This window comes from Protopterus annectens, chromosome 12.part0, assembly GCF_019279795.1.
Source record: "Protopterus annectens isolate FY-2018-M chromosome 12.part0, PAN1.0, whole genome shotgun sequence".
NCBI classification, from domain to species: domain Eukaryota; kingdom Metazoa; phylum Chordata; order Ceratodontiformes; family Protopteridae; genus Protopterus; species Protopterus annectens.
This window is the reverse complement of record NC_056746.1, coordinates 1089925849-1089997937: the sequence shown is the minus strand read 5'-3', so window position 1 is coordinate 1089997937 and position 72089 is coordinate 1089925849. Positions and strand designations below refer to the sequence as shown.

At 39.6% G+C, this 72089-nt stretch overlaps 1 protein-coding gene and 1 long non-coding RNA gene across 4 annotated transcripts; both read left to right on the top strand.

The window, feature by feature from the left end:
- Nucleotides 1–28404: 28404 nt before the first annotated feature.
- On the top strand, nucleotides 28405–48398 carry OSGIN2 (oxidative stress induced growth inhibitor family member 2). 3 transcript variants are annotated; one of them, XM_044090104.1, is made up of 6 exons: nucleotides 28405–28566; nucleotides 33815–33946; nucleotides 34736–34872; nucleotides 37427–37618; nucleotides 42246–42337; nucleotides 45838–48398. In XM_044090104.1, the coding sequence occupies exons 2-6, from the start codon at nucleotides 33880–33882 to the stop codon at nucleotides 46907–46909; spliced, it is 1560 nt and encodes a 519-aa protein (XP_043946039.1). In that variant the 5' UTR covers nucleotides 28405–28566; nucleotides 33815–33879; the 3' UTR covers nucleotides 46910–48398. The 3 variants fall into 3 exon arrangements, with proteins under 3 accessions (XP_043946039.1, XP_043946041.1, XP_043946040.1); XM_044090106.1 differs by lacking the exon at nucleotides 28405–28566 and adding an exon at nucleotides 29045–29234; XM_044090105.1 differs by lacking the exon at nucleotides 28405–28566 and adding an exon at nucleotides 29046–29307.
- Nucleotides 48399–48871: 473 nt separating this feature from the next.
- On the top strand, nucleotides 48872–50673 carry LOC122816991. Its single transcript, XR_006367131.1, has 2 exons — nucleotides 48872–49218; nucleotides 49310–50673. It is a non-coding gene; the product is annotated as an uncharacterized LOC122816991 (long non-coding RNA).
- The last annotated feature ends 21416 nt before the right edge of the window (nucleotides 50674–72089 follow it).

Below are 72089 nucleotides of genomic sequence, written 5' to 3'. Positions count from 1 at the left end.
TGCATCGGTAACATATCTAAGTATGATTGTAAATTATTTTTTATAAGACCCCATTGTTCCTTCTATTACTGGAACTGTCTTGGTATCTTTCTTCCACATTGCCCTCATTTCTGCCCACAGATCCTGGTATTTTATGACTTTGTGTCTCTCTGTACTTAAGACACTGTAGTCAGTGGGTGTGGCAATTTCAATGATTAGTGCTACTTTTGTTTTCTTTTCATGGACTACTATATCTAGTTTGGTACTTTTCCGTTATCGGGGCAACAATCATAATGAGCGTTTGGAATCCGACCACTCATTATAACGTTGATCATTCAGCTGTTGCGGAAATGGGTACCACACGCACAGTTATTTTTATGTGAAATTTAGTAAGTGTGGTTGATCACATTTAATAAATAACTGAAATTGTTTCACTTACACACTTGTTTTACTCGGAATAATGCATGCAAACAGGGTTTAACAGGAAGTGAATTACCAGACATTATTCGGAGAAAAAGCAAGTGTATAACTGCAATGCTTGCCATTATTTATGAAATGTGAAATACCGCACTTATCTCCTAAAACCGCCAGTTGTAGAGAATGGGGAGGGGTTTGAGCTGAAATCAACAGAGAGTTCTGAGGTTTATGTCATCTGTAAAGGAGACCAAACCAGGAAGTACTTGTTGCCCCAATAACATTTTTAAAAAATGTGTCCCACTTTTTGCCCATAGCTTTTTTTTTCCATGCCATAAGATGTACTGCATCCCGTTTTGGGGATGACAACTTCTCAGCTATGTCATCGTAGCAATATATGAATTTTTCGAGACAAACAATTATATTTGTAGGCTGTGAAAGGCGAAACCGGAAGCCTAAGCTTAAACAAAACATAAAACCCAGACTTCCCCAAAATTGTATGCTGTCTCATTTGCAGTTCTGTTGATTCTTTTGATACTGGATATTTCTGCTAATATCGGCAATGAAAGACAACTTCCCTTATGACAAAACCGGTAACGAGACAAAAACAGCTGTTGTCCCGTTAACGGAAAAGTACCTCTAGTTTTCTTGTGTCTATTTTTGAACTGTTCTTAATGGATGATCCCATGTGATATAAACTTCAGAATTTTCTATGATGCTTGGTTCCAGTGTTTTTCAGCTACTTCAGTATTGTAATGTTTGCACAATCCCCAATGCAACAGTCTTGACATATTATGCCTTTCAGTATACAGTCCTTCTGCTATTAGTATATCACAACCAGCAACAAGATGTGTGACTGTTTCCAATTCTGCTTTACAAAACCTACATTTGTTTGTTCCTCCCACATGTTCAATGGACTTTGTAAACCAATGCATACATATTCCACTATCTTGGGACGCCAATATTAACCTTTAGTCTTTTGATTTAAATTCACTCCTCCCTAACCATTCCTGCATTCCATCCTGATCAACATGTGGTGGTTCCAAGAGTTTTCTATACTTGCAACTATATTTATGCATTTTCCATATTTCTTGACTTTTCATCTGATCCTTCACCTTATATTCTTTCTTTTGTTTTTTTTGTTTTTTTGACACATTTTGTTGCTGCCTGATTTTTGTCTACTTCTGGTTCGATTCCCATTCTCACTTGTTGCTGATATGCTTCTGCTAAACTAAGCAGAGAAGTCATCTTAGACTTATTCTCCTCATGTTTCAAAATTTTCACTGCATTTGGGTCTTGTGATGTCAGCAGATATGTATGCAGTCCCACGACTGCTGATCTATGCAGGTAATCAATTTCAAGGAGGCCCATACCTCCTTCAGAATGGGGAATATATAATTTTGGTATGCACTGGTTTTTATAAATCATTTTATGAGCATGAAGCATCCTTCTTGTTTTCCTGTCCAATCTATCCAACACCTTTTGAGGCCAGTCAGTCTCTACAAAACTGTAAGTTAGGACAAGAATAGCAAATTGGTTTATAGCTTGGACCTTGTTCCTAGATGTCAGTGCTGTTTTTAGTATTACTTTTTGTCTTCTAAAATATTCCTTACTAAGTTTTAGTCAAATTTATTCATATTTTATTAAAGACCCTTCATCAATTCCCAAATATTTATACACTCCCTCTTACTCAGGTTCTTTTCTACCACATTCCTATCCCAAACTGATGTTTTCTTGGGGCTGCAGCTTTCCTGCTTTAAAGGTTGCTTTTGCACATTTATCAAGGCCAAATTACATTCTTATATCATCTGAAAAGGTTTTGACCACTTGCAGCTGTGCTTTCAGTTCCTCATCTGATGAACTATACATTTTTAAATCATCTGCAAAAAGAAGATAAGAAGTCTTTACAATTTATTGTTTTCCGGGAGCCAAATTATAGCCATGACATAATCTATTAAGTAGACAGCTTTATGGGTTAAGCGCAAGACAAAAGAGCACCAGTGACAGACAGTCACACTGGAATATTCAACTTTGAATTTTTATCCCTGGAATAATAATTTGTCCTTTATCATGACCTAACTGCAAAGTTGTTTGTCACTGTTTCATGGTCACTGTAATGTAATTGATCAGTGTAGGGTGTATCTTATACATTCACACCAGACTACAAAGCCAGCGAAAAAGATGCCACCAATCATGTATTAAATAGTTTATTCACACTGAATAACACTCTGGCACCTCAGCACAGCCTTCCTGGAGTTACAAATTATGCCACACCATTCATCCATATATACATATACACATATATATTCACTTAAATACAATTAATTAAACAATCATCTAACTAATCAACCATCAATTAAAATAATCATATATACATTTTAAAGAAACACTCTCCAGTTACATTCACTATTTAGACCTGCTGGAGATAGTGTATTAAATTTTAAAATATATAAAGTTTCTTTGTACGATAATTTCTTTTTCATTTTCACTTCATCTGTTTCTGAAATATGTTCCAAAATACAAGATTTTAACAGTGAAAAGTCACTGCTATGACAAGTAAAAAAATGTAAAGCTATAGGGCTCATAGCATTATTATTTTTATGTCTCTAATATGTTCTTGCAACCATAGCTTGAATATTCTTTTGGTCTCCCCTATATAAAACAAATTACAGGGGCAAGACAAAGCATATACCACTGATTTAGTTATACATGAAAAAGCAGAAGTGGAACAAAATTTTACACCATTTATTTTTTTCAAAACATTTAGTAATATTGGTACTGCGGTGGTGGTGCTGCGGTAGCGTTGTCGTCTCACAGTAAGACGCTGTCCAGTTCAATTCTCAGCTAGAGCATCTTCTGTGTGGAGACATGCATGAATGGGCGTACCTTCGTTGAAGGTTGTGCATCAGGGCTGGCAACTCAGCACGTAAAAATCTATTGCCAATCATTAGCGGACTGGAGTTCCGCTGTGGCAACCCCTAACCGGGAAAAACCGAAAGACACAACAACAACATTTAGTAATATTGGGGCAATCAGAACACCTTCCACAAGGGAAGGTGCCACATTCACCAACCTGTAAGTTTAATTTTTTACCAGGTGAAACAAACCCATTGTATACCACCATATCTTTAATATTTCTACTTCTCTTAAAAGAGATATTTACAGTTCTACAAAGATTTTTTTTACCCCTTCCATATTAATTAAATAGGGCCGATAATATCTAATGACATCAATCATTTTCTCACTTAAAATATTATATACAGTAACAACATAAACTTTTCTACATTCCTGCACAGTATTAAATTCTCTATTATTATTTATCTTATTTACTAAAGGCCTATTAAGAAGTAAGCTGGTATCTATTTTATGAGGGTCATCTAAAATAAAATTTTCATCATACCCCTTTGCTTGAAGTTAATACATGGTTTTATTATTTCCTTTACTAGACCCATTTCATCATTACATAGCTTGCTAACTCTCAATAATTCATTATAAGGTAGTGCCTTCAAAGTATATGGTGGCAACTACTACTATCCAAAATATTATAATCTCCAATTCCCTTTCTGTGTATATTAGTTACTATATTATTATTCCTAATAGTCAAAGTAACATCTAAATAGTTAACTGTTTTTCCTGTTTTTCTGTAAGCCATCAAATTGTATCTGAAAATAATTTGCATCTAAATCATTTATAAACTGGGGAGCTATTTCAGCGCCCCCCCCCCCCAAATAAAAAAAATCTAATTATCTATATATCTACAATATAAAATAACATAACTATTAAAAATTTCAGTCTATACAAAAACTCAACTTCAAAAAGGCCCATGAACAGGTTAGCATACATGGGTGCAAAAGATGCACCCATAGCAATACCTTGTACTTGTTGATAAATGAGCTTATTAAACTCAAAAAAAAAATATTCATCAAACAAAAATATAATAATTCCATCACATAATTACTAACAGGACTATCACCTAGAAAAAAAATCTAACAGCTTCCATACCTAACCCATGGGTAAAACTTGTGTAAAGACTTTTTATATCTTTAACTATCCAGTAATATTCTTCATCACATTTAACATTATTTATTTTATCCAAATATTGGAAAGTATCATTAATATAAGAATTTAACTTAACTACATAGTTCAAAAGATAAGAATGTAAAAAAAATTCCCATATTATGGAGAAAATAATTCTGTGCTGCAACTATGGGTCTACCTGGGGGGGGTTCACATTTGTATGTGTATTTGGCAGACAATAGAGCTTAGCCATTGAGCTTCCCTCTGCATTGAATTTGTTTAGGGCATCATTTCTTGTAAAATAGCCCAGTCTTAGGCCTTTAGCTACTAGTTCTTTAAAATTCATTATAGCTTGATGAAAAACATCAATATTTAATGCCCTATATACTTGGCCATCAGATAAATGGTCCATACACATTTCCAGGTATTGTTTCCAGTGCATAACAATTTTTCTATTTGTATCTGAAGGTTTTATAATTATGTCTGATCTTTTACATAAATTTAATAAAGACAACCATTCATTCTTACTCATATTATACAAAATATCTTTCTTCTCAGAAGAAAAATCTTTCAGAACTTTCTCTAATGCAAAATTAAGTATCTTAGAGAATTACAAAATCACCTGGTTGTTAAATGCAGGTATAAAAGTGCTAGTATAAGTAACCATTTCAGTATTTAAAGTGCAATATGCATTAATATTTTCAGCTGTTTCAAATGAAGAATCACAAGAGAAGAAATCCAGCAACTCATCTTCACTTGCAGATACACTGTCTTCATGAACTGACATACTTTCACCATTACATTCAAAGTAATTAACCAAGAGCACCTTTCTTCTTACCTTAAACACTTCTGTTTTAATACAATGTGCTCTAGGTAGAGCTGTTGGTATAAACTTTGAACCATACTTCAAAACAGATATTTCAGTTTCACTTAAATCAACCCCAGATAAATTCACACTACAATTATTCAGATCACATCTTTTTATACTGCTAACCACTGTGAAAACATGTTTAAAAATCAATATTTAGTCCTTTTATTTTGTTGTTTGAACACCTTTGCCTGCTACACAACAACCTAATTATATAAATAATACTTTTTGGGGCCAAAGGAAACAACAGGGAAGACAGCAGAATGGCTACAATCAACAAAACAGCTTTAAACAATGGTATGAAGGTAACAGAGACTTTATTTATATTTTAAAATTGAATACACTATCTCCAGCAGGTCTAAATAGTGAATGTAACTGGATAGTGTTTCTTTAAAATGCATATATGATTATGTTAATTGATGGTTGATTAGTTAGATGATTGTTTAATTAACTGTATTTAAGTGAATATATGTGTGTGTGTGTGTGTGTGTGTGTGTGTGTGTGTGTGTGTGTGTGTGTGTGTGTGTGTGTGTGTGTGTGTGTGTGTGTGTGTATATATATATATATATATATATATATATATATATATATATATATATATATATATATATATATATAGATGCATGGTGTGGCATATTTTGTAACTCCAGGGAGGCTGTGCCGAGGCGCCAGAGTGTTATTCAGTGTGAATAAACTATTTAATACAAGATTGGTGGCATCTTTTTCGCTGGCTTTGTAGTCTGGTGTGTTTTAACATTTGCTTGGTAGTTTTTTGTATCTTATACATTTTTAAGCACTCTTTTTTTTATCCATGAATGTGGAATGCTGTCAATTTTTTTTGTAATCTGTTCATGCCATATTTAGATTCTTCCCCTTTTTTACAGTTCTCCATTGTGACTTTATTTAACAGCAAATGATCCTTTGTTCCATATGACTTTCTTTTATTACCCTTTTGTTCTGTTGCCATTATTGAGTTTTCTGTTAAACTATAAACTCTCTCGGTGTCAATTCCAGTGTATAGTTTATATGTCATTGGAAGGCAAGTTATTGGTCTGTAGTTTTTAGGATAGCTTGCAGATTCTCACTTAAATAGGATTATTGTTTTCTGTCTGTTTGGTGTCTGTTTGGGGTAAGCATACAAATAACTCTTACTCATGGCTAAGTCTTCATGTAAAGACATTAGTACTTTTAACCAGAAGTTAGGTACTACATCTTGGCCTGGGGTTTTCCAGTTAGGAGCTTTTCTTAACTTTATTTCAATATCTCTGGCCATTACTTCATCCCATTTCATATCCTGTACATTTGAACTTCTTATTCTTTCTTTTACTTCTTCTATCCATTTAGCATCTTTATGTTCCACAGGCTCTTCATAAATATTTCTCCAAAATGTACCTATTTCTTCTTTTTTGTGGTGTTTCAATTCCTTTTGCCTTGTTTCCCGATTCTGTATAAAACTTTTTTGGGTCATCAGTAAATTGCTTATTTTGTACTTTTCCTTTATATTTATCTGCATATCTTCTAAGTTTTTTGGCCTCTGCTGATATCTTTAGTTTATTATTTGAGGTAGTGCTCAATAGACCCTGATCTGTTCTGAAATAGTGCATTGCTTTTATCACGTCTATCTTTCTGATTACTTTTGTTGATCTGATCCTTCCTCTATACTCTTCTAGCAGTGATCTATTCGATACTTCCATAATGGCATTCAATTTCTCCCCTTCCTTTCCCTTACTATCCCATGTTTTTGTGGTAAGATTTTATCTATTATTAATTTAGTTGCACAGTAATATATCCTATTTACTTGTGTCATAGCACATGAATCTCTATGGACAGTCCTAATTACTGTGTCCATTTGTTTTATCAGACTTCTAGCTTTTTGGATTTTATTGACTTTCTGTGGTCTATTTCTTTCATTGATCTTAATATATCTATTTCTATTAAATCAAGCAACTCTTCCCTTAGATCTTTTCCTTTTAAACTGGGGCACATTCTTTGTTCTCCATTTCCTGTGACATTCTACAGAAAGTTCCAGAGCACTTTCCTGTGCCACATTCTCTTCAGTTTCATCCTGTGTCATCCATTGCTGTTTCATATAGGAACTCACTGGCCTATTACTCTACAGCATTGACTGCATCAGAGTTGCCACAGTTTCCTGTTCCTACTCTTGCTGTGCAACTTCAGCTGAACATTTGTACTGATCTCCTATGAAAGGCTCCAAAGTATCTTTATATGGCAATTGATCAGATGTTTCCAACTCCAATTGTTTCTCCTTAATTTGGGGATCCATTGTTCTATCCTGTTGTGATGTTATCAGAGTTAGATTTTCTACACTAAATCTTTCACTTTGCAGGTAATCCATAACCTCAGTTTCTATGTTTTAACATCTCCATTACTAATCCTCTTTTTCATAGGTTCACAGGTTGGTACTACGCTATCAGCCCTAGGGCCTATACAAGCCTAGCCATAACAATTCCCTGGCTATTTCTTCCCACACTATTTACTTCCCTGGACCCCTGTCTATCAGGGTGACTGATGTGATCCCCGGGGTGAATTTCCTTTCTCCCATCCAATCATCAAGGTTCCTTTTGAAGAGGGCCAAAGAGGCGCTCTGCTTGACATGTATGGGCAGTTTATTCCAGAGTCAGGGGAGACTCTGGGTCAGGAACCTATCCCTCCAGCATGTTTTGTTTATTGTGATGACAAGGTTTAGATCCCTGGAGCGTGTGGCTCTGAGGGATTGGGATTTCTTTAAGTGTAGCATGTCCAACAGATCTGGGATTGACATGGCCTTGTATGTTAAGCAGAGATCGCCTCAGAGTAGACGATATGTGACAGAGTATAGCTGGAGTTTTTTAAGGTGGTCAGCAGAGATCATCTGCTTTAGGCCTGTGATTCTTTTAGTGAGGTATTTCTGCTGCCGTTTCAGTTGTTGCCGATGTCTTGAGAAGTACATACCAAATGGGGCATTGTATTCTATAATGGGTCTAATGAGGGATGAGTACAGTGTGACAATAACCTCCTTTTTTCTGGATGAAAAGCCCTTAGTGATGAGGTGTGCCACACAGAAGGATTTCCTGACTGTTGTGGCGATGTGGTTATTGAAGGTGAGACCACTGTCCACCTGTGTCCCTAAGTCTGTTATCACACTTTCAGTGTTTAGTGTACTGCCACCTATGTGGTAATTCACGGGTACATGTTTTTTCCCAAAGGGGATAACTATACATTTCTTGGCATTGAGCTTGAGCCCATGGCTCTGGCACCAAGCATCTGTTTCTGTAAGGCCCTTTTGTAGAGTATCCACATCATTTGGGGATTCAATAATGGCTCCCAGTTTGCAGTCATCTGCGAACTTTGTTAGCCAGAGTCCCTTAGTGTTGGCCTGTACTTCAGAGAAGTAGATGCCAAACAAGAAAGGTCCCAGGACTAAATCCTGAGGTACTCCACTTGTCACTTGTCTGGAGCTGGATTTGGAGTCAGCTACTTTTACAGTGTGGGTTCTGACAGAAAGCCAGTTGGCAACCCATCGAGTGATGTAGGGATTATTGCCCAGCTTAGTAAGTTTATCTATGATTCCAGAGTGGGGAATGGTGTCAAAGGACTTGGCAAGGTCCAGATAGGCTGTGTGGACTGCCTTACCCTCGTCCAAGGCCCTGGAGACTGAGTCAAAGAAGTCAATCAGGTTCAGGAGACAAGGTCGGCCCTTCACAAACCTAAACTGGATGGGGTCCAGTGTTTTAAGGTTGCCAATGTCTTTGTTTATAAGTTCCACGATAATACGTTCCATGGCCTTGCAGATCAGTCTCGTCAGACTGATGAGGCGGTAGTTCCCGGGATCCAAGGTGGATCCTCCCTTGTGGAGTGCGATAACTGTAGCTGTGCACCACTCAGTGGGCACGAAGCCTGAGGTGAGGGTATGATTAAACATGATACTTAAGTGAGGTGCCAGTTCATTTTGTAGTTCATATAGTACACAGCCCAGGATGTTATCTGGTCCCATGGATGCTGTATTCTTAGCTTTGGAGAGTGTGTTTTTTTACATGTGCGGCCATTATTACTGGAATTTGGCAATATTCCAGTACTGAGATGCACCATTTAGGGGGTAAGAGGGGGTGAAGTTGGCACTGAATCGATCTGCCAGGATATTGGCAATATACTTGGGATCAGTATATTTAATGCCATTCTGTTGTAGCTCAGAGCAGATCTGAGCATTGCCATTTAGATTCTTGACATAGTTATAGCATGCCTTGTGGTTGTCTTTGGAATCTTTGGCAATTATATTGTCGTAACTAGCTTTGGAGGATTTTATGAGGAATCTCAGCTTCTTACTGAGGCTGGTAAGGCAGTTTTTTTGCATCCTGGGATTTTTCTCTTTTCTGCAACAGTTTCTTCCTTTTGTTGTAAAGTTTGTTTATGGCAGGGAACCACCAGATTGGCTTCCTTTTTTTTTGGAGGAGAGCATCTTGGTTCTATTTGGGATGGCATGATTCATGCATGAGTGGATGTGCTCGTACAGTGCCTTAGTGTAGGACTCAGCAGTTGAACTTTCAGTTCCCATCTGCATGAGTGTCATGAAGTTTGTAACTTCTGACTTGAGTAGCATGAAGTTGGCTTTGGACAAGTTTTTTTTATGGAGGTTTCCTTACTGAGGGGTGGGGTTGGGATGTGGATGTTAAGGGTGATTAGCTTATGGTCTGACCTGACCAACGAGGGGATGACTATAGGTGTGGAGCATTGATTTCCCATGTTGGTAATGACCAGGTCTAGGATATTGGAGCCCCTGGTGGGACTATGGATTAGTTGATCCAGAGCATTGGAATTTATGAATGCCAAAAACCATTGGGCAAAGGTGATGGTACACGAGTAGTTTTCCCAGTTAATGGCAGGGTAGTTGAAATCACCCTGTATTAGGGTGTTTGGTTGTATATTAATATTTTCCAGTATGTTTAGAAAGGTTTCCACTTTTCCTCTTAGTTTTCTTACTTTTTGTATTGTAAAGTTTTCCATGTCAGGATGCCTTTGCCTGTATTTCTCTTTAAATATCTTTGGTGCTGCACTTTTTCTATTGATTAGCTTTGCTTTCTCGTTTGCATAAATATTGCACCACATTAAATCTCTCTTTCACTCCCATGTCCATAGCTCTTCTTCAAATGTCTCCTGCTCCTCCTGTTTCTCCTTACGTTGGGGACTTGTTTCATCATGCTGTGATGTAACCTGTTTTACACTTTTTGCACTAAATCCTTCACTTTGCAAGTATTCCATAACTTCATTTTCTATTTTTTTATTATTATTACTGTACTAGTATTCTATTCTACTTTCCATCTTTGTGATCTTATTTTTTTTTATTGTGAAGTTTTCCATATCTGGATGACTTTGCCGTCTTTCTCTTTAAATAGCTTTGGGGCTGCCTTTTTGTGTTAATTAATTTAGCTTTTTCCTTTGCATAAATATTGTACCATATCAGATTTTTTTTCTTTCTCATGTCCATATTTCTTTTTTATACCTTTCAAAAGTCTCTGGATTTTGTTCTTTATATTTTTTCACTTCCTTAGTTGCTTCTTTTTCCAAACAGCCCAATGTTTCTTGGTCTATATAATGTTTTCCATAAATATGTTGTATTAATGAATACACATTTTTATTTGAAGCTTCTTAGGTTCATAGGTAGGTACTAGGCTGTCAGCCCTGGGGCCTATATAAGCCTTGCCAAAAAGCTTCCCTGGCTTTCACCACCCAGGAAAATAATTTTCCTGTGCCCTTGTCAAGCAGTGCCACAGAAGTGATCCCTGGGGTGGATTTTCTATTTCCCATCCATTCGTCAAGGTTTTTCTTAAAGAGGGCCAATGAGGAGCTTTACTTGACATGAATGGGAAGTTTGTTCCAGAGTATGGGAAGTCTCTGGGACAGGAATCTATCCCTCCAGCATGTTCTGTTTATTGTGGTGACAACGTTTAGGTCCCTGGAGTGTGTGGTTCGAAGAGATTGGGATTTCTTTAAGTGTAGCATGTCCAACAACTCTGGGTTTGACATAGCTTTGTATGTTAGGCAGAGATCGCCTCTGAGTAGGCGATATACGACGGAGTAGAGCTGGAGTTTTTTGAGATGGTCTGTGTATGGCATCTGTTTGAGGTCAATAATCCTCTTAGTGAGGTATTTCTGTGGCCTGTCCAGTTGTTGTAGGTGTCTTGTGAGATACATGCCAAATGGGCATTGTACTCTATAATAGGTCTGATGAGGGATGAGTAGAGAGGAACAATGACCTCCTTTTTTCTAGAGGAGAACCCTTTTGTGATGAGGTGTGCCACATAGAAGAATTTCCTGGCTACTGTGGCGATGTGGTTATCAAAGGAGAGACTACTGTCCACCTGTGTCCCGAGGTCTCTTATCACACTTTCAGTGTTTAGTGTGCTACCACCTATGTGGTAGTTCATGGGTACTGAGTTTTTCCCCAGAGGGGAAGACAATGCACTTCTTGGCATTGAGCTTGAGGCCATGACTTTGACAACAAGCATCTGTCTCTGTGAGGCCCTTTTGTAGAATATCTACATCATTAGGTGATTCTGTTTTGGCTCCAAATTTGCAGTCATCTGAAAACTTAGTTAGCCAAAGACCTTCTGTGTTGGCCTGCACTTCAGAGAAGTAGATACCGAACAGGAGAGGACCCAGGACCGAACCCTGTGGTACTCCACTTGTCACTGGTCTGAAGTCGGACTTTGAGTCAGCTACTTTTACTGTGTGGGTTCTGTCAGTGAGCCAATTGGCCACCCATCTTGTGACATATGGATTTATGCCCAGTTTAGTGAGTTTCTCTATAATTCCAGAGTGTGGGATGGTACTGAAAGCCTTGGCGAGGTCAAGATAGGCTGTGTGCACTACCTTGCCCTACAAATCTGACTTCTGACAGTTTTTCTTGTGGAAGTATTTTTCTTTCCTCTAATTTCTGTCTCAATTTTTTTGTACATTTTCTGTTGGGAAATTCTAGGCTTCTTGCATAATAGTAACAATATATAATTTCTTTCTTATCCTCAATAGTCCACTCTATCGTCTATATGGCGCTTTTTTTTGGCCTGTTTTTGTGATTTTTGTGGCCTGCTACTGCTTTCTGCAACAGGGGGACATCTTCCCCATGGGACTGGCCCAGCCCCATTAAGGTTTCTATGTCTTGAAGATTCTACGCTGTCATTTTTCCAGAACTGTCACCAATGTGCCTACCAGGATTGGGCACTTTTCTATCCTGGGTCTTGTGTACCCAGCTATCATTTTTTTTTTTATTTTAACCTACTTTTGTCAATGATATATGCTATATAAAATGCAGTCTATATATCAGTGTCACCTTGGTGAGATTTTGTGAAAAACGGGGTCCACCTTGTGAAGGTACTCAGCAAGACTTGAGGATGAATTAAATTCCGGCAATACTACTCTCCTTTGCTTGTTGACTTATCATCTCTCCATTCAGACACTAGCATGGATGAAATGATTGTCATTCAAACCACTTCATTTACATCATAAAAAGTGATTTTCATTGGAGCCTCCCCTCTACATTTTGAGTCATCGATTACAGTAGTAAAACTGCAAACTCTGGAAGTCTGCTGCATGGCTTGTATAAGACAAAAGTCCAAGATTTTTCACCTAGTACATGAGAATTGTATGAGCTGTGTCTTAGTGTTTTAGCCAACTGAGGGTGTCTCCATGGCAGCACTATCATTTGTAACAGACTATTATGAATTTTTATAGGGCTTAAAATTTCTCTTCCAACCCTAATATGTGAACAGTTGTATGAGATAAAAGTCCAAAAAAATTCCAATATTTGGTAACACTACTTAGAAAATGCTATTTGATGTTTGAAATGAGACCGTTTGGTAAACTACAAACTGAAAATGTTCCAATGGAGACCCAAAATATCTGTTTTCTGAAACCATATGGAGTTTAACAACAAAGCTGATCACACTCATGACATTGCTGGATTCATAACTGACATAACTTTTAAGCTATTTGCCATGTACTGTTTCTTTGATCAGCTCTACAGTTTCATTCAAATCTGCAGATACACAGTTGAGGATACTTCACGTACAACTAGTGCTGAACATTCTCTGTTGTTGGACTTCTGCCTAAGTGCCTAGTATGACAGCATGGAATTGTGCTAAAGCCTGAGCCTTTACTGGAAGAAATAAATTATAATACAAATACACTTCAGAGTTATTCTTATTATTTAAACAGTATTTAGAAATCACAACAGTGAGGACATTAGCTGAGGCCATGGGTTGTGCAATATGCTGATTGACAATGGGGAAGATAAATAGGTAGCGAAATACTGCTGGTGTGAGGCAGGTGTAGGACAAAACTGCTCAACAGGAATGTAAATTGAAAAGTGAGGAATGCTGACTCAGCATGATATAATACACTGGCAATTGATGTCATTCTTGACCTGGTACACAGAGACATTAAGAAACTATAAAAATAATAAAAAGGTTTCAGAAGCAGAAAGCTAAGACCATGAAGCAACACTTTAGTTACTAATGTACTAATGGCAGTCTTTACCTGAAATGATACATTTCAAGATGCTAACCACCCTCCTGCTTCGGATGAATTACACCCACCAAATAATCAATCAAGGCTTCAGAAATCAGTGCAAAAGGGAAGAACATTTGTTTGTTTAGTAATCCAAAATAGGCATGGGTCTTCTATCCAGTGAATTTTTTTATATCACTTCCTTTAAATGGGGGAGCAACTTCTAAAATTTAGGGCTGCAAGAACACACTGGATGTTCAGCTCTAAACCTCCATCACAAGCTTAAATTTTCACCTCTTCATGTACTAGCAGCTCTAAAAGTAAATATGCTTAAAATGAATGGAGGAATGTTCTAGGTTATCCTTCCAAAGCCACTATGATAGTGATATTTTAAGGTATACCAAAAGTGCTTTTCAGTGAACATGTGGAAAATGGGTTCTAAACATATATTGGAGCTTGCACATCTAATTAGAAGTGAAGAAATGTCTTGCTCCATGTTGAATTACAAAGGTTCTTTGACCTTCTGTTAAAAGTTGCCTGTCATCAAAAAACTGCTGGAGAGTCACAGACAATGGGCAGCCATGCAGGGGGATGACAGTGATGGCATTCGGAATGATGTGCAAGTTCTGTTGTAAGTACCTGCAAGAAACCACAAGGAAAATGTGTTTGTATGTGTCTGAAAGAATCATCAGCAAAGTTAATTACTCTAAAGATAAACATTTAAGAGAAGAATATATATCTCTAGTATAAAATATTAACTTAGGCCTGCTGGTGGCAGAGTAGGTACCTAAGAGACAAAATCAGGGCATAGTCTAGTATTAGGGATGTATAAGCATGGGATGGCTATGGTAACATTATTATTTCACTGGATGTGGTCAGGCATGCATCAACACTTATCCATTAAACCAGTCCAAACGTCAACAACTGAGCACAACTGCAATGAGATAAATACATTCATTAAGTGCATTTGTTCCAGACAATATGGAACTTCTTCAGAATAACACATACATAAAACCATCCCTTTTTAAAAACAATGGAACCGGTCATATGAGTGCCATAACCAATCATAACCTTTTTTATGTAAAGCCACTTATACAAATTAATAATAACTAACACATCTACAAATTAAAATAAATACATCTATGAATTAAAATAAATCTAAGGATTTCATTTTTAAAATACAATTAATTGATGACATGACATTCAATCTGGGGGCTGCACCTGCATTCAATCTAAGTTGCCAGAAAAGCTAACAGACTTTCAAAAACAAGTCAAAAGCATCACCTCTAGGGTTACTTAATGGTTTTCCAATACCAAAAAGTAAAAATCTATGATTCAGGAAGTCCTTCAGGTGTTTTGATAAGGCATTATTGGTGTTCCCCTTAGAAATATTATACATATGCTCATAGATTCATTCCTTGATTAATCTAATTGTCTTCTAGATGTAAAAGCCTGCACAGTACTGACATAATGCTACATACACAAAACATTTCGTACCACAATTTAAACAAAAATTTGAATGAATCAAAACATTACTAATAAAAAAACCTTTTTGCCTCAAGAATATATTTACAATAATTACAATGTCTACATTTATATGTACCCCATCTAGGTAAAACTCCCTTCTGGGAGTTATTATTAGCATGTTCAACCATGTTCTTTAAGCAAACACCTTTCCTTGCTACAAATCTTGGGGTCGGACTGAGCTTGTTACCAATCCCTTCAAAATAATTAAAAATACCCCAGTTTATTGTGATAATACTTTAATGGCCCTATAGTCTACACTAAAAGTTGTTATAAAGGCTGATGTTAAATCATAAACATCCATTTGGCCCTTATTGCTTGAGTTCACTAAAAGAATAGACCCCTATAAAACATTATATAATCTCATCTGTATTTTTGATTTACCTCACAGATAACACTACTAAACAAATTTCAGGATACCCACTATTCAAAAACATATCTTTAAGTTTAGTGCACTCATTCCAGAAATCCCCCAGTTCTGAAACCATTGTAGCTGCCCTAACAATTTGTCCCTGAACAGCCTTTTTTTGAAAAAACCACGCCACAGCTTTTAAAATGCAACATAGAATTAGAATAGGTTGGTTTGCTATAAATAAGCAATCTGAACTTTTTACTATTAGTGCTTCTCCTCAATTCAGTATCAAGATATTGTAATACTTCCAAATACGTATTTGATATAAACGTAAGGAAGGAGATAGTGCCAGTAATGTACTGCAAAATATATTCCCTCTCGAATGGTCAGTCCAAAGAATGCAAATAGCGTCCATGAGTGTATAAGGACCATGATTTTGCAAAACCTGAATTAAACATAAAATTGTTTTCCCATGTTGCCATAATGATGTTTGCAAATGCAGGGGTATATACAGCTCCCATGGCAACCCCTTCCTTTTGTCTATAGTACATCCCTTCAAATTATATAAGATTGCATGACACAACCAAGTCCACTAAGGTAAAAATATCATTCATTTCAGAGCCTATCTTTTCACTGTTCTCAATAAGAAATTATAAGACACATTCCAGGCCAATGTGATGTGGTATCACGGAAAATAAATCTTTAACATCCACTGTGACAAAGATTGCATTCTCACTCATGTAAATCTTGTTTTAGTCTTATTCATTTTTTTTTACATTTGTTGACTGAGAATGTCTGACTGAGCCGAAGCCCTTTTTCAGCAGAGGCCCGGGTAGAAAAGCTCCAGTTTTTTACAGTTAATATTATTATTATATTCAATAGTACAGAAAGTAATGGTATATGTACATACAGATATTTAGCAGCAAAAATAGTCAGTTAAATACTTAGTTAATCAACATTTTTACAGGCAATTCAGAAATACAAATCATAAACTACGGAGAAAATTCAGACCATTTAGTAAAGGATAGTAGTGAGGATCCAAGTTAAATAGGGGAAGTTTGGTATGCTGAGTGTGTCAAAGAGGGTTGGAACAATGGCATACACATTGTCCTTTAAAATATTATTTTAAGGTAAGTTTAAATTGTTTGTAGTAAGAAAATCCCATGAGTCTTTAAGTAATTTAACTTACCAACTATATATTTTAATTTTTTATCTATATATTGAGATGGGATATGTCCTGGATGACCTAGCATCCACTATTGGTCTTAATGGAAGATCAACTGCATTCTTATGGATTTTGGTATACCAAAAATCGTTGATATCAAATAATATTCCACCTTCAAATATTGGTAGTCTGCCTAACTAAGTTGTCCTTGCATCAACATATCATATAACAGGTAAATCAGTCCTATTATAAGCAACCTGCATTTAATTTTTTAGACTTCCTCATATGTACCATCATTTAAAATTAATGACATCTTGTTATTATAAATGATGAAACTCATGACCAATAATCTTACTCCCTTGTCAGCTTTCATCAGTCTAATGGTTTTATCTGCACATATTTGCTCCAACAACTTAAGTTGTTCAAGATTCAGGTTAAACCAACAGGAATTTAATTTACTATCTAGAAGTTCCTGAATGTCAAATTCACTTATGTGCTCAAATAGCTGTAAGACTGGAGTAAGTGGAGGGTTAAATGTACTAGTTGTTGTCAGGGAAGTACCACTTTTTACTCCAACATTTGAAAAAAAAAACAAAGAAAATAAATTCAACTTCCTGACAAAGTGTTTCAAATCAATTAACACATCCACAGCCCTGGCCCTTGCAGAAGGTACAAAAGTGAAACCTTTTGAGAAAGTCTCAATAAATGATTCATGAAATGTCACATTACTATAGTTAAAACCTTACAGTCACAATCCTGGTTAAATAAAATCAAGTTTGATGATTCCAGTGCCTTGTCTGGCTGCAATTCCAGGCTACATTCCTTGCAGCATCAGAGTAATGATCCTTGCAAAAAAGGCAGTCCTCAAGTGAGCACACACATGCACACACGAGCACGCACACACACACACACACACACACACACACACACACACACACACACACACACACACACATGCACACACGAGCACTCACACACGAGCACGCACACACACACTCACACACGAGCACGCACACACACACACACACACACACACACACACACACACACACACACACACACATGCACACACGAGCACTCACACACGAGCACGCACACACACACACACACACACACACACACACACACACACACACACACACACACACACACACACACGAGCACTCACACACGAGCACGCACACACACACACACACACACACACACACACACACACACACACACACACACACACACACACACACACACACACACACACACACACACACACACACACACACACACACACACACACACACGCACACACACACACGCAAAAACACACAAGCGCATGCTACGCACAAAACACACACACATATATACTGCCATGGTAAATGAGTTTGGATTGGAAAATGCATTGGGTCAACTGGGAGTGGATTTTCTTTCCATTTTATTGTTAAAATTGTAGCCAAGCTTGTAGTCTGAAAACACATTGATAAAACTAGTTTTTTTTCTTATCTGCAAATAACATAAATCTTAAAACTGAAATTCTGCACATCATTTCCATGAATTAAATTGTTCTGTTAGCTATCAGCAAGGATTATTTTTTTTACTCCAGGTTACAATTTTTTTAAGTCCTCAGTACTGAGATAAACTAGTCCCTGCTAGCTGCTACATGGTATTTGCCACTGAAAACTATTTCTGCATGCATTGGTCTCCTTTATCACTGTTGATCCCAGATCACATGACTGTTCCCTCCATTAAATGTAAAACAGGTTACAATTTTTAGCACTGTACCTATCTGCCAACATCCTGGCAGATAGGTTCAGTTCTAACATTACCCCTCTCTCACCCCCTAAAGGGCCCATCTCTATACCGGAAGAATGCAAAGTTCCTGTAATCACAGATGCACAGGTAAATACTACACTCTCCAAAGCCAAGAACACAGCATCCATGGGACCTGACAACATCCCAGGCTGCATTCTACATGAACTACAGAAGGAACTGGCACCCCACCTAAGCACCATGTTCAATCATAGTCTTACCTCAGGCTTTGTGCCCACTGAATGGCACACAGTGACGGTTATCCCACTCCACAAAGGGGGAGCCACCACAGGCCCTGGGAACTACTGCCCCATTAGCCTAACAAGCCTGATCTGCAAGGCCATGGAACGTATCATCATGCAACTTATAAACAAAGACATTGGTATTCTCCAAACTCTGGACCCCACCTAGTTCGGGTTTGTAAAAGGCAGATCATGTCTCCTAAACCTAATAGACTTCTTTGAAACAGTCACCAAAGCCGTAGACGAGGGTAAGGTGGTTCACACAGCCTATCTAGATATTGCCAAGGCTTTTGACACCATCCCCCACTCTGGAATTATAGATAAACTCACTAAACTAGGTATAAATCCCTATGCCACAAGATGGGTTGCCAACTAGCTCACTGACAGAACCCATACTGTGAAAGTAGCAGACTCCAAATCCGACTTCAGACCAGTGACAAGTGGAGTACCACAGGGTTCAGTCCTGGGTCCTCTCCTGTTTGGTATCTACTTTTCTGAAGTACAGGCTAACACAGAAGGGCTTTGGCTAACAAAGTTCGCAGATGACTGCAAACTAGGAGCCATAATCGAAACTCCTAATATGTGGACATCCTACAAAAGGGACTCACTGAGACAGATGCCTGGTGTCAAAGCCATGGCCTCAAGCTCAATGCCAAAAAGTGCATTTCATCCCCTTTGGTAAAAACTATATACCCATGAGCTACCATATAGGTGGTAGTCTACTTAACACCAAAAGTGTGATAAGAGACCTTGGGACACAGGTGGACAGTAGTCTCTCCTTTGATAATCACATCGCCACAGTAGTCAGGAAATCCTTCTATGTGGCACACCTCATCATAAAAGGTTTCTCATCCAGGAAACAATAGGTCATTGTTCCCCTCTACTCATCACTCATTAGACCCATTATAGAGTACAACGCCCCTTTTGGTATGTACCTCACAAGACATCTACAATAACTGGAAAGGCCGCAGAAATACCTCACAAAGAGGATTACCGGCCTCAAACAGATGCTCTACGCAGACCATCTCAAAAAACTCCAGCTTTACTCCATCACATATCGCCTACTCAGAGGCAATCTCTGCCTAACATACAAAGTTATGTCAAACCCAGAGCTGTTGGACATGCTCCACTTAAAGAAATCCCAATCCCTCTGAGCTACACACTCTAGGGACCTAAACCTTGTTACCACAATAAACAGAACATGCTGGAGGGATAGATTCCTATCCCAGAGACTTTCTATACTCTGGAACAAATTACCTATCTATATCAAACAAAGCTCTTCATTAGCACTCTTCAAGAAAAATCTTGATGATTGGATGGGAAATAGGAAATTCACCCCGGGGATCACCTCTGGGCTCTGCTCGACAGAGGCACAGGAAAATAATTTTCTTTGGTGACAAAAGCCAGGGTACCTTTTTGGTTAGGCCTATATAGCCTAGTACCTACCTATGAATCTATGAATAATTAAGCAATACATTATCTAATTCCTGGTTTTACAGATGATTTATATGTAAGCCATTCCTGCTTTTGACTTGAAATATTTATTATGCTAGACATGTATGGTAGTAGAACACAAACACTTAAAATGTACAAATGAGTTGTACCATGTAGACCAAGATTTGAGTTCATCACTAATGCTAAGACTGAGGAGTTACTACTTATAAAAACTATTTAATTTTAATATCTCAAATGAATAAAATATTCTTCAAATGTGTATAACATCTGCTAAAGTGTCATACAGTGTTTGTTCAGTAAACTGTAACTAAATCATTAGTTTACTTTTTATTCCCTTGACACTTTTTTAAATGTATAATGCCATGCTTTGTTTTGCAAAGTGATTTATTGAATGAAACCTTAACTGGTGCTTAAATATACAATTATCTGTAACTATTTTCTTCAACATGCATCAACTGTCTAATATATCCAGAATAGCCTGAAACTATTTTTAAAGTAACATTTGTCGACAATCCTACATTACCTCCAACACAGAAGTACACAGAATAAATTGTTAGCACCTGTAACTGGAAAAAGCATAATCCTGTTTGGCAAAATATTTATTTCCCTTTCTGCTGGTGGTCTCCAAAAAGTATTAGTCCCTTCTTAACCAACAGCTTTTCTTTTCCTTCCTCCATCATAATATACATAATTGCGAGTATCTGTCTCTACTGTTATTATTAATGTTGCTAGAGTGTTTTAATCTGTACTCAATAGCCACAGCTCTCCATTTTACAAATCACAGATCCTTTTTCTTTGATGTGAAAGTTATCAGGCTAACATTTTGAATACTCATACGCTCTTTCCTGAATCATCTCTTTAAGCACCTAAAGATTCATGGTATACTTCTTAATATTATGCAATACCTTGCAAGTAATCCATCCTCCATGCTGACACCCTTCCCTTTTCCCAATTTTGTATTTCTGTTTCAGTGACCCTCTGTAATCTCCAGTAGTCCTTACCTTTCTCCTATTACTTGCATCTGCTTTCTTCTTACCATATAGCGCATTATATGCTTACGTTCCTTCTGTTATTTTACCACCTCTATCCAGCAGCACTATATGTGGGATTTCAAAATGTTTTATACTGACCTAATCCAAAGCCTGTGATGTAATTAAAGGGACATTATTCAGAGCATTATTGTGCCATATGCAAAGGAGTAGTAGCATAAACCATATTGTCAGGTGAAGAATGCAGTGTATGCTGGCTTTGTTTACCTTATGGTTATAATTCCAATAATGAGTTCACTATTGTATTCCAAAGTTCTTAGAGCAATTAGAGGGATAAAGCAACAAACTGTTCTCCTGTGTGATATGAATATTTCTTGTAACATTAACAAGACAAAGTTTTATCCAGTATATTAATGCAGCATGTATTGGCTTTGCTAACATTATGGTAAAATGTGCACATCATATACACATACATACACACACACACACACACACACACACACACACACACACACACACACACACACACACACACACACACACACACACACACACACACACACACACACACACACATACACACACACAAACACATGTAGTGATAGAACCAGCCACCTGGAATAAAGTGCCTTCTGCAATCAAACAACACAGCATTTAGAGTCATTCAAAAACAAAGTAAAAGAGTACTTATTTAATACCACTAAATACTCATGTTTTAGAGGTGAGGGTTAACCTTGCACTTAGTCAAGATGGATTAGCTAGGCAGGTGGGTGTCAAAGTTGAAGTCTAGATGTATGTTAGACTTGCAGGTTTGAATCTCATTTCCTCTGATCTATTTTCAAGTGTGTTCAAAGATGTACAAGACTGTGTGTAACATTGCAAAATGATTATCTGTTGTTATCTGCTGTTCTTCAGAAGCAAATGTTCTAAAACCTGATCAGATCAAAGTATATTCCTGTTATTTGAGGGCTACATCATTCATAGTTGCTCTTTGGGGATTGGGGTTAGTGTAATGATTAAGCTGTTTACCTCATAAACAGAGAGCACAGGTTTTGCTTCTCGTCTTTGCAGAAATTGGCTAAGCTCAAAATGGCCTTGCAAGGGCAACTAACCTAGTACTTAACCTATGAATAGCAAGTCATCCCTTATGTAAAATAATTGTATACTGATGAGTATCCCTTGGAAAATGTTTTCACATGTGTAAATTGCCATTGGTAATTGTGTGTACAAACTTTAAGTATACTTTTATGTCATCTACTTAATCCGTGTATACCTGTGTTATTTGTAACACACTACTGTTCCTGTGTCATGGTCTGAAAAGTGTCTGACAACCAGTCCACCTACCCAGATAAAAAACTGAAATAAATAGATAAAATAAGTAGGTGTATATAGTGTGTGTACATGTGTGTGTATGTATGAGAGAGAGATACACACTAAAGAACAGATCCATAAAAAAAAGAAAAAAAATGGCTAAACGCAAATAAAACTTCTTATACCCAGCAAGACAGATAAAGCTGAAGAAGTGCCGAGTGCTTTCGTTCTTTATTCATAGCAAGAACTTCATCAGAAAAACAATGTAACGAGAGAAACAGCAGTGTAAGGCTCAATAAGTATTGTTTCGCTACAAAAAAGTAATCAATGAAAAATGGAAAAAAATTGGCCTTAAAAGAAAATAACAAGCTAATACCTATGAGCTAAGGTAATCAAAGGTAATAAAACTTCAAAGCCAATCAGGAGGTAGTGAAGACAAATTCAAGCAAGCACACAGAAACTCAAACAGAGAGCAAAGACAGGAAGGCTGCTCCAGGGTTACCTGAGCCACCATAGGTTCATAGGTTGGTACTAGGCTATTGGCACTAAGGCCTATGCAAGCCTAGCCATAACAATTCCCTGGAAATTTTTTTCCCACAATATTTACTTCTCTGGGCCCCTGTCTAGCAGGGCGACTGACATGATCCCCGGGGTGAATTTCCTATCTCCCATCCAGTCATCAAGGTTCCTTTTGAAGAGGGCCAATGAGGTGCTCTGCTTGACATGTATGGGCAGTCTATTCCAGAGTATGGGGAGTCTCTGGGTCAGGAACCTATCCCTCCAGCATGTTTTGTTTATTGTGATGATAAGGTTTTGATCCCTGGAGCGTGTGGCTCTGAGGGATTGGGATTTCTTTAAGTGGAGCATGTCCAACAGCTCAGGGTTTGACATGGCCTTGTATGTTAAGCAGAAATTGCCTCTGAGTAGACGATATGCCACAGAGTATAGCTGGAGTTTTTCTAGACGGTCAGCATATGGCATCTGCTTTAGGCCTGTGATTCTTTTAGTTAGGTATTTCTGTGGCCTTTCCAGCTGTTGCAGATGTCTTGTGAGGTACATACCAAATGAAGCATTATACTCTATACTGGGTCTAATGAGGGATGAGTACAGTGGAACAATGACCTCCTTTTTTCTGGATGAAAAGCCCTTAGTGATGATATGTGCCACGTAGAAGGATTTCCTGACTGTTGTGGCAATGTGGTCATTGAAAGTGAGACCACTGTCCACTTGTGTCCCTAAGTCTCTCATCACACTTTCTATGTTTAGTGTCCTGCCACCTATGTGGTAGTTCATGGGTACATGTTTTTTTTCCATAGGGGATGACTATACATTTCTTGGCATTAAGCTTGAGCCCATGGCTCTGGCACCAGACATCTGTTTCTGTAAGGCCCTTTTGTAGAATATCCACATAATTTGGGGATTCAATAATGGCTCCCAGTTTGCAGTCATCTGCAAACTTTGTTAGCCAGAGTCCCTTAATGTTGGCCAGTACTTCAGAGAAGTAGATGCCAAACAAGAGTGGTCCCAGGACTGAACCCTGAGGTACTCCACTTGTCACTTGTCTGGAGCTGTTTTTGGAGTTGGCTACTTTTACAGTCTGGGTTCTGTCAGTAAACCAGTTGGCAACCCATTGAGTGACGTAGGGATTTATGCCCAGCTTAGTAAGTTTATCTATGATTCCAGAGTGGGGGATGGTGTCAAAGGCCTTGGCGAGGTCCAGAAAGGCGGTGTGGACCTTTTTAGCCTCGTCCACAGCTCTGGAGACTGATTTGAAGAAGTCAATCAGATTCAGGAGACAAGATCGGCCCTTTACGAACCCAAACTGAGTGTGGTCCAGTGTCTGGAGGTTGCCAATGTCTTTGTTTATAAGTTCCATGATAATGCGTTGCATGCCCTTGCAGATCATGCTTGTAAGACGGATGGGACGGTAGTTCCCGGGATCCAAGGTGGATCCTCCCTTGTGGAGCGGGATAACTGTAGCTGTGCGCCACTCAGTGGGCACGAAGCCTGAGGTGAGGCTATGATTAAACATGACACTTAAGTGGGGTGCCAGTTCATTTTGTAGTTCATGTAGTACACAGCCTGGGATGTCATCTGGTCCCATGGATGCTGTATTCTTAGCTTTGGAGAGTGCTGTTTCTACCTGTGTGGCTGTGATTATCAGAATTTGGCAATCTTTTGGTATTGAGATGGGCCCTTTAGGGGGTGAGAGGGGAGTGAAGTCGGCACTAAATCGATATGCCAGGATATTGGCAATATCCTTAGATCAGTATATTTAATGCCATTCTGTTGTAGTTCAGAGCAGATCTGAGCATTGCCATTTAGATTCCTGACATAACTATAGAATGCCTTGTGGTTGCCTTTGGAATCTTTGGCAATTTTATTTTCGTAACTAGCTTTTGAGGATTTTATGAGGGATCTCAGCTTCTTTCTGAGGCTGGTGAGGGAGTTTTTTGCATCCTGGGATTTTCCTCTTTTCTGCAACAGTTTCTTCCTTCTGTTGTATAGTTTGTTTATAGCAGGGGACCACCAGATTGGCTTCCTTTTTTTGGAGAAGAGCATCTTGGTTCTATTTGGGATGGCACGATTCATGCACGAGTGGATGTGCTTGTACAGTGCCTTAGTGTAGGATTCTGCAGTCAAACTTCCAGATCCTGTCTGCGTGGGTGTTGTGAAGTTTGTCACTTCTGACTTCAGTAGCATGAAGTTGGCTTTGGAGAAGTTTTTTAAGGAGGTTTCCTTACTGGGGGCTGGAGGTGGGATGTGGATGTCAAGGGTGATTTGCTTATGGTCAGACCTGACCAATGAGGGGGTGACCACTGGTGTGGAGCATCTATCTCCCATGTTGGTAATGACCAGGTCTAGGATATTGGAGCCCCTGGTGGGACAATGGATTAGTTGATCCAGGGCATTGTAATTTATGAATTCCAAGAACCGTTGGGAAAAGGAGTTGGTACCCGATTAGTTTTCCCAATTAATAGCAGGGTAGTTGATATCACCTAGTATTAGGGTGTTTGGTTGTATCTTAATATTTCCAGTATGTTTAGGAAGGTGTAGTGAGAATCTTGGGGTATGGTGGGGGATCTGTAGCAAGCTACAATTTGGATTGCAGTCTTACCTAGTGTTAGTTGCACCTGGAGAATTTCAGATGCATTGTGTTGGGCAACTAACCTGGAGGTGTGAATATCCTTGGTGAATATGGACACTCCTCCACCTTTAGTGTTTCGGTCTTGGTTTTGTGGCCGAAAAGTGTGGTAAGAATTGTAGCCTGGTATTGTAGGGGTGCTCTCTGGAGCCTTGAACCAGGTCTCAGTCACTGCACAGATATCGATGTTCTCCATTTTTAGGAGTGCCACGAGAGAGTGCATTTTGAGGTTTAGACTTCTAGCATTGAGTAGCATTACCTTCAGATTTTGCATGCTTGTATCTGTTACGGTGGTGGTTTTATCCTTTGAACCTTGCCTAAAAAAGGCACTATAGGGGTGGCAAGAGCTTTAGCCAGTAACCTGAATCCCAGGGGTGACAGGTGCAGGCCATCTCTGGCAAAGCATCGTGGTTTGTCGATCATGTCTTCCCAGGCAGACAAATACTGGATTCCCTTTGAATGACACCAGAAGCTTAGCCAGTTGTTGAAGTCAATCATTTTGTCCTTATACTGTGGTATCATTCTGGGCGAAGGCAGGATGCTACTCAGGGCTAGGGTCATACCTGCCTGGGTCACATAGTGCACATTTAATGTTAAGCCTTTCATTAAGTCCTGGGAAAGCTTCTACATTCAGAAGCAACTGCCATTTCAGTTCCCGGACAAGCAGAGTGTCAATCTCCCCATAAAAATTATCAACCAATTCTAATACTAGAAATTTAAACTTAAGGAACTCCATGTGGTACAAACTTTGTTGTTGTATCTTTCGGCTTTTCCCGGTTAGGGGTCGCCACAGCGGAACTCCGGTCCGCTAATGATTGGCAGTAAATTTTTACGTGCCGACTTGCCGGGCCTGATGCACAAACACTCAACATAGCTGTGGGAAACAACTTTAAACTCGCAGTGCTGAAAGACAAAGTGTGAGGGCATGTATATGTAATTGCATGCTACACATGAGCCACGAGGAAACATGCTGGGTGTTTTATCAGCATTATAAGCCTGCTCAAGTAGGAACAGAACATCAGAGTGTTCAAAAGAAAGGTGCAAAGACTTAGTCCTTTCATGCAAGAATGCAGGTGCATCCGCCAAAATGGCAGAAATCTGGACACATGCACATACCTATCAACTGTCCAGATTTTCACAGAATGTCCTGATTTTTGCCTCAAAATTTCAGTCTGTCATAAAATGTGTGGTTTGCTGGCAAATCACTGGTATGATCTGAGGAATGAAATCACTAAATAATGACATTTGAGTTTCACACTTCGAAAATGCATTTAACACAAGCCCTGCTATTCTAGCTACTTTATAAGTTTATAAGAGCAATATTTAAAATCTGTCCCTATTTCTGACCCTTTGTGTCTCCATTATTTCAGGCTTTGTCCAGATTTCTTGGGCTAACAGGTTGATGTATGCAGCATGCTTGAGAAGCACAACTGCTTTTTGTTTCGTTTCCGCAGTACAACATTTCGACTTGCCTGTTGTGTAAGCAGCGGAGTTGATCAACGCCGTAAGTAGAAACTTGCATTGTTCATACACACGTGTACGCGCACGTGAGGCGACAGTCTCTGGTTAGTGCATGTGTACAGTATAATTGCTACAGTACAGACGAGAGGACACCCTCTGCTGGTGTCATACATAAACTGCAAAACAAATGCGTTATCCATGCCGTTATTCTAAGGACCAGCAAACGAGCCGCGGTAACATTGCGTAGCTGAGCTTTGGGGAAGTCATGCTGACCTTTCATGAAGTTTACGAGACTTAAAGTTGAAATCAGTTGAAAAGAGCGACTGAGTGCATTGGAAATTTACTTTTTCTTTGCTATATACTGTATGCATTACTGTATTAGCATAACGGGGGAAACAAAATGAAGTAATACGAGCAGCAAACGATAAAAGCATGCTAATTATTAATAATCTATAGCCGTTTAAAGACAGTCCCGTTAAATGAAATAAGTTGAAGAGCAAGGGATCAGTATCAACACAACTTTTGTAACAAAGTTCCGAAGTATTTATTTATTTAGGCAATTAATTAACTAGAATTGAAACCACAATAACGTGTTTGTATCATTTACTCACTATTGTCGAAACAGATTTGTTTTAAAAGGATGTAGATGACATGACAGTTTTATACAGAGAAAACTCATACAATAGGTGGACCCACAATATATTTAACTTAGTGCACCCACATATTTATTATTTATTGACAATTGTCTTCCATGTTATGCTATAAAGATAATTTCTACTTTTGTCAGGACTCTGGTTTATCATGGTTTTTACGGTGATGATGCGACCTGGCACACTTTGTCATGTTTTTAATTTTAGTATTTGACTGCTTAACAGTGTCTTTTTATTATTATTATCGTTTGGAAATTACAAAAACACATTTATGCAGTATTGACATTTGTATTATTAATTTTATACTGCTTTTTTGGGTTCATTAATCAGTCTTCGCTCATGACTCCGGTTACACGCAAATTAAATAAAATACCGTCTGGTAACCGAAGCGATACCCAAGTCCAGCATAGCCCCGCCTTATGAGGCATCCCCCTTTACCAATGAACGTCGACAGCTTCGTTCCCGAGCAACGGAGAACAAAGAGCATACCGATTGGCTATGTATATTATAAGCACCGCCTACCACAAAAAAGGCATTTTAGACCGCGAACAAGAGCACGAGAAACCAGAAGACGGGGATTCTTTTTGACGTTACTTTTCATTTAGTTAAATTTCGCACTGATGCTTAATTTGTAAATTGTGCTGCACGAAAGAGATCAGTGCAAAAACAAACGGCCCCGCAGTTGATTACAGGTAAGGATTAAATGATTGTAATATAAATGTGGTTAGTATTGGTAGTGCAGGTTGCTGTCTTGGTTGACAGCTTTTTTCCCCCTATATTTTACACTGGCATCTATTTACAGTATTAGGGTTTCATCTTCTGCGCTTTGTTCCAGTATCACAGCCGATAATGCGACCCTCGGAAGCTTCGTAATCACACCGTGCTGGTTGTCGAAGGGGTACTTGTCAGGTATTGCACAGGGGTGCCGTTATCAAATATTTCTAGTACTGCACCTCTGTCCGTTTCCAGTGATACATATGACAACGGTACACCCCGCAGTTTTAATGGAATGTCTGAAATATATGCGTGGGTTTGATGTCTTCAACTTCACAGCTCCCCTGGGACCTCGAGCTGAGGAGCATTGCACGCTGCTCTTGTACGTGACCGTGACAGGAGGTGTGGCGTCTTTCTGCTAAACGCAGCGCAAGCCAGAGGGCTTGTAGGTCTCAGAACGACGTAGAAAATGCTTCAGATATCTTTAGCGTAGTGCGCGTGAAGAACAGTACTGAGTGGCCACACGCTGCTGTCCACGGCGTATTTGTACCGGCATTGTCTGGCACCCATGGTGTTTGCCCTTGACTCTTTGAGAGGGGGTTCCTACAAAACCGAGATTTGAGCAGAAGACCCTGAAACGCTTTTCGTGAGTGGAATAGCTGGGTAGAAAGTGTGGGATTTAATTAGGCGTGTGGACATCACGTGGTTAATTGGTGTAGGTAGGATACCTCTCAACTGTACAGATTTTCGCAAAATGTTCTGAATTTTTGGTATGTTTCTGGAAGTTGTGGTTTTCTTGTGATTTTCCGGTAAGTCATTGAGGGCTGGAGTCAGAAAAGAGACTGAGTTTCAAACTTCATATCCTTCAGAAAAAAAAATCGTTTAATGCAAAATCTGTTATACTATCCTCTCTCAGTTTACAAGAGGCATATTTAAAACAGTTCCTATTTAGGTCCTTTGCACTACCTCCCCACGTCCCGTTATTAATGGCTTTGTCCCGATCTCTCTTGCTGCGCTTGCTCTTGTCCGTGGGAGCAGTGCCATGATAGTTGACTTCGCCGGGTGGGCGTATCCGCTTAGCAGATCCTTCGTTAGAATAGTAGCGCAAGATGATGAAATTCTATGGAAGGAAACGTGGTGCGAGTTCTATTCTGGAACCTGCGTGCCGTACTGTACATACAATACTTGACGTCGTCAATTTGCGAATAATTCATGAAACCACAGTATCCTTTCTAGATGGCCTTGCTCCGGGAGCATTATTTACTCGGGGGGGGGGGGGGGCCATAATTAACTATTCAGCAAAATGAGGGTCATTTTGCAAAATCAGTAACAGTAGAGATTGAGAAGATGTGGAGGTGTCTGTACAGTACTGTGCCATTTTTCCATTTCATGTAAATGATGCTAACAAGCGTAGCCAATATTCACTCATCAGTTTTATTTTTAAACACTATAGGCAATCGCCTATTCTGTGGTGCTGTGAAATAAGTTCTTGTCCTCCAGTCTGACGGACTGTTAGGTTATTATATGAGCCAGTCAAGCCAAATTGAATTTGTGAATAATCTAATATTACAGTTTCCATTTTGAAGAAGATATGTATTAACACTGACTAACATGTAGTGGTATTTTTTTTTTTTTTCCATAGGTGGGGAAGGCACTAGGGTTACCACCTGTACCTCTTTGTGAGGGACAGCCCGACTTTGGGCAGTTGTGTCCTGTGAAAAAAAAAAACTAGAGTCAAATGTCCTGAAATTTTAGGACAAGAAATACTTAAATTTTCTTTAATCTTCTTCTTTCGGCTTTTCCCAGTTAGGGGTCACCACAGCGGATCACCCGTCCGCTCATGATTGGCAGTGGAGTTTTACAGTGTGGAGTTGCCAGCCCGGCGCCCAACCTTCCACAGAAGGGACACGTGCACGCGATCACGCCTTAGTGTCCAGTATCTGCACAAAAACATTTTATATGTTGTATACACTTAAATGGTATGTGAAATAGCATAAGCATCTCAAATGTTACAAGAATATGCTTTTTTGACAAAAGTGAAGCTCTGCCCTTTGCACTGGCCCATGGGTATGTTTTGTCCTGTAAAATTTCAGGTTTCTACAAAAAAAATCCCACTTTGGGAATCTGAAAAGGTAGCAACCCTATAAGACACCAAGTATTGAACTTCTCCCCACCGTGCTTTATTTGTTAGACAGTTTAGATAATTGGGTTTGTTGGTTTGTGAGGCTATTTCATTTGTTGAAATAAAGCTCCAGGACCACTGAGTCCATAATGGCATGGACTGCATGTATATTTCTTCCCTCAGGAGTCTGCAAAATAGTATAAGTATCCCTTTATTCACTAAGTATAATTTATGTTGGACAGTTTTGAATGTAGACTTTATTCATATCTGTCATTCATAGCTGGCTGTTTGAGAGGTTGTCTCTAACACTTACGTAAAGTAAATTCCAGCCATTGCTGTGACAGTCGTGTCACTTTAAATAGTGACAGCTGAAAAGTGCTGAGTAATTCTGAGAGTGCATTCTAGATTAAAGTTCCAGACACCATTTAACTTTGAAGGAAGGAAGTACTTTACTTTTTTTTTTGTGTGTGAAAAAAGGTTTCCTTGAAGCGGAACTAGTGACATGGGCTGTTCATAAATAGCCCAATATCAGAAGAAAAGTTAATTCAATGTAAAACTGTTTTTGTATTTGCCAGCAGCTGCTATGTTTCTAACTAAGAATTAGAACAGCAGTGACGTTTGTATGTCATATAACCTACAGCTTTTTTATGCTGGATCAGAAATTAGAAGGTTGGTAATTCACGGATATTAAAGCAGTTGGTGTTTCTGGCACAAAGTGAAAGTGTGTGCTTGGGTATTCTGTATAGACCCTGCATTTTGTTACAGTTAGTGCCGCAGGTGAACTCCAGTGTTGTCTTGTTGTAAGGGTAAAGAAAATGAATTGAAAGTGCTGACTCGCAGCACTTGAAATGTGCTTTCAAGTTCAGTGGTTATGTAATTTGTGGAAGGTTATGAAGCCTTACTCATCAAAATCAGCAGCAACCCTTGACAGTCAAATAAGTGAAAAATGTACCTCCTCCCCTATAAAGACGATTTGAACTAGTTAAGCTTGGTAATATTTAAACACTGATTTATGCATGTTTATTTTCCTTTTGAATTTTGATGTCACCAGTACTTAAACAGTATAATGTTCATATTTCCTCAATCCATCCCAAAAACTGGAAGGTTTCTTGCTATTTCAGAAACAATAGTGTAGGTGTATTTAGGATATAGCGATAGTTCTGTGGACTGCTTTGATTAGTCTGGAATCTGACCCAGTCTCCTTTTCCAGGTCCCCAAATCGCCCCAATTGGTATCAGCACCAGGCATACTTTCCTTATGTGGTGCAGTAGGCCAAAGACTTGAGATAAAGAAGCACTGTACACTTGGGCAGGGCTCATTTCATTAAGAGGCAGACCTCTCAGTGTACCTCATTACAAGGAACCTATGTCATTTGGGATCTTAAAGTTCATGCTCCTCAAATTTCCATATTGAAAGGGTCTGACACATTGTTAGTTGAAATCCATGGTAAATAGAAATGACTCATGTTAATTCATGAAACTATTTTGTTTAGAAGTAAAAACAGCATATTTTTAACCGTCCTATGACCTTAGTTGAAGTGGTTAATAAACGGTTAGTTGTGTTCCACACTTTTGACCATTTGCTCCACATTGAGGCTGGTGGTGGTCCTCATTTGGGGATGTAAGGTTGAGAGCTATGTGGGTTGGCCACACATGTTTCACCAGTGTGATAAGTTGTGGCTGTGTATCCTTAAGTATGATAAGTTTTGTTGAACACACTTACTGTGAAAGCAGTGTAATAGTTCGTCCATCTGGCATCTTGAGTATAAGTGGGTTAGGCATGGTCTCTTAAGATGGTGTGCCATCTGTTAAACACACTTTCCTTTAGCAATGGCTTTGGGTTGCAATATTGTAAATAAGATAAATTACACTTCTGTGACCATCGTGATTTTTTTTTGTCTGACATATGAGATGTCATTCAGTAAAGTGGCTATGCTGAGTATGTATTTAGACAGTGTGTGAAAGTGGTCTTGGCTGTTGGATCAGTTATTTGGCCTGCTATAATGTAGCCATTTAGTTGCATCCTGTAACCCCATTCTTGCTTCGTCGCCATCTCCGACTGAGCAGGCCACATTTTGTGGCTGTTGTCTTTATGGATGCAAAACCTAAGAGTTTGATAAAAGAAAAGCCAAGAAGGTGTTACACTGCCTGCAGACCTATGCCGTATAAAGTGGGACTGCTGCCTGATTTCTGTTTGCAAGTACCACTTGACTCTGCTGTCTAGCTCTGAAATCCTAGTACAAATTCTGTGCTCATAGCTTAGTTGCGTCTAGATACTCTGCAATGATTAGAATAAAATATAAAGCCGTTTCAAATCTTTAATCTGGTAGGTACAGCTAACCGGTCACTCTGGTGCTACAATTTCCTCTGGGTGTAAGCTCTGAAGGTTAACACCCTTAGTTTGAGCTGAACAAAATACAGGAATGAAAAGTTGAGGGTCACCCCAACAAGATTTATAGCTTTTACAGAGGGCTTTGTCCATGTGTGAATTACTGAACCTAGCAATGATCCTCCTCCAGTGAAGGGGTTGTTTGACTGCTTCTGTTACCCTTGTAGCTCATTTTAGCTGGTGAGTCTCTGCTCTGAAGATTTTACACAGGCGGTCAGTGTTATGGTAATACATTTGGTATTTGCTCCATTGTAGTTGGGTTGCAGTGTGTATACTGTCTAAGGCCTCCTAATCACCAAATGCTTCTTGGCTGTGCCCCAGTTTATGGATGAATTCTGCTTCAGTGGTAGCCATGGTATACACAGTCTGTACAAACCATAGTTTGCAATAATTTTCCCTTTACATGTTGATTATGTTGCCGGTGGTTCTGTTGCCTGTGAAATTTGATAACATTGTGCAGCATGGATCATAAGAATTCTGTCTAGATCAGTTGTAAAGTAGCTCCAGAAGGTAGTGTTTGTACACTGACTGTTTTTTTTAATTTTCACTGTTAAGTACTTGTGTATTGAATTTGTAGATTAATTCTGAACTCTGCTACTCTATTTGAAATATCAGATGTTCTAATGAATTCTTATAAATTAGTTGGAGGTGACAAATATTTGCATATGTTGTACTATGCCAGTATGTGTACTTTTGAATGTTCCTTTTTTATGCAGACAGGCTTCTGGATTTTGCCATCAATTTGTAAGCTGTTTGATTACACTTCAGTTCACCATCAAGTATGCCATTCGTAGAAGACCAGATATCTTCACACAATTCAGCATATCCGTTGCCTGTAGTAATAATAGGTAAGACTTTTTTTTTTTTTTTTTTGTAAATGCATGCAGCAAACACAGTGTTGTCCACTAGGGATCAGATCTAATGCTTGCATGGTTAAGTGTTAACTAATGCCACTGGTTTCACTTGATTTTTTGAGGAAAGTGTTTGCAGTTAATATTTCACAGTGGTTACTTTTTGGGGGCATATTTGGGAGTACTTTCCATGTTCTGTAAGAAGTAGAATAAGAGAATCTGTGGAATGTTTTGGTGCTTGTTGATTAAGAATACTATAGAAACTGGGAAATAGTAGTGGGATGTTGCCAGAAAAGCACGTACAATGTAAATATGGACTGGTAAAGTAAATGGCCATTAGTGGCTCAATAGTCTGAAAGGATGATTATAAATGGATTACAGAAATGAATTGTACAAGGTGAAGTGCAAATGTTAACAAAAAGCTATATCCGTATTCCATGATTAGAGTGGAATACAAACTACAAAAGTAGTGTAAGTGCACCAACGCTCCAGCGAATCAGCAGCTGCTACTAAATAGATATACAAAGCTTGGTTGTGTTTCTGTGTAGTACACAATGTCGGGAGTGGTACCTTGTATGTCTGTGCACACAGCAATGTATGTAATAGTGCTAGTCAAACTGCAACATGTAACATGAGCTGTTTTCTTAAATATCACACCATCACAGGTATTCAGTTGCATCTGACTCAGGATTTGTTGAAATATAAATTCTTGTCAGGCTGGTGTTCTGGTTAACATAATGATTTAGAACACTGTTAAATATAGGTATTCTGAATTTTTTCTTTTAGGAAATGGTCCATCTGGTATCTGCCTTTCCTACTTTCTGTCAGGATATCGACCGTATTTTGCTCCTGATGCCACCCATCCAAATCCAATCCTTCAGTGTAAGCTAGAAGAAAGCCGCAGTTTGTCTTTGGTAGACCAGGTGAGCATTGAATTTGCATTGCATACATATATTGTGAAGTTCAGCCAAGTCCATCTGCAGTGCTGCACCACTCCAGTTTTATATTTTTGTTTTAAATTTGAGTTTTTTGTTTTCAGGAGGGCAGTGGTCTAGGCTCATGCAACATTAAGCTAAATGAATATGCTCACCGTATTACTGGCATAGCTGGTCTTGGGCATAGGCCAACTAGGCAGCCGCCTATGGCACCGCTGTTAACTGATGCTTTTCCAATAATCTGGGTTGTGTAGGTAGACCAGAATGAGGGCACCTGGTGGTGTGGGGGAGGGCGCTGAGAAGCCTTTTTTGCCTAGGGCACCAGTTGACCAAAGGCCGGCCCTGATTACTGGACTGCCCTAATAACCTTTCTACTCAGTAATGAGCTCTATATGTGGTTTTGATTTCCCCAGCATCCTTTTGCTTTTCATGGTGGTCAAGTGATCTATTTAACTAGACCTAAACTGCTGGTCATGCTTAAAACAGTTTCCTAGTGTTCTAGGTTTGTACAGTGAGTTTCACATATGTAGAGTGTCTTATCTAGGTATACTAAATTCAGAAAAATACTAGGTGAAGTCACAATTGGACATCAAGTATGTCCATTAGTATAGCATACAGAAATGTGTACTCGGGAAGAGATAAGATGGTTATCCCCCCTTTCTGATTTTAGGTAAAGTGGAGTATTAGACTTGCACACATTCCCTCTCCTTTCCTGTTTGTAGTTCTTGACTTTAGGCATGGTATTGTGGTGTATACAGCTTCTAATTAACAGCCTGAGAAAATGACTATATTCCAATACTGGAATACTTTAGCAGCAGACATTGTCTTCTATAGTTATTTAAAAATTTACCATGGTCATATAATACTTTTGTATTGATAGTAAATTGATTTTGCAATTCATAGTCTGCTTGAAACAAATTGGCTCCGAAATGCTGTGTAAAAATGCTGTTCTTACACAAGGCATTTGTTCCAGCTCTTTGTAATATAAACAGATTTGGATAATAAAATGGGGGGGGTGTTTGATAAACCTCCCCCCAATGTGCTGGGGAGTGAAACTTTTGAGTCTCTGCACCTCAGAACAGTCACTGGCCTATCTTGCTTCTCCAGGACTACCAAGATGGACCAGAACAACCACCGATAAAAAATACAAGCAATAACATCCCACTCATATGGCCAGAGCTGCAGTGTCATGAGCAGATAAACTCAAGCAAATTTGATCTAGCAGCTTGTGAGACACTAGAAAGCCCCTTTTACTATACTGTTCTCGACTGCTGAAGCAGTCACACAATGCAAGGCGCTATCTCTAGGATGCCATTGTGACCACTGGACATCAGATCAGTAAAAGCAATCCTCTTGGATCAAAAGGAGACCTAGTTAATGGAAATAGTTTTTTTTTTTTTTAAGGTGTGAACAATATTTTTTCTTTATTGCTGAAATTTATATCCAAAAAGTATAGAATACATGTGGAAAATCAAGAAGTATAAAGAAATGACTCTCTCTCCAAGTTAACTGCATAGCTAGAGCTTTGACAAGTCTGCACATTTTACTAGTCATTTGGCATTTTTCCTGCTTGGGCATGAAATTGCTACATAATTTGTAGGTAAAGATAAATTGCTAATGAACTAGGTATTTGTAAATAGAATCAAAAATAGTTTTCTTTTTTGAATCCTCATCTTTTCAAGGGGATGAAATTATTAGTGTTCTATCAATCAAAACCAAAATTGTACGACACCAGGCATATTGCTAGACCTTATCTGGAAAGCAGTTGTCATGGGATTGATGTTGTTTTCTAGTGTCCTACTGTCTTAGTAGAGTAATCTTGTAGCCCGGGTGTATTTTCCCAGAAGGACAGAGCCATGAAGGTGTCTTTATAGCCTTAGAAGTTGGAAAAGGACCCTACGAGACACCAATTTTGTTTTGTTGTATTCCTTTTGTTCACCCCCAAGGTTAGTGTGACCTTTAAAATATACAAGCTACAATCACACATTTTCTTCAGAATTTGCTTGTACAGCTTCTCCTGCTTTATGTACCAGAAATTATCTGTTGTATTCCCTGAAAAAATCATGTGTTTTGTTAAAACAGCTTGATTTTGCAAGATTGAGACCTATCCATCTCTTGTAATGGCCCTATGAACAGCTGACACCATCAAAATGGCATTTGTTACTTGAGTATGTATAACCATTTGGCATCTGTCCCTAGACAGTTATCATAAGCAAATGGACCGACCTAGTCAACAAAGTAAATGTAACTGTGTCTTCGTAGCATTGTGCTTTTTTCCAAGATGGTAAAAATGAAAAAAAAAATGACATCTTTGACCTATGTCATGGAAATGGCTGTGATTCTCCACAGAATGAGTGCCTGTAAAGTGACTTGTGTATTAACAAAGCTAGTCTCTTGTGAATGTTTTACTTGCTGAAGTTTTACATTTGCTGCACTGGGATTCTGAGTATTAAGAATTAAGAGACTGATATGGTTATAACTAAACTGGACTATGTTTTAATGGTGCTTTTTTTTTTTTTTTTTTTTTTCCCCAATATTTCAGGATTTGCAGCATCTCTCAGAAGGTCTTGAGGGACGATCATCCAATCCAGTATCCCTCCTGTTTGATGCACTTATTCTGCCAGAAAGTGACTTTGGGCAGGATTACGAGTCCACGTTGGAGTGGAAGCTGGAACCCGGTCAAAGTATTCCACATGTAGTCCTAGGAAGAGGACCACCTGGTGGTGCCTGGCATGTAAGTAACACTCAGCTTAAATAGAGCCTTATTTTTTTATTTTTTTGGGGGGGGGTACAAAACTTGTATTCTTGTGTAGGAGAGGAAATCCGTCTTCTCTCTACAGGGCACTTTTCAGGTGAGGGTAGCTGCTTAGCTCTACTGTGCTGCTGTTAAGTCGCATTATTTCCATGCCAGCACATAACAGAACCGTTTACTTCCACCTCTCCTGTTGGCCTCTTTCAAAACTATAATGGTTCAGAAGTTACATATTCCATAAGTAAGGGCCACCACCGACATACTGCGACTTTGTAACCTTGCCAGAAAGTAGTGTCTCCATCATATCTAAAATTTATATTAAAAATATATATATATAAATTGTCTACCCCTGTTGCCCCAGACTTGGTGAGCACATGCAGTGGATAGCTTAATATGCCATTTAGTTTACTTCATCCTCTTCAGTGTAACTTCATCCACCTTTTATTTTAAGTTTGGATCAAAATTCTGTTCATGAAAAATTGATCTGTAACTGGAGTTTTATATACACGAATTTGCAGGGGCAAAAGAAATTGCCAGAGGATATGGAGAAACCCTCTCTCCATTCCAGGAATGACAAATCTTTCATTTTAAAGAATGGATCCACCCAGGAAGTTCTAAAATTTAACTTGTGCCAATTTTCTGAAAACTCCTATTATATCAAAAGTTATGAGTGAATTGCCACATAAATTATTAGAACATAGGTTGCCTAAGAACTTCAGTGACAGATTTTGAAAGTATATATTTTTGTGGTGGTGTGTCTTTTGGTTTCTTGAGCATAAATACTTTGCTTTTATATTGGTAGTATATTCAGTGTCTTAAGTAAGATTGAATGGCATGATATCAAGTGTTTAATATTTTTTCAAGTTTATATTTACTGCTAGAGATTGACATTTCAGTTGTTTCACACCATCAATACATTAAAGTTTCTGCCATTTTTTTGTTACTAATGGTACCTGTAGTTATTCAGGCTTGCCCGGCCTTAGGGGATATCATTGTTTGGTAATGGTCCTTCCACAGACCCAGAAAATTAGACCTGTAAGTCTGACTAGCCTCATATGCAAGGCCATGGAGAGACTTATCATGGAACTTATCAATTTGGGGTGTACGGAACCTCCAGACACTTGGTATCGTTTGTTTGCCTTTGTCAAGGGTGTAGGTTATGTTTACCTGGTAGATTTTTGAAAAAGGCCATCGAAGCAGTGGACAAAGGTAAAACTTGTACACACAGCATTCCTCGACATGGCCAAAGCTTTGACACAGTTCTCCACTTGGGTATAGTAGAAAAGCTGAATAAATTATGAATGAGCCCCTATGTCAGCTGTTGGATTGTCACAAGTAGGATACAGGAAATCAGTATGGGATGTCCTCCACAGTAAGAGCAGTCACCAGTGGAGTCCCCAGGATTCCGTGCTAGGAGCCCTCCTCTTTAGCATCTGCTTCTCTGTAGTAAAATCCAGTACCAAGGGGCTCTGAGTTTGCAGATGACTGCTCACTTAACCATCCTACAGGAAGATTTGTCCCAGATTAATTGGTACCAGAATCATGGGCTGAAACTTAAGTAACAAAAATGCAGTTTATCCTCTAGCAAGTTATCTATCCTGGGAAACTTCCACAATGGTCGGTATGCCCCCAAGATAGATTTGACCCACTTGTTGGGGATTTGGGAACTTATGTTGACATTGACCTAACTTTCAGCCAACATGTGCCCACTGTCATAAAGGTCCTTTTTTTATTGCACATCTTATAAACCAAGGAATCGTCTAGATCTAGGGATGTCATTATCCCAGCCATCATTAGGCTATTTACTGAATATAATGCTCACCTTGGCATTTGTCTGTCTGTACACATGCAGCAACTGGAACGTCCACAGAGAGAACTTACTAAAAGGATAAAAGTTCTTGTGTCCTACATGAACTAACTCAAAGGCCTGCCACTATATTCTGTATCTTAGACTGCTAATAGGTGACCTGCCTGACATGGGTCCATGTCATTTAATATATTCTGTATCTTAGACTGCTAATAGGTGACCTGCCTGACATGGGTCCATGTCATTTAATATATTCTGTATCTTAGACTGCTAATAGGTGACCTGCCTGACATGGGTCCATGTCATTTAATATATTCTGTATCTTAGACTGCTAATAGGTAACCTGCCTGACATGGGTCCATGTCATGTAATATATTCTGTATCTTAGACTGCTAATAGGTGACCTGCCTGACATGGGTCCATGTCATTTGATTGAAAGTCATTTGATAGATTCCATTTGATTTGATTCCCTCTGTTGAGCAGATGGAAGTAGTACTTTGAGGGGCTGATGAATGAAGAGAATAAGAGAAGGTTGGATGATGTGGGGATAGTGAATCAGGAAGTGCAGTGGATTAGCAAGGAGGAAGTAAGGACCGCTATGAACAGGTTGAAGAATGGAAGGCTGTTGGTCCATATGACATACCTGTGGAAGCATGGAGGTATTTTAGGAGAGATGGCAGTGGAGTTTTTAACCAGATTGTTTAATGAACTCTTGGAAAGTGAGACTATGCCTGAGGAGTGAAGAAATGTTTTGGTACGGATTTTTAAGAATAAGGGTGATGTGCAGAGCTGTAGTAACTACAGCGGGATAAAATTGATCAGTTGCAGCATGAAGTTATAGCAAAGAGTAGTGGAAGCTAGGTTAAGAAGGGACATAATGATTACTGATCAGCAGTATGGTTTCATGCCGGGAAAGAGCACTACAGATGCGATGTTTGCTCTGAGGGTGTTGAAGTATAGAGAAGGTCAGAAGGAGTTGCATTGTGTCTTTGTGGACTTGGAGAAAGCATATGACAGGGTGCCTAGAGAGGCATTGTGGCATTGTATGACAAAGCCAGGAGTGGCAGAAAAGTATGCAAAAGTGGTACAGGATATGTGTGAGGGTAGTGTGACAGTGGTGAGGTCTGCAGTAGGAGTGACGGATGCATTTAAGGTGGAGGTGGGATTACATGGTGATGGACAGGTTTGACAGATGGATCAGACAGGAGTCTGGACTATGATGTTTGCTGATGATATTGTGATCTGTAGTGAGAGTAGGGAGGAGGTTGAGGAGACCCTGGAGAGGTGGAGATGCGTCCTAGAGAGGAATGAAGGTCAGCAGGACTAGGAATGTGTGTGAATGAGAGGGAGGCTAGAGGAATGGTGAGGATGCAGGGAGTAGAGTTAGCGAAGGTGGATGAATTTAAATACTGGGAGCAGCAGTTCAGAGTAATGGTGAGTGTAGATGGGAGTTGGAGAGTACAGGCAGGGTGGAGAAGTGTCAGGAGTGATTTGTGACGGATGGATACCAGTAAGAGTGAAGGGGAAGGTCTACAAGAGGGTAGTTATATGGTTTGGAGACTGTGGCATTGGGGATCAGTATATTAGAGGGTCAACTCAGGTTGGACTGTTTGGAGACAAAGCCAGAGAGGCAAGATTGAATTGATTTGGATATGTGCTGAGGAGGGATGTTGGGTATATTAGGAAATGGGATGCTAAGGATGGAGCTGCCAGTTAAGAGGAAAAGAGGAAGGCCTAAAAAAGGTTTATGGATGTGGTGAAAGAGGACATACAGGTGGTTGGTGTGACTGCAAGATGCAGAGGACAGGAAGAGATTGCAACAGATGATCCGCTGTGGCGACCCCTAATGGGAACAACCAAAAGAAGATCTGATTTGAAATGCTATAAGATGCTTGTATTTTTAACTTAACTGGCTAAAAGAAAATTACTGTTGCACATCTGTTGGGAGCATTGGATTGCTTGCATAAAGTAAATTGACAGATTGCCCTTATTCCAACCCAAAACTTCTGGTTCTTTAGGCTGGTTCTGGTGTGTGCTTGGTTTTGGTTCTGATTCTTGGTTTGTATCCAGCACAAATTAGACTGCTTGTGTTCTCTTTCCAACTTTGTGTCACAGTGCAGTGTTGAAGGCTTTAGATGTGAAGCTATATTCCAAATCTAGGCCATGATTGCATGCCTGGAATGCATGTGATATTTTTAGGTCACCCAGAATATCTTACTCCGTTTTTTAATGGGCACTGCTTCCTTTTGCAGTTAAAACTGCAATTTGACTGTTGCAGTTTCTCTTCTTGCTGTCCCTTTCAGACTGTTGCATTTTAAGTGGTAATCTAAACGTGAGTAACCTGTTAGTGTCTACATTATGCAAGTGTAAGTTAGAGGATGAGCATCAAAAGCTGAAAATGTGACTTTCTGAAATGTACACGTACTGAATGTAAAGTCTTGTCTTTGACTGGTTTGAACTTGTCCATATTTGAAGTTGAAACACCTAACAGGGGTGGATATATGATAGCTGGAGCCCATCTTCAAGTTTTGTCCTGCATGTCTAAAGCTGCTTTGTGACACTGTTCTTGTATTGTCAGCTGGGTTGTGCATGCTTTTTAAGGAAAAGTAGATAAAAGCTAGCTGTTTCCCTAGTCATTAAAAAGGCAACAAAACAATGCATACTTTAGTGACAAATGAATGATAGTAAATCCGTTTGTATGTCATGAATACAGAATGTCTTTTTTTTTTTTTTTTTTTTTTAGAGAATACCTTGTTTTTGAGTATGCATCTGTAATTATTGCTTCATTTGTCCTTATTTTAGGCAATGGAAGGATCTATGCTAACACTCAGTTTAGCAAACTGGATGGAACTTCCAGGCTTGAAGCTGAAAGACTGGGTTAGAGAGAAGCGACGGTATGTGGTACATCAAATCTGTGTTGTAATGGAATTTTGAAAAAGAAAGTCATCTCTGTACACACACCTTATCCTTGTGTGGAACTGAAATGAACTCCCTGACGCACCTTCCAGTATTTGCCTCATTGGAAACTAAATATCCATTGTACATTTCCTAGGTTGCTGTTACTTATCCGCTTCCAGTTTTCATGGTTGTAGCCTTCACTTGATTTTTTTTTTCCCTGCCCTTTATCTGCTCTTTCTGTATCCTTTGCCTCCTCCTCCTTTCACTTCTGCTGTGCCAGTAAGGAATTAGCATACCTGGCAGTCTTGCCGTGGGAAGGGATTGATGCTTGAGCTGCATGCAGATTTGATATATTAACCCTTTGACACACTGCTGTCTGACTACCTGAACTATTCATTTATGTTTTTGAAGTACAGCTGATTAGCATCAGAGTACTGTCATCACATTCTGCACATGTTTTGTTTCTGGCTGTAGCATTCGGAATAAAACTATCTTACCTTTGGGTGGGCCTTTGTCCTGATTGTAGTGTTTGATCGATCTTTTCTAAGCAAACACAGGTAGAATATTCACCCACTATCTCTAGCTGTACTGCGGTGGTGGTGCTGCGGTAGCGTTGTCGCCTCAGAGCAAGACATTGTCCTGTTCAATTCTCAGCTTGAGCGTCTTCTGTGTGGAGGCATACGTGAATGGGGCGTGCCTTAGTTGAAGGTTGTGCGTCAGGGCTGGTAACCCGGTATGTAAAAATCCACTACCAATCATTAGCGGACCAGAGTTCCGCTGTGGCGACCCCTAACCGGGAAAAGCTGAAAGAAACAAGATGATGCTCTAGCTGTATTAAAAATACACCACTCAGTCGAGACTCTCCTGCTTCCACTATCGGATGGTAAAACAAAGTGGAAGGGTTTCCTTTCCAGCTTTCTCATCATCAGTTGAAGAACTCCGCCTGTAATGTTCATATTCTTCCAGCAGTCAGGTTGTGCTACTATTGCATGCTATTCAGCCTGTATTGCTACTGAATGCTTTCGTCACTGCAGGTATAGAAGATGCCTGCAGACAAGCAGCTGCTATTTTGCAGAGACCAGAAGCGTGTGGAAGTCATTTACTAGAGCAGTGGGCATCTTCTGACTAACTGGTGTTTTTTGTGTTCGCATACTTCTCTGTGAAGATGGGATCATTTCAGAAAATCCCTTTTTCACTGTTGTACAATATTTGTAATACTCAAGACTAAATGTTCCACTTGAGGGTATGTTATCCAAGATTAACACCATGTGCAAGCTGTTGGACTTCAACATGTAGTTATGAGGGTTTCTGACTTTGTACTCTTTCTTCACTTTCGAAATTCCTGTGAAGTCCTTTCTTTATTGTATCTGTGCCATAAGAAGCTACATCACAGTGTGGGCTTGGCATAGTTTTGGATGCTACTGTAAAGTAGCCAAGCCAGGTCGTGGTGGCTTGACAGCACAGCTGCCATCTGGTCAGTGAAGGAGTCTTCACACCCATCACCAAATTAGTTTGCATAACAGCTGGATTTTGTAGTTGATAATGGCATATCTGCATGTCAGTGTTCAAACTTAGCTGTAGAGGTAACCATACTATTAACTACCCATTTCACTCTGTGACGGACTTGAACAAGGTAGGATTTTTTAAAAATAGTTTGAACATTTTAAAAATTAGCAGAGTTCTTTATTTCAGTTTCTGTACAAGATCTGTAATCTCCCTAAGAGACCTTGTGTGTGATTGCCTATGACACAAAAAAAATAGTTTCAGATTGAGGCAGAGAACAGTAGTTTGTGTTTATGCAGCTTGAAACACCTTGTGTCTTAACTATCTTATCAATTCTTTTGTCATTCCATGGGTACTTTATTCTGCAGGACTGAATACCAAGTTCTGCTAGCAGGGAAATTGCATGGGAGTTGTGACTACTAATTCCTTTCACCTCTTAACTAAGCTGCCTTGCTAAGGCAGTCTTGAACTGTTTTAACTTCAGTTCTTAGTAGTTTTATTTGAATCACTTTAGAAGTGAGCCTTCTGAAGACTGTCAGCAAGTTTTGAATTGCAGAGGTCCTTAAAATATGCTGATTGCTGTGGTTTAACTAAATTCCAGTGATTCCTCTTTAGTTTAGAGGAAATCCCTTGCAGTTGTTAGCAATTACTTGTAATTTGAAAACTACAGTTTTCTGTCCTGACAATCAAAACTTCCTGAGACCAGATGTCACTCCAGCTAACCTAATGTGATGGGTTGGGACTTATCCCTTGAGGTCTTTGAACACCAAGGTCCGTTGGCAGAATCCTTATTGGCTGACTGCATAACTGTCGTACCACAGTGAGGCTTGGCTGGGCATGATTGCAGCAGTGGTCCTCCAGGTGATAACTGTACCTGTGGACAAAGTTGAGAAATCTCTGTTCAGCATGAGTCATGCATTGTGCATATCCGCCCCAGTCTATACATGATTTTGAGTCCTTTGGTACTTTGTTTCCTGGTTGCTTAGATTTTTCTCTGGTGTGTAATTGTTTGGGAAGTGTTTTGTTCACTTTTTCACTTGGTTAACCTTGAAAAGGATTGATAGTCTTTATTTTTTGTCCTACAGAATCTGGTAAGAAGGATATCCGAAAGGTATGGTCACAATCATTCCACTTCATATTTATCTAAAGTCTCCCTCACACTTCATTGTTCTTTGTTCCCAGTTGGGAGAGGTGCTGAATTTTTTTGTTAGGATTCATGTTTCTTTAGAGATGTGCATATGTGTTCCTCCTTTTTCCTCCCTAGTGCCTTCCAGCATGAGGAGCTACTTTACCCAGACCACATTAAGCCACGGATAAACAGTTGTGCAATATGATTAAGCAACATGCCAGTGATTTTTCAATTGGCTATTTGACTGTTTTACCTGCCATTCTCTAAGTAATTGCTGTCATTTTAGACCTTCCCCATTTCGTTTGCTTCCATGCTTACTTGATAACCACTTTGAGGAACAATTATACCCATTTATTCTAGCTGTATACAGTAAAACCTTTTTTTTTTTTGGCTAGGGTCTGAGACTTCACTTAGCTTGTTGTCCAACTAAAGTGAGACTGCTGTTTTATTGTATTAGGTTGCATTGCAAATTGGTTATTGTGGCAGCAGTTTGTGTGCCATTAGTTGGTAATGCAGCTATAAATGCGAATGTGTTTAACAAGGTAGTACAACTGTGCTCAGCTTGAACAAAAGTGAGTGGTGGCATTTTTGTAACAAATTGCATACAGTATCTGTAACCAAAATGGAGGAAGAAAACATTTCTGGAAGAGAAGAAACTTGTTAAAATCTGTGCTGTTTTTTCCAAGCTATAGACTGTTAAATCCTATCTAGGAAGTTACAAAACCTTTGATATATTCATATGCTGCTTTGAGTATAAGGGGGGTGGTATAGTGGGCTTTTTGGATAAACTAGTTTGTTTACAGGGTACGTTTTTCAAAACTATATTTCATCATTAAAACTAACATTGTTCTTAATCTTTTACAGAAACTTGCGTAATGATAGAGCAACACCTGATGATATTGCTTCATACTATGTGCACTTTGTGAACAAAATGGGTTTGCAGGACAATTTTTTGTGTGGCACTTGTGTGACATCACTGAGAAGAATTCCGTGTAGCCAAGATGGGAAAGCCAAACGTTTGAATTCCGGCTGTAAAGGAGCATGTACAAACTGTACCGTTAAGGGTGCTGAAAGTGAAGTTGCATATGAGAATGTTAATGACTTATGGGAAGTATCTGGGTATCGGGAAAGAAAAGAAGGCAAAGTTCACTTTTCAATTTGTGCCAAAAATGTTGTTTTAGCAACTGGTACTCATGACACACCAGCCTGGCTTGGAGTAGATGGTGAAGATTTACCTTATGTTTGCCACAGCCTGTCTGAATTCGAAGCAGCTATTGCCAGTGGCTCAGTGGATCAGGATTCTGATCCGGTTTTGATAGTTGGAGCAGGATTGTCTGCAGCTGATGCAGTTTTGTGCGCCCATCACTTAAACATTCCCGTGTACCATGCATTCCGAAGGGTGGTGAGTGACCCAGCCATGATTTTTAACCAGCTCCCAAAAGTGCTTTACCCAGAGTATCACAAAGTCCACCAGATGATGCGCCAGCAGAAGTTTGGTAGTGGAGATGACAGCTGTTACCCTGGTTATACTAGCTACCCACAGTATCGTGTTGTCCATTTCACACCAGATAGGAAATGCATTTTACAGTGTGGAGAGGACATACTCGTTGTGAAAATATCAAGGGCAGTTGTACTCATTGGAGCCTATCCTAACCTCTCTTTCATAAAGGACGGTGGCAAATACTTGGGACTTGACACAGGCAAGCCAATATCCTGTCATCGGAACCCTATTGACATTGATCCATACACTTACGAATGCATTCAGGAGCCAGGCTTGTTTGCAATGGGTCCCTTAGTTGGTGACAATTTTGTACGCTTCCTTAAAGGTGGTGCCTTGGGCATTACAAGCTGCCTGTCAAAGCGACTTGAGAAGCAGGATACAGAAGATGGCTGCAACTGTACAGCAGTTACAGCATCGGCAACATACAACAGATAGAGCCATGCATCTTGCTTTAGATCAGAAATCCTTTCAGTGCTGCTGGTCATTAAAGTAGGAGCTGTGTTTCTGCTGCACAGCTTGAGTGATCAAAACCTTTCCCACTACAGCGCTATTTTGTGAGAGACTGTCTTGGTAACATTTGTAGTGTTTGCATTGTAGTGTGGAGGCAGTTAAGTTCTCACTAGGTCTTCAGAATACACTAGTGTAGAGCAGTTGATAATGCTGTGCTAGTCCTTGCTGCCAGCTGATCTGGCTGCTGATTTGGAACTTAACCACTGACCCGATTGCAGGCCAGTTGAGCTGTAACCCAGAGAGCAGAGCCTTGAGGCACAGAATTCCACTAGTGATAACAACCAGTGGGGATTCCTTTACAGGAATCATTTTATGAAGGAGTATTTGTCTAAAGTTTAAAAATGGAATGTTATCCACCCCTTCTGAACAAACAGGAAACTTGTATACAATAGCTAGCTCTGTTGTTGCTTTGATCCGGAAGCATGAACCAGCAAAATATGTTGAGTAGGGAATGGAGGTTTTCCTTTTTAATGTGCACTTGTAATTTATTTTTTGGGAATACCTGTCTCTTCATGTAGTCCTCACTGCTGTAGCTTAGACCTTTGGTCTGTATAAAGCAGAATTGTAGAACCCATGCCATTTAAAACTGATTAAACAGCACTTAAAACCAGTTAAGTTCTTGTTAGAACACGATCCTTCTGTTACTGTAATGACATGCATTTTTAAGATGCATATTTAGTTTAATTTTTGCTCTTATGTTCATAAAATGTAGTATGATCATTCATTTTAAATGGTCCATTTGCATAGTATGATTTCTGTGATTGTGTTTAATCTTGAGCATTTGGGCTTGTCCCATTGTTCTGTGATTACATTAGGAGAGGGTAAATGTAACCTTATCAGTGATGCATAGGTACATTAAAGAATAGAATCATCCAGAAAATGCATTAAAAGCATTCCTGTCGAATAATTTGAAGCCATTCCTTTTATAGTGCCTTTGTTTGCAAAATCATTGTGCTTTGAGAAAAAAAAGTGTTGCCATTTAAGAATGGTTGCTGTCTAGTGTAAAATTGCGTGGATTTTGTATCCAGGTGGTTCCTTATCTGATTAGAGATTGCACTAAGTGTAATTGGTTTTGTAGGTCACCAGTGGGTTGCATCTGTATTACCATCTTCAGGAACGCTGGCCATGTTCTGTCCATTGTTTATTTAGAAGTATGACGTCTACATATTCCACATTTGTTCAATACTATGTGCCAGTCAGTTTTGTCTGTAGTAATTCCTTTGTAACCGCAGTTCATTTATGCAAAAAATAATTTGTGTCTGTAGTATGGGGACTGGCATTAGTATAGTACTTTTATCTGCCTGCAAACATTTCTTAAAAAGAATGCTACATTAATGCAACTGGAGTTTGTTGCATCCAGTTTACAGTTGGTTTGCGTTTTTACACCCTTGATAAAACTCTTCCTTTTTCCATACATTTGTATCTTGTTTTGTTCTTTTTCAGTACTTTTTTTATTGTAGATGAGCCCTGTGATGTGATGGTGTCCTTAGATTATGCCACTAAGTTATATAGTTAATGATTTGTACCTTTTAATGGTATCTGTCCCTTGTGTTTTGCAACAGCTTTAAGGAGTACAGGCTATTACCTGAAACAGTGAAGGCTGCAGAACGTAGCTTGAGGTTGCATGGACTTCAACAATCTTTCAACCTTTACAGCCTGCTTAAACATTAACTGCTTCCTTTTGCTTTTAACATGAAATATGGTCATCCCTGCATTTTGTGTGTGTTTTTTGTACAATATGTGCTGCGGTAGCGTTGTTGCCTCACAGTAAGACGCTGTCCGGTTAGATTCTCAGCTAGAGCGTCTTCTGCGTGGAGATATGCGTGAATGGGCGTACCTTCGTTGAAGGTTGTGTATCAGGGCTGGTAACAAGACACGTAAAAATCAACTACCAATTATTAGCGGACCGGAGTTCCGCTGTGGCGACCCCTAACTGGGAAAAGTCGAAAGACACAAACATTAAATCCCCCCATGTGTGAATTCTGGAAACAGTTTCTTGATCATTTACCTACTTGAATTTTCTTCAAATACATTTCAGAATTATCTAAAGTGTAGTACCTAAATGGTTACATTCCATTTTAATGTCCTTTTTTAAAAGGAAGACTTTACCCTCCAAGTTTTTCTCCTTCATAATATTTCCTAGATGGTTAGTGCTGAGAACATTCATTTTTTTTGGGGGGGGGGTTCAGTTGCATCTTTGACACAGGCCACTAAGATCCCACAACTGTTTACAGGTTCAGAATAGCAGTCGCCCACAGCTTTACATCCAGAGGCTGTAGTCGGCTGCTGCGAATGGCCAGTTGGCCATTTTTTTCAAAGTTGGAGGTTCAGAATAGCAGTCGCCCACAGCTTTACATCCAGAGGCTGTAGTCGGCTGCTGTGAATGGCCAGTTGGCCATTTTTTTCAAAGTTGGATGAATCTTTGCATGAAAGAGACCAGTTGTATTGCAACATCTGCATAATCTGGTAGTTCATACTTTATTAAACCGTTAATCCATGTGATTATATAATTAAGTACATTGGAAACTGTAGGCAGCTGGCATTTGCCTTACTAGGCTAAAGCATGACAACTCAAACTATAGCTAGACAAAAAAAGACCAAACATACCATTTCTCATTGAGGGCTACAGCTTTGAACACCTGAAATTCTGCTTTTTAATCTTTTGTATTAAAATCTCAAATGGAACATGTCTGTCTTTAACCTGCTTACAGCATGTAAAGATCAGAGTGCTTCAGTTCTTGGCATGATTTCTAATGCAGCAGTACTGCACAAAAGAGACTAAAAATTTAGTTACAGGGTGGCTTTTTCCATGAAGGAATAGCTGGTTTAAGGGAATTGAGTGCCTCCCATTGGAGAAATTGGTGTTATGGTTCTCTTGACGCGTAGGATGTTCAGGAGTAAATAGTGCGAGCAGACTGATTTTTAGTCTGGAAAACTGAATAGCTCTGATGCCATGGGACAATAAGTTTCCCTGTGTCCTTAAATGTCACAGTTGTGGAAGCTTCTGAGCTACTGTCTAGTAATGCAAGTTTCATTTTGGTTTCGGGTCTGTTGTAGAGACCTAGTCTTGGCAGTAGTAATGGTATGACTGAAACACTAATGCACTTCAGGGAAGGTTTAAATACAGGAACCTTTCCTTTAGCACTTCTGCCTTAAGTCCTGCCCAAGGGCATGTATTATGGATATTTAATGAAGTATGTGTTGCTTTTTGTGCCTCTTTGCTCTTCAGTCAGTTTTTATAATGAAATGGTGGTTATCAGAATGTGTCGCTGCCTCACTTTAATAGCAACAAAATCACACCAGGCCACACAAACATTCTGATACAATGGCTTAAATGCCTAATCCTGTAAAACATTGCAGTGTCAGCTTCACTTTGGTCTGACAAATCTATTCTTTTCTGCACACTTTTGTTTTACACTAAAAAGCCAGTATGTGTCTATAAATTCTGTTCACTTCTGAGCCGTTTTTGAAATTACTTGAATATTAACTGTTGAGCTGAGAGTTTAATATGTGTAAACTTTTTACTGACAATGTCTGCTAAATCCTTACTTGATAACATTTTTTAATTTTTGGAAATAATTATGTGCAGGTTTATAACTGCTGGTAAGCACTAACCTCTGAATTTTTTTTATTGTAAGTTATTTTATACTGTAAAAATTTCAACAGATTAAAAGCTATATCTGCTCCAAGTTGTGCATGTGTTATTTTTTTCATTTTGAGTCGTGAGTGGGTCTCTACAGAATGTAGTACACTGTATAGTTAATATGTAGAGTGTAACTGATGTTCTTAGTATAGAACTGTGCAGTCAAAAAATGTATTGCGGTTATGTCCATGCGGTTATGTCCATAATACTGATCACAAAGGGTGCGAGGATCATCATAAGGGCTTGCAAAAGTGTCTTGCAATGGATATTTTGTCTTGGAGCTTCCAAAAGTGAGTGGACAAAATTGAATGTGCAGAGGATCGGAATCCCCAAACAGCATTCCCTGTAAAAATGCCTAAAAAACATTAGGCCTGGGATTCATTTACAATTGTGCATGCTTTGTGCGAAACCTACACAATGTTAACATGTTAGCAGGATGAGTGTCAGCACTAATTGCATATGCATGCCCTCTTATCCTTGCATAAATAAAAGCATGTTTTTTTGACCATCCTGTAGTGTTGGCAGACACAAAATCGTATTGAGCAGCACATGCTCTGGCAGACCGCATGAAGAGCTACATTGGACAAATGAAAGCTATACTAGACAGGGAAGGTGTACTGCGTGCAATGTGCACATGAATGAAATGTATGAATACAGAAGTAAGGGGGGGTAAACAGCAAGGGTGACTGAAGTATACTGATTACTAGACAGGAAAAGTGTGCTATATATAATGTGCACCCCCCCCCCCCATGAATCAGGATGCCCACTCTGCCTATTTGGATCTACTTGAATTGATCAAGGTACATATGAACACCATGGTTCTGAGTGACTTTAACTATCCATCCATGTACATTACTCATGCTTAAACTCACTTGCCCAAAGGTTCAGCAGCTACGTGCTCCTGGTTGACACCCCCACAAGGAGTGCCAACATTCTGGATCAGTGTGAGATCTGACCACAAATTCCTCTAATTTGAAGTAACTATCACACCTGACCTTCCCCCTAGAAGCAACTAAACTAAAAAAAACTTCTCCAAAGCAGATGTAACCTTTTTACGGGATGGCATAAATTAGCTTTACTGCACCTCCTCCCTCAGATGGAATTGGCAGCTATTCTGAGCTCTACACCAATGCTTTTATACAAACACTTTTATGCCAACATTGACTCAGTCGTACCTGATGGGACCAAAACAAGCTCCTCAAAGAGGAGTAAACCTGCCTGGTGGGCAACTGCCATTAACATGCTTTACAATAACAGGAAGAAATTGTCTAAGAGTAAGAGGGAGCAAGTCCTCGTAAACTGGAAACTTCCCTCCACAACTTAACAAGCAAATAAGATGACTTGTGAAGTCCTCCAAAATGGAGTCCAAATTAGCTTCTTCAACAATGGACAACCACAAGGCATTCTATAGTTATCCATTACTACCTCCTGTGGCAGATGGCAACAATTCACAGCTCTGTGGAGCATATCACATGTTCCAATCTGTTTTATCTAGCTGCTCAATAACAGGCAGGAGTACTTTAGGCAAAGGTATTGTGTGCATCACACACTGCCCTTACATTTGAAATGTAACACACCCTCCTCATACAGGTTATGCCCATTTCTGTGGCATAGGCAGTGCGACAGCTTAGTGGTAACATTGAGGGCATGAATTAGATTTATGCAAATGGAGATGCTGGGAAATAGGAATGGATAAAAAGCTAGTGTTTATATTGACAAAATGCAGGCTATACAAATATCCCTTAATTTATGTACTGTCCTTGCTAACTCTTCTCAATTCAACAAATTATCTTATGTAACCCCCCTTACACATTAATGAGATTTACATCTTATGTAATCTCCTGTTACAATGTTGCTTTGTGCAAGAGTCACATCCCCTATGTCTGCTTTTTATTGACCTGTATTTACTAAGAAGTGTGACCAACCTTAATTATGGCATACATATTTCAGTTTACCATAAAATTGTCTGACACAACTTTAAATCAATTGTCTTAATACAGTTTGAGCATTTACCCTCTTACATATTTCTGTAAATGCATCTGATTTCTGTGCATAGGATCATAGGAAGTTACTAGGCTAATGGCCCTAGAGCCCTTAACAAGCCTAGCCAAATTCTTACCCTTATTTCCACAATCAACACTTGCTGCCCCTCTGCAAGAGGGACAAAAGTGAAAACGCCTGGGGCGAATTTAAGGTCAACCATCAAGATGGCATTTGAGGAGGGCTAAAGAGGTACTCTTGACATGAAGTGGGAGCCTGTTTCAAAGGTGTGGTAACCTCTGGGAGATAAATTTGTCTATCCAGCAATGTCACATACCAGGTCAATGTCTTTACAGTGATTAGTGTACCATCTGATGTACAGATATGCAGCATTTCCAATAAAGCCGGGTCAGAGATCACCTCTGAGTAGTCTGTATGAAACAGAAAAAAAGTGACTGGGATTTCAGATGACCCCCCACAGGATATATGCTGAAGACCTTGAATTTTCCGTGAGGAACCTTTGTGGTTTCTCAAATTACTGCAGGTGCTTGGAAAAGTACATACCAAAAGGGGCGTTTTTACTCAATTATTGGCTTTGTGAGGAAGAGTACAAGGAGAACTTTTTTTCTGGAGGCAATGCTGTTACTTATAAGATGAGCAATATAGAGGGCCCTTCTTACCACTGTAGAGACATGGTGGTCAAACGTAATGTTACTGTCAACCTGTGTGTGCAGGTCTCATTACTGAGTGCATACTTAAGGTGTTGCTATTGATGTGGTAGTTAGCAGGAACATCACCTTCACAGAAAGGAATAAACTCAATGCAAAAAATGTATTAAGGCCACTACTTTCTTACCAATCATTTGTGTAAGAATCTCCAAATGAAGTTGAGAATAAACTCTTGTCAAGAGGAAATGTCTACACATGAACATAGCACATGTGGGTGGCAATACTGTTAACCTGTGTACTTCAGTGTAAGCAGATTTTCTGGATTTGAACAATATACCTAACATCACAAACTACTGAAAGTCAAAGTGGCACCCTAGAATTATTTTACCACTATGACACCATCCACTTCAATGGATGACATCATCATCATGTATTACTTAGTTCTGCTAAAATGTGGTCGCATAGCACAAACTCACTGTGTATGTATATATTCCATCATATATGTATTTGCAGCCCATTCTGTGTTTCTTCGTCTTACTGTGCAGAAGACGGGTAAGGAGTGTGAATACAGGACTGACTAACAATCTACATGCAAGTGTATCATAGGTGTGTGCCACTGTAGTCTGCATCTTGGGATGATAGCAGCTGTGTCATGCAAAGGAGATGTGTGTGCCAAAATGACTTCTACAGCCAAGTAGGATTATACATATAAATACTAAGGGGTGCAAGACATGCCTGTGTCCATTTACACAGTCTCACTGCTGTATTTGAACTCCCTAGCTACTAACACAATCTACATGCAAGTGTATTTTCACACGCCGTAGAAGAGGTCTGACGTTATTGGTGTGAGAATGCATTTTTGGAAGGATGACCATGTTGCAAGCAAGGAAAAGGGGATGTTGGATTGATCTATCCATGTAAATGTTTCTCATGAGTGGAAATCAAATCAACAGAGATGACTAATTCTCCAGTGATGCTGTGACCCCACAATCACACACAGGTTGTCCGTTGTGAGATTAGAACCCCCTACCAAATCTGACTTGTACAGTGTTTAGAGTATGATGTCAGTGTTGGGTTGCAGAGACGATGATGGGAGAATGATCTAACATTGAGGTTTTGTTTGGACTCTTAGTGGCAGTGTAAGTTTCGCCAGACTTGTTCATTAAGGCCAGTGGAACAAAGTTATATGTGCATGGCTATACACAACCACAAGTTGACAGATTACAACCCCTGCCTATCTAGTTAGGCAATCTAGAGGGCATGCAATTTAACAAGCACCACTGAAGGAGTCTAACATTTGCAGTTTGACAGTGCAGTATATACACAATATATCTTCTCATTCTGTGTCAGAAGATATTGTACAGTTGTTTTTGTGAAAATCCATATTTGTTGATATGAAGAAGTAGGTGCAATTTTGCTGACAAATAATAACTGCTGCCTTGGATCAGCTGTGCCGTCAATGTATATATTGCAGAACTGAAACTGACACCTATCTGTTTTACATGAAGTGTAGAGGAGACACTTGTGAAACAAGATATAGACAATTGAGTATTTATGGATCATGAGGTTAAGATTTTTAAACATTAATGGATGTTACTGATGTTAGCAATTAATGTTCCTATGCAATAGGGCCAAGTAATGAAATGTGTGTTGTGTAAGTAATGTAGTGCACATAACTGTACAGAGTGAAGTGTTCAGTATTTGTAATAAAGTAATAACATTCAGTAATGCTTATCTTTGTTCAAAATGTCTCCTAAAGTTCAGTGCTGAGAAACTATTTGCACAGATGTTGAGGTGTTGAACTTGGAATGTGAAGTAGCAGTACTCCACACCAACCTTTCTCCACATAAGGAGCAGAGAGAAAATGGTCTGTGATTAAATATAGAACAGATTTGTTTTGTTTAATGTGTTGTGATGTCACCATTTGTCATGGCAGTTCTTGTTCAGTGCTTGAACTCATCCTTGACATGTTGGGACCAAAGCTTAATTCCAAAACAAATCGTTGCCCTTGCCTTCCCTGTTTGTGCAACAGTAGGCAGCAAGCAGTGTTCACCTATGAAGGAAAAAGTCAAAACTTTAATTCGGTTAGCCTTGTGTAGTATAAACAGGCTGGGCAGCAATGCACTTTGAACAGTACTGAGTGGAGAAAATCCACCAGTTACTTAAATTTCTCTGTGGTGCAAAGTGTAAGCTCGGTGAGCTAAATGAAAAAGCAAAGGTAAAGCAGGGTTTTAGTTATGTATGCAGATAATTTTACAAAGGGTGGCAGAATGTGATTAACGTATGTAATTTTGATCATGACTAAGACTATATAGGAATGACCGATTTCCCAAATTGTGTCAGTAATGCCTGCTGAAATAAATGTTTATACCTGCTATATATTAGCCATGCTTAAAGGGAAATTGCAATTTAATTGGATGTACAGTTTGTTAAACGTAACAAGGGTGATACTTTGAAATAAAGACTCAGGATTATCCTATGTGTAGGGCAAGATGTCTTGTGAAATGAGGGAATCATTTTTCCTCACAGTAAGGACACTAGCCAAATGATATACAATGAACATTTTGTACATCAGCCTACTAAATATGTTACAATATGTGATGAGGGACACAGACACAAGTTTGTTATGGCATATTCATGGTGTGCTTGTATGCTTTCCTCGTTCAGAATGTGCAGTCCTCTGTACCATTAAGCAATTGATACAGGCATAGAGAAGGTGGATGACTGAAAATGCATCTGGTTAAAGAAGGTATAGACACTGGAAACCTGATGTTGGTATGAGGATTGTGTTTTGTTAACAGATGTAGCATGCATAAGTAATATTAATATGGAGAAAAATTACATTACTGTATAACTTATGATAGAATTTGAACCTTTGGCAGTAGAAGTCCTACTTTTTACAGAGAAGTTTATTATCTTAGCTCACCATAGAGGAGCTTGTGCTGTAGTAATTTTCAATCCTACATGTAAGAAACACAACATGTCAGTAAAAACATAAAGTAGGAATTAGATCCATGGCATGTCTCATGACTATGATTTCACTACATACATCTGATTTTGCAGTGTATACACCTTTGCCACATCCAGGTATGATGGGAAGGTCTTCAATTCCATTGCTCTGATATCAATTATTCAGTATTGCCATATTGCATATAATTGCAATAGTTATTAGGCTTATAGTAATACTTGATGCATACATACCTTGTGTCTCTCTGAGGCAATTTAATCTCTTTTGGTGCAGCTCCCTGTTTGCTGCAATGTCTTCAGCAGTTGTACAACAGAGAACAAGAGCCATGAAAGCATAATGAATACCAGTCTTGGCTGTCTACTACATTCTATAGAATTGAATGCTGATGAGTATCAGCAGTTCTAAACGCATCCTATCACATAAGGAAGTACTTATTGTGCTGTTTCAGGTCACTATAGTGATGATGATTCTTCCCACTGTGTAGGATGCCAGTTGCACTGAAGATGGTCTTGGTTATGCTGTTTCAAGCCTCAGTCTTATACTGAGACCTAGTACAGTTCACCTGCAGCAGCATACAGCTGCAGTGCTTCATAAGGAGTGACAAAAATTCCAGACTCCACAACACCCCAGCTCTGTGTTCTAAATTTAGCAACGTCATTAGCAACGTCATCTGCCACACCAGACAAGAATGCAGAAGTCAAACAACAACTCTGAAATGGCAACAAATTCTGATCTCGCATGCACAGATGCACAGCCATGCAAACTGGATTGGTAAAATGGAAAGAGTTCCATCACCAGACAATGAGGCAGGGATTTCAGTAAACAGCAATTAAGATGTGAAACATGGCAGAGAGAATTGCCATGTGTGATGCTCAGCCTATTCACACTTTTGCTTATAGTCCACACTAGTATGCTTAATGGGTTGGCTTGTAAACCTTGGTCTTTGGAAGGTTTTAAATAGGATGATTTAGGACATAATTTGTTGGGACTTGAACATTGTAAAAAGTTGTACAAGGTGGGAATCAAATCTATGGAATAAATAATAAATTTCAAGCCAGGCTCTTATCTCTGTTCTACAGGAGAATTCCATATCAACCACGGTCATTACAGATATAATGTATTCAATATGAAGATGTACTTCAGATAGATCCTTTGTGTGTGAGAATTTAAGAAGTCCTGGGAACTGTGCTCACATGTAAAAGGCAGTGTTACTGTTTTAATGTATTTTAAATGGATAGACTTTCATGAACTGAGTAATACATGTTGGGGTATGATACATACTTCACAACACATATTGTCCTAAACTCAGTTAGGCTATGTGGAGTCAAGATGATTTTAACTAAATTATTGTGCCCATCATAGGTATGCAAGTGCATTTTTTCATTAATTATCGTAATTGCCATGCTTAAATACACACACAATCAATTGTGTTTCATAAGTACGTCATTAATGAGGTATGCTACCTAGAAAACTTCAATTATCAAAGCATTACTGGTAATTTTGTAGTTTCTTGGAATCCACCTACTTATGATAACCATTTGTATGTAGTGTTACCTTCCTAATGAAAGTGTTGCTAGAAATTGCATTCTGATATGCACTGTAAAAATAAATATCTAGATTTAAACCCTGGGCCACTGGAGTTCAGTCTCTAAAGTTACTGCACTTATAGCTTGTACCACAGAGACAGTTGCACAGCAGTTGGCTGTTCTCCATTCAGTACTGTCAAGAGTGCTGGCATCCACGCATCACCACTAATGTGTTTGTGCAACAAGAGGCTGCCCAAATAACATGTTTCATTTTTTTCTTAATCAGGTAAGCTTGATTGCATACAGCTAGTAGTGAGCAAATGCAGAAGGCAAGCAACGGGGGGGGGGGGCATATGAAGTTGTGATGAAAGTCAGTCATAACTCTTGAGTAGTAATTTCTGCATTCCCTTCATGCAGAATGGATTTCAACCCCAGAGTAACTCTGTCATTGGTCCAAAGTCACAGCATTTATAGCTTGTGCTACAGAAAGGTATATATATCAGGGGATCTATGTCAGTTATTTGAGTTTTCAGAAACTTGAAATTCATATCAGTGAGATGATATGACCTGAATATTTTTGGAAACTCAAACTAAAAAAAAAAAAAACAAAAATCATTTTTTTTATGTTTTTGCAGGGAGGCAAGCCTCTTGCACCCCCCCCCCCCAATCTCCCTGCAACTTATATATACCACTTCTGAAACCACACTACATTGAGGAAAACAGTAAATCTCCCGATCCTCACTTTACCACAATCTCCATTCAAAAGCTTCAAGTTTTTGGAAATTTGATCATATCGTTTTACCAATATGATGCTGCATGGAGTCCAGTGTTTGAAGGTTGCCGATGTCTTTGTTTATAAGTTCCATGGCCTTGCAGATCAGGCTTGTCAGACTGATGGGGCAGTAGTTCCCAGCATTCAAGGTGGATCCCCCCTTGTGGAGTGGGATAATTGTAGCTGTGCACCACTCAGTGGGTGTGATGCCCGTGCCCTGGCCCAGCAATCAAGTAGCTTCAATCATCACAACTAATACCAGTGAGGGGCATCTCCTATAGGAGGAAAGGATAAATACACACAGTAAAGTGCAGTTTCCCTTAAGAGCACACAGAGATCAGTCAGTCTAGGGGTGGTCGCTCCCTTGCTCTCCAGGTCCCCAATAAGACTCCCCACTGGCACAGCTGTTGGGTCCAGATCTCAGCCTAGTGGGTAAGCTAAAATCTCCAGCAACCTCTCTGTCCAACCAGTGCTTCGTGTCCCTGCCAAGTTGCTGACACACACACACACACACACCCTGAGAAATTTTATGCAACCACACAAACACTCCAGGGGAAGGCTGGCACAGGTTCTCCAGCTGTGCCCCTTTTACCCAGACTATATGGTAGAAATCACTGCCACCACCCAGCTAATAATTATCAGCTACCCAAAGGCCCTTAAAAAGGTGTCCAATTATTACTGTACAATATTATTATCCAATTTGGTAGTGTGACTAAACAGTCAAGGCTTATTAGAGTGACTTGGTACAGGATCACTATATACATGCAATGTACTCTAGAACTTAAATTATCTATACACAAAACAGCCACAGTTAAAAGGATTTAAAAATATTTAATAATAAATAATCAAAATGCAAGACATTACTTTTTACTACACAGTGCTAGTCAAGAGTTCAGAGATCACAGAAATACTTAAAATAATTCAGTAGTACAGTTCTGACATCACAGAAAAACACTTAGTCTAATCTTGCTATTTCTAAGAGAAGACACAAGTCTAATAACTTACATATAGTACACAGACAGAATGCTGATGAGTTGGGTGGTCAAGAGAAAAATGCTTGATGCTCTCTTATTCTCTCTGTTTTTAAAGTCACATTTCTGGTTCACATTACATCATTCTTCACACTTCCCTGGGTTCCCAGGCTAACAGAAACTACATTTGCATTCTTAACATCTCCTTTTGTTATTTTGCAGCTGGCCAGGAAGCAGAGCAATACAAATACATTTGCATGTTTAAATGTAGCAATTTAACTTTTGGTTAAAACAATAGAAAGAATGTTTTCATTTAGACATTTCGGTGCCGTATTTAGATCAAAGGGTCACAACATGCTTTACTTGGTCAGCTTTCTGCCAGCAGAGTGCACTGTTACATTTTATTTTTTTAACAGAATTTATTCTATTTAAGACAACAACATTAATATTTACAAATGACAGAATTATCCATAAAATTCTATCTGGCTAGGCTGACAGCCTTCACAACCCCCCAGAGAATTCAAGCTAGTTATTCAAGTGACCCTTGAGAAATGTTGCTTGAGAGGTTAGGTCTATCTGAGTATTTTGGCAATTCTGTACTTTTGTGGTTTTTTAAGCCAGACAACCCATTTTCTAGTTTTGTCTATCTGAGTATACCTTATGCCATTTCCTGTCTTTAAAGGCTGTCTGCATTGGCATTGCTAATCCCACTGCGGTGCTGCACTGACATGTATGCTTGCAACCCTAGGCTCCATCTTAGCAACTTGGCCTTTTGCTGGCTGGCTCTGTTTAACCATGTTAGGGGGTTGTGATCTGTCATAACAGTGAATTTCCTCCCATACACATAAGGCTGAAGTTTCTGCAGTGCCCACACTATAGCTAGACATTCCTTTTCCACAGCTGCATAGCATTCCTCCCTGGGTTGGAGCCTATGACTGAGATAAACAACTGGGTGCTCTTCTCCCTCTGAAGAAATCTAAGTACAGCCCTCACCCCACGGTTCGAAGCATCCACCTGCACAACAATTTCTTTGCTGTAATCTGGACTGGCTAACAAAGGAGGTCCTCCCAAAGCTTCTTTAAGCTTCTATAATGCCTGCTCACATGCTGGAGTCCACATTACCTTATCAGGCCTGTTCTTTCTCGTCAGGTCTGTGAGGGGAGCAGCTATGGTACTATAACTGGGGACAAACTTTCTGTAGAACCCTGCTGTCCCTAAACATGTCCTCACCTGCTTTTTAGTAGCAGGTGCAGGCCATGCCTGAATGGCTTCCACTTTGGCAGGCTCTGGCCTTATCTTACTGCTCACTACTCTATGTCCTAGGTAGGAGACCTGTGCCATACCCACCTGATATTTGCTTGGCTTAATGGTCAACCCTGCCCTCTGTAGTATGCCCAGCACCTCTCTGACATGCTAAAGGTGCTCTGGCCAGGAATGGCTGTAGATGGCAATATAATCTAGATAAGCAAGGGCAGACCCTACTGCTCCTGCTATGATATGATCCACCAGCCTCTGGAAAGTCCCTAGGGCATTCTTCATCCCAAAGGGCATTTTTGTGAACTCATACAAGCCAAAAGGAGTCACAAAGGCTGACCTCTCTAGCACTGGGAGTCAAGAGCACCTGCCAGTAACCCTTGGTAAGATCAATGGTTGTAAGATACTTAGCCCCACCCAGCTGCTCTAGGGCCTCATCTGTCCTAGGCATGGGGTAAGCATCTGACTCTGTGTGACTATTTAATTTCCTGTAGTTCACACACAACCTGGTGCTGTCATCCTTCTGTGGCACCAGCACCACTGGAGAGGCCCAGGGACAGTTGGACTCTTGAATCACCCCTAGTTCCAACATCTCCTGTACCTCCTCTCTCAAGAGTCTGTTTGACTCTCTCAGGCACTCTATAAGGGGCCTGCATAATAGGCCTTTGGGGTCCTGTATTCACCTGGTGCTGCCCCAGGTGGGTGCACTCTAGTTTCCCAGTGGACATGTCCCCAAATTCCTGCAACACTTCTCTGATTTCCCAAACCTGGGTAGGAGATAGCTGCTGAGATATTGCTACCCCTTCCGCTGAGGTGTCGGCCCAAGCTTCACTGAGATCAGTCCCCAGATCTCCCTCAGACTCCTCCTACAATCCACTGCAAATGCTCTGCACAAGGGCCTCCCTATCATGGTAAGGTTTCATAATGTTAATATGGTACAATTTGTGCCCCTGCCTTCTGCCTAGCAGTTCCGCCATGTAATTAACATCAATTACCTTTCTTACCACCATGTAGGGTTCCTCCCAAGCTGCTTGCAGCTTGTTGTATCTGACAGGGATGAGAACCATTACCTGCTGCCCCACAGCATACTCTCTCGAGCATTCCTGTCATACCACACCTTTCTCTGTTGTTGGGCTTCTACTAGGTTCTCCTGGGCCAAGCCCATGAGTTCCCTCAGCCTTGTCCTGAGGTATATGACGTATGCCACAACAGACTCCTTGTGAGACTGGCACTAACCTTCCCACTCATCTCAAATTAAATCTAGAGGTCCCCTCAAACTATGCCCATACAGCAACTCAAAGGGTGAAAAACCTGTGGATTCCTGGGGAACCTCTCTGTAAGCAAACAACAGATGGGACAAATATTTGTCCCAATCCCTCTTAAACTGATCTGCAAATGCCTGTAGCATGGACTTGATTGTAGAGTTTAACCTCTCAACAAGACCATTAGTCTGGGGATGGTAGGGGGTGGGCTACCTTCTCTGCCTCAATGGAGGACAAAGCCACTGCCTCAGGGTATTGTGTGGCATAGTCCACTACCACTAGGATATACTTTTTCCCCTGTGGAACTTGAGGTACTCAGAGGACCCACAATATCCATAGCTACCCTCTGAAATGGCTCCTCAATCACAGGCAAAGGCATCAAAGGAGCTCTCACCTTGTCTCCTGCCTTACCTACCTTTTGGCACTGCTCACAGGTTCTGCAGTACCCTGTTACCTCTCTGGAAATTCCAGGCCAATAGAAGTTCTGCATAATATGCCTCTCTGTACATTTTATGCCCATATGACCTGCAAAGGGATTATCATGGGCTATGGCTAGAAGCGCCAGATGGTAGACTCTAGGCACTACCAACTTCTGTAAACTCTCACTTTCTAGCCCTCCCTCAGGGGTCTACTCTCTGTATAGTAATCCTTTGTCCCAGTATACAGATTCCCTCTTTCCTTGAGAATCCGGTGCCTCCCTAGCTACTTGCCTCAGGCCTTGCAATGTAGGGCCTGAGAGCTGAGCCTGTCTCAACTCTGTCCTTGTAACCCTTCCCAGCTCCCCTTCCATCTGGCATCCTCTGACAGTGGTGCCTCACTGTCAGCCTGGTACTCCTACTCACTTCTACCTTTGCAGTCACTCTGTCCAAGGGACCATCAGTACCCCCAAGTAGCTGTGGCTCACCTTAAGTCTCACTGCTACATGGTAGTTCCCTCCCTGAAATAACCACCTCACAAGTCCTGGCTGCAAGTATGCAGTCTGTCTGGGTCTCCCCCAGGCTACCAGACTTACCTGCTTGTCTCCAAGCCTGACTGCGTGTAACTGCACAAGCACACGGTACTGCACTTTCAAAACCATTCCCAATCAGGACATCTGCAGGATGGTTATTTGGTACCCTTGTTGTCTCAAGACAACCTACTATTGGCATTTTGTCTTTCCCACTTACTGGCTCTCATAGGTTGGTACTAGGCTGTCGGCCCTAGGGCCTATACAAGCCTAGCCATAAAAATTCCCTTGCTGTTTCTTTCCACACTATTTACTTCCCTGGACCCCTGACTAGCAGGGTGACTGATGTGATCCCCGGGGTGAATTTCCTTTCTCCCATCCAATTGTCAAGGTTCCTTTTGAAGAGGGCCAAAGAGGTGCTCTGCTTGACATGTATGGGCAGTCTATTCCAGAGTCTGGGTAGTCTCTGAGTCAGGAACCTATCCCTCCAGCATGTTTTGTTTACTGAGATTCCAAGGTTTAGATCCCTGGAGCATGTGGCTCTGAGGGATTGGAATTTCTTTTAAGTGTAGCATGTCCAACAGCTCTGGGTTTGACACTGCCTTGTATGTTAAGCAGAGATCGCCTCTGAGTAGATGATATGCACCTCTCACCTCTTGTTCCCCACCTTGCCTACGTGGACACCTGTATGCCACATGGCCCCACTGGTTGCATTCAAAACATTTAACCCTAGCTCCTGGACATGTACCTGGACTAGTGGCTTCCCCTGCTACTGGCAGATTCTGTTGGGGCAGTCTGTGCTGCCCACAATGGGTTCCTTTAGACCCATGAGCAGTACTGGGGGTCTTTTTCCTGTGCAGGGCTGCCCTTCTTCCCCCAACTCATCTGAAGTAGCACATTGCCTATCAGCTAACCAGATCCTCATGTCCTAAAGCAAAGTGCTAAGGGCTTGTTCCCTCACTAAAAGGTCTGCCAGCCCTTCAAAAGTAGTGACCTGACATCCAATCACCAACCTATGGAAATAAGTGCTCAGTTCAGATTGTAGCATGGTGAGGATAAGGGAATATTCCACACCCTCCTACTTTAATATTCTCCCTCCAATATCGCACTACAGTGGGAAAAGGGAATTTTCCCTTATCCGCACTGTAGTACAACCTTGGCAACTGGCATACTTACGCGAAAGTGCTTCTTCGGTGAAAAGCACTTTCGCATAAGTATGCTCGGCCATAATTGATTCGGACATTACATTTGATCTTTCAATCAAATGTCCTAGATCTCTCTCTCTCTATATATATATATATATATATATATTGTAGATGAGACAAGGTTCAATAAATATCATCAAATGTTCCTTGGTCAAGTAAAGTATGGTGGCATATCACATGCTGATTTTAATTTAATGTAATGACATAATTAATTTTGTTTTATTGATTAATAAGTATTTGAAAATGTATTTAAGGAACAGTTTTTGTGTAATGCTTTACTCCTTGAAGGCTTTTTAGCAGAAGCACTACAGAATAAAATTGTTTTGGATATCTGGCTTGGTGGTTTTTCTATTGATAGTATCTTGTGCTTGGACTTTCTGTGTTGTGGTTGACGATTCTAGATTTAAGCAGCCTAAACTCCTTTATTGCCAAATAACCGCCTTGCCTTATTTTCATTCAGTTGATCTTTCCATAACTAACAGGAGGAGGCTGGATATGTTCTTTGAACCTTCAGGATGCTTATCTATATGTCAAGATTCCCTGAGATTCCTGCATGTCACAGTACTACCAGTATCCACATGTCTGTATAGTATATTTCCAAAGCAGAGGGGAACTTGATATTACTTTCTTTATTAGGAGACTAGAGGAGTATAGAAATGAACCATGGCTATGAATCATTTTCTACTAGCAGTCCATATTCTCAGAGAATCCAGTTCCTTAGCAGACAGATTGAACATGTGTTTAATGCCAGCAAAGTAGTTTCTCAGCTTATCATTGTACAAGGCATCTCTTCTATAGATGTAGAAGCATGTTGCAACTTGTTCATGCCCATGACCATCACCAGATGAAGGGGCAACTCCCTCATCCTGTATCTGTGCAGGCACCTGAAGGATGCTTTTGCCAACTAATGCTTCATGGGGCTCCTCTATACTTTTCAACCTTTCCTGTGATGAAACAGCTTATCCACAAAGTGAGAATTCTCAAAGCTAGGGTTAACCTCATTGCCCCCTTTTAGTACTTGCAGGTCTAGTTCCCTCTCGTATTGCCTCATATACTGTAGACACTTCTTATGGGGTTAACAAAGGTATTGTTGTCTAGCTCATCGAGCAAGTTTTATCCATTCATTCTCATTAGGGTAGTCTCCATTCTCTCTTCTTTCAAAGAGTTCAATATTAGAAAAACATATCCGCACAAGTAGAATTGTTTTTCTGTCTGGGTCAAGAATAAATGGGCTAGACCTCTTTTCTGCTCCAGTCCTGTTCAGAATGCCCTATCATGCTGCCATATTTGATTCAGGTTTATGTTTTTCCCCCTGAAAATCCATTTGGCCACCATTTTGAACTTTAATCAGGGCCAAGATGATGCTTGAGTGGGATCACTGACAATTTTTAAAACCTTCAAGGGCATCTCCCTGTTGAGGCCACCATTACATGATCCTGTGCCTCAATTCAATTTGTATTTTATTTTGAAAAAGTTAACTCCAGGTCCTTTTGAACTGGTTGCTTCTGCAGAGCTCAAGTTTCTGTCCTCGTAGACTCTTATTTTTAGTGGCAATCAGTTCTATCCAAAGGATCTCTGAGTTTCATGCCCTTTCCACAGCTCCACCTTATCTAATATTTCATCAAAACCATTTTCCCTTAAGACAAATCCCTATTTTATGCCTAAGGTGACTACTGATTTTAATCTTGACAAAGCCATTCTTTTGCCCACCTTTTTCTCAAAGTTACACCAGACTTGCAAAGTATTGTACCACATGTACATTCATGGAAACTTAAGATATTATTTTTAAGATTGCTAAATCTGTTAAATACTGTGAGCTGTTTGTCTCCTACAGTATCAATTTCTTTGGTGAAAAGATCTTTATAGTCACCTTAGCTAGGTGTCTTTCTCATTGCATTAAGTTATGTGATGTCTACCATGGAGAACTGTTACCTGCTTATTCTAAGACTCATTCATTAGGGCTTCAGCTGCATCCTTGGCCGACTTTATAAATGCTTTCGAGTTTGTTATCTGCATGGCTGCTAAGGTCATCCATGAGCACTTTAGCTAAGCACTACATGTTAAATATGACTACCAGGTCTAGATCATATTTTTTAGCAAATGTGCTCAGGTGTATTTTGATTTAGGACCTCCAAGTGAGATGAGCTTGAGATGCTATCCCAGAAGTTACAGAAGATGAACTCACACAGATTCTAGATCTCTTGCCAATGACTGTATGGTGTTTGCACATTCTCCCTGTGTCTCTGTGGGATTCCTCCCACCTGCCAAAAACATGCAGGGTGTTTCCACCTCAAACTCACCCAAGAATGGAGTTGAGGGGAGCACACAGATTCTAGATGATGCCTATGGGAAAAGAGGTTTATAAACCAACCAAGGCATTAACTGTGGTGTGCAGTATCCTAAAGATAAGAGGACACAGATCACAAATGGTACATAGTGTCAGGGCCAGCCACTTGGTATAAAAATTGGCTCTAAGTGATTCATTCGTGTTGACAAATGCTATCAAATGGGCATAGGTATTTGCCAGTGATAAGTGTGTTGAGGACCTGGTCTTCTCAGACTTATGCAAGGGACCCATGCTAACAGTGGGAGGGGTGTATGTGCCTCTATTGACAAGTGCATGCCTGCCATAAAGCCCAGCAGCCTTGGGCCAATAAGCCACTGGCTGGCTGATGTCCAGTTGCCCAGCTTGGGTTACTTGGGATAGGTTTGTTGAGCAAAAAATGGATATAAAATCAGTCAACCTGCCAAACATAACTAAGAATTGCTACATTCACTGTAAGTTCACTGACATGATATAGCTTGGAAGTGGTTGACTTGATGGTAAGGAGGAGGCTGATCATTCTATATATCCAGGAGACAAAATGGAAATGCAGTGCAACAAAGCCACTTGGTTTGGGATATACAGTCTGCTACTCAGGAGGACAGACTAGAAATGGTGTTGAATTGTTGTGAGAAATAAGCTTCAGATGACAGTGAGGAATGTCATCAGAATCAGTGACGGACTCATGGCAATAAGACTTCAGTGTCAGGATAGGACACTGTTCATAATTCTAGCCCATGCCCCTAGCAGTGTTGTGAAAGTAAAACAAAAGTTTGCATTTAGACAGCAGTTGCAGGACTTACCAGCTAAAGCAGGACAACATGAGTTGGTGTTGATAATGGGGAACCTAAATGCACATAGCATTCCAGACTTCTGTCTGGTAAATGGCTTAATGATAGCTTAGCAGAAGAGATAGTAGCAAGATTACATATAAGAGTGGCCAACATGCAACTCAGGTAGACGTTCTAATAAGGAAAGGCAACTAGGGTAAAACCAGTGATTGCAAAGTTATCCCCATTGAAACAGTTGACCAACAGGATAAACCACTGGGTGCCACAATCAGCTGAAAGCAGTGGTCATAGAAGGCTCTAAAGTCAAAAGAGACTAAGCTGAAGACCTGGAAGTTGACTGCAGAAAAAGTACAAGAGTTCAAGGAATTAGTCAGGGCTCTAGCACTGCAGGAAGGAGAGGAAATAGGTGGAGATGAAGAAGCACATGTGAGAGGTACAGAACAGATATGCAACCAAATCAGGTATGGAAATTAAGGTACACAAGGAAAGCTTGGTGGTAGAATGCATTACACCAGAAAGTCAACAAAAGAAAGGAGGAGTGCAGGAAAAAGTGGGAGAGGAATAAGACAGATCAGGCTAAGATGGAATGTTCATTGGCTAACAAAGAGGTGAAGACAGGTGTTGCAATAGCAAAGAACAAGGCACCAGGGGCATTCTACCAGCTTCTGGAAAGTGGCTTGGTAGATGGCACAAAGAAAATCTATCAGATTGCAAGGCAAAGACAGAAAGATAAAGAAGATAGTCAGACACCCTTCATAAGGAATACCAGCAACAACCTGCTCACCAGTCCATGGGACATCAAAGGCAGATGAAAAAAAAAACTACTGAAGCACTAAGAAAATGATGTCAGGAGAAGCAGCAAGCTCAGATGAGATCATAGCAGTCACGATTAACATACTGGCTGAGATAGGAGAGAGACTGCCCCTAAGGGTACTCATAGGAGTATAGAGAGAGAGAAAGATGGCTGGAGAATAAGCATACTTGTGCCAGTGTACAAGAACAAAGGGGATATCCACAACTATGGACAGTACAGAGGTATCGAACTCCTGTCACACTGCATGAAAGTTCTAGAGAGTGTGATTGATAAACAGATACACAGAGTAGTAGAAAGTAAGATGAGAGATGAGCAGTTTGGATTGAGATCAGGATGGAGCACAACCGACTCTGTTTGCAGTGAAACAGATAGTTGAGAAAGAAATTAAAAATAAGGAAAGAGTCCAACTGGGCATTCTCAGACTTGGAGAAAGCATATGAAAAGGTCCCAAGACAGCTGATTTAGCCAGTTCTGCAGTGGTCTGAAGTCCCAGAAATATAGGTATAATAGTGCAGGCTATGTACAAGGGCCCAATGACTCAAGTATTAACAGTGGTCAACCTCACAGATCAATTCCCATTGGGTGTGGGTGTAGATCAGAGTTCAGTTCTGAACCCACCACTGTTCATACTGGCGATGGACTACATTAGCATACAGGTCGGAAGGGAGACCTCAAGAAAGTTGCTGTATGCAGACAATGTGGCATTACAGGCAGAAACTGAGCAAAGACTTCAGCAAATGATAGAGACATGGAATGAAAAACTGAAGCCACACTGGATGAAACTGAGTACAGATAAGACGGTTGCAATGGCAGAAAATGAGGGAAATCAGGAGAAGCTGAGAACTGAGATAGAAGGGAAAATAGTAAAACAAGTGAACAGCTTCAGGTATTTGGGAGAGTTGGTTGAGAAGAAGGGAAGTCTGAATGAGGAGGTCAAAGCTAGAATCAAAGGAGCTACAGCCGACTGGCATAGAGTGTCAAGGGTAGTGTTTGACAGAAGAATGCCAAAGAAACTGAAAAGTAAGGCGTGTAAAGCAATAGAGTGACCAGTACTACTGTGTGATACAGAAACCTGGGCAGTAAAACTAAAGTAGTTGAGGAAACTAGAGGTCATGAAGATGAAGTGCCTGAGATGGGAGGGTCGGATGCACATTGTGGGACAGACAAAGAAATGAGGACATCAGAGCAGAAGCCAAAGGAGCTCCAATTGTATAAATGATCAAAGAGAACAGATTGTAGTGGTTTGGGCAGAAAAGTGGAAGACAATCTGGTGAAGAATATTTGGGACGGACAGGAAAAAGGCAAGAGGAAACAAGGGTGCCCAGTAAAGAGGTGGTTGGATTGTGTGTGAGAGAAGACCTGTGATAGTCAGACATGACTGTCTAAAAAGGTAAGGCAGTGGCAATGAATTGAGAGAGATGGTGACAGTTGACACAATACCCTGACCCCATGTAGTAAATGGGGGAAAGGGGAGGGTTAATGATGACGTTATGTTATGAAGAATTAAAAAGTGATAGGGCTCTAATGTTTACAATCTCTCTTCAGTCAATTTTGTCCCCTTTCTCTAAACTCTTCTCACCAATAGTGCTGAAGAGCATCCTGTACTCAAGAGATTATTACAATGCTCTCAGGGCACACAGGTTAGTGCTGGAGGTGTGTGGAAGTGATTAGTGGAGACTGGAATGGTATTTTGGCTGAGTCCTCACTGCTTTCCATAATACAGAGGAGGTAGAAAGATATGAAGTCCATGGTGCTGCAACACTGTTACAGTATTAAGAGTTCTTTTGGTAGAGTGAATAACATTAGTCTGTGGTCTTAGGTCCTTTTCTTATTAACAATTACATTTAAATGCATAACTAGGGCCTCAAAACAGATCAGCTCACCTGAAACTGGCATACGGTATCAACTGGTCTACAGATGTTATCTGATAGTAATTAATCCAGGTTGTTGTGAGAAACACTAACATAACAAATGTACATATGGAGGGTATTGAGTCATTGCATAGTCCTTTGTGATATTTGTCATTATCACACAACACCCCATTCCTTGTAGCATCACCGTGCAAAGCAACATATTTATGAGGTCTTATAAACTAGCAACACCTAGACAAGCTACATATTGTGACATATACATATATGTACCTTTCCTTTTAATATCTTTGAATTTCATAGGGAATTTAAAAATGCAGTTTTGTTATTATGGATTACTTATCTCATCAGTCAGTGATCTGGTAAGCAACTAAGCATATTCCTTTTCCTTCCTACCTTAGTCACCCCACCTCATTCACCTTTTAACAGATTTGTATAATTGTTGCCAATTGTGCTGCATGCTTGTGGAGCACACTGTGAGCTGCTCTCATGCATTGGTCTCTTCCTATCTTCTACAACTAATTACACTATATCCAGTGGTTCAATAAGACTTCCCTGTTAGAAGTATGAAGCTCAGTACTATAAATCCTGACACTTTGAAAACTGATATATGATTCTGGGGGAAAAAAACAATAAATTCTAAATCTCACTGTTACATTATTAAAGCATTTTTGCATTTGGAGCTTTACTGCCTGTACCCCTTGTTGTGGGAGAGGCTGTTTTCCAGTACCTCTGTCCTTATACTGGCCCATGAACATGTTTCTGAACTGATAAATTTACTTTGGAATTTCAACAATATTTGACTGTCATCATTACCTTTATAAACACATTTTCATATTCAAGAGAAAAAACTCTGCCAATTAGCTAGTCACCATTTGTCACAGCAGAATTTGAATTAATGTTTGTAATAACCCTTGCAAAACAGATAAAAAAAATGCATTCATTCATGCATGTTTCAGTGGAACCAGTAATCTTCATAAAACAGTTTTGTCATAGTAACAAACCAGTATTTTTGTGTACATGTTAAATATATAAAATACTTCAGAAGGAAAGGAAAAATCCCCTCTCCAGCCACATCATAGACTGTACTTAAAATTGGTATTTAAAAAAAAACAAGTAATCTCCCGTGGTATCCCCAAATTCTCAAACAACCCACTAAACAAGTACAGTGGGTCCAAAAACAAAATAGTGTTAAGAAACTTCTCCATGTGGAAGATTTTTCAGTCCATATATCTCTAGTTAATAACTGTATAGTAATCAGATCAGACAATAGCAGTAGAAGTAGCAAACTTAAACTCGTCTTAAGTTAAAAAAATATATATATATTTAAAATATAAATATAATTTAAAATATGAAATATTATAATATAAAATATGAAATATTGTACAGAATTACTAACTATTCAAAAGTAATTCAAGCAAAGCAGGCAGTCTGTTTCCAGTCGAAAATCCTTTATTAAGTACACAGACAAACGATCCAAGTAAAACAAAATTTGACAAAATAATAGTTTCCTCACAAGCTTTCTAAATATATATATTCTTTTTATCAGGCAAGGGAGTGGTTTACTGTGTTGTAAAACAAAGTGTTATTGGTACACATGTTAAATTCACATCCCCTCCCCCATCAGTGTGACATTCAAGCTGGTTCTGCCCTACTTAGTAGCTGTCATAATAATATAACCCTCATGTACTTTAAATAAAATTTATAATGATGTGGTAACTCTTATTTAACCAGATTATTAAGTCTGTGATTTTATCCAAGACAATATACTACATGGCTGGAAATATATCAACCTTAGTCCATATATATATATATATATATATATATATATATATATATATAAATGTATATGCATATACACTTTGCATGTAAAAAATCAATTGTAAAAATCATATTCTATTTTCATAACCTATTGTTAACAAAGATCGCTTTCGTCCTTCTAGACTTCTTCAGAACCCTAAAAACTATCTATAAAAATATTATTGTGCAATTAGTAAGTATTGTTATTACACATCATTTTAAATAAAGTGGAAAAAAGAGAACAAGAAAAAGAAAAAAATAAGAAAAAAATGTATGATGATGGAAACAAAGTATACACTTAAATTAAAACTGAT

Coding starts and splice junctions, on each gene's coding strand:
- OSGIN2 (XM_044090104.1), top strand. CDS start 33,880: ATGCCATTCGTAGAAGACCAGATATCTTCACACAATTCAGCATATCCG. Junction 34,873..37,426: donor GTTTGTCTTTGGTAGACCAG/GTGAGCATTGAA, acceptor CCAATATTTCAG/GATTTGCAGCATCTCTCAGA. Junction 42,338..45,837: donor TGGGTTAGAGAGAAGCGACG/GTATGTGGTACA, acceptor AATCTTTTACAG/AAACTTGCGTAATGATAGAG.